This window comes from Schistocerca nitens, chromosome 7 (genome assembly GCF_023898315.1).
Source record: "Schistocerca nitens isolate TAMUIC-IGC-003100 chromosome 7, iqSchNite1.1, whole genome shotgun sequence".
NCBI lineage: Eukaryota > Metazoa > Arthropoda > Insecta > Orthoptera > Acrididae > Schistocerca > Schistocerca nitens.
Genome location: NC_064620.1, coordinates 435,113,832 through 435,174,779, shown reverse-complemented (window position 1 = coordinate 435,174,779; position 60,948 = coordinate 435,113,832). Strand labels below are relative to the sequence as shown.

The following is a 60,948-nucleotide window of genomic DNA, read 5'->3' as shown; positions in this document are numbered from 1 at the left end:
TCAGTAGTAATGTTTTGTTTTATGTCTTGTGCTGCATATATATGAGGGATAAAGACTTAGAATTTCCACAGTAATGAACTGAATTACATACAAATCCTTACCTTTCCAGAATTAAAGATATATGTGATAAAGGCAAGATAAATTTCATCTCTCAATAATAATGCTGTAACAATCAGTATCAGTGCATCTGATGAGAAGCAATATTGAGGTAAGATTTTTTTAGTCTGTTGAGTGTCACTGTTTAGCTGCACATTCATATGACTGTGCTAACATTATGTGATGATTTTACATTTAAAAAAAAAAAAAAAAAAAAAAAAAAAAAAAAAAAAAAAAAAAAATGAGAAGAAGAAGAAGAAAGAAAAAAAAAACTGTAGTAACATTCTGTATTAAAGTATAGAAAGGCTCTATCATGCCCAGTTATTCCAAAATTCAATTTGATTTATCACTGGAAGGAGAACTAAATCATTTTGCCGTCAAGAAATATATTTTCTTAATATTAACTTCCAGTGGAATGTCAGCAATAAATTGTTATGAACTTATGCTACTGATTTACAGTCATCAATCTGATGTTGTGCACATACATTTGTCTCTACTGCAGTAATTCTACGTGGCAAAATCACAGTAACATGAGAGGAAAAGAAATAAATACAAGGCAATCTGGAAAGCAACATGTTTTTTGTTTTTGTTTGAATCCATACAACAATATTCTGACAAGTTTTAGTTTTGCAAATCAGGAACACATGTAGATACTAAATATGTATCCTCAATAAATAAAGTCTTAGGCAACATGTCAAATGTATTATCTGTACAATGCACAAAGAGCTGGTGAGTGAAATAGGGTAGGAGACTGATTTCAAGGCCCCCCCCCCCTCACTCTCTCACACTTTCTTTTGTTTTCTTTCTTTGGCCACAGGTCAGCCTTCGATTGCATCCATATCTTCTTTTTCCTGCAGACATATCTTAGTAATAACTACTTATGTAAGTTTCTACAGAGGACATAATTTATCAGCCTACATTGTAAACTACTCTTTGTTTAATAGCACCATGACTTAATTACGACTTTGCTAATGCATCTCATAATTGTAAATGTTTATTTTCATGTACTTATATCTCCCTTCCATTCCTTGTATTTGATATGTCGCACAGAATAGCATATGGATACTGTATTATACTCTGGTAAAGAAAACAGTTTGTGTCCGTATACATTGACTCAAACAACGTGAGTCTGCTAAGTCTTCTTTTCATCATCATTTTGTTGTATAGAACCGGTGGTTTCTTGAGTCATGTCAGTCGGTGTAGTATCTGGCACTGAACTCGAATCATCATCTTGGGTTTCTGTACTTTTCTCTATAACGTTTTCAGTTTCTTCTGAACCTGCTGTGGTAAGAAGTTTCTGAGTAACTGATGTTGAACTCACTCGCAAAGGCAAAAGGTGTCGGATGGGTTCCACAACTGCCATTCGATCTAGGAATGTCAGTCCCTGAAAAATAAAGTCAAGAAATATTGTACATGTGAGCAGCAATTTCAACCCACATGGAGATATGTGTCAAAAGCTAATCTTGCCAGTAATGATATGAAACTAAGAAATCCTAGGAGCCCAGCATAAACAGAGCTTGCTTTGAAGTGTGATCATAGTACTTCTAAGGGCATAACCAGAGTTAGTTAGTTAGTTAGTTGAGTGAGTGAGCAAGCTCCCTCTAGAACCATGGACGTTGCTCCCGATGTCTTAATGAATGTCCCATCATCCTGACCCTTCTTCTTGTCAGTACTTCCCATATGTTCCTTTCTTCACAAATTCTGCAGAGAACCTCCTCATGGCAAATACACAATACAGTTTTTGTGACCTGTGCCACATGACTGTCCATTCACAACATCAGATATAACAAACAATCGTGTAAACTAAAATATAAAAGAAATTATTTTACTACAAGATTGGGAACAATGTTACCAAGTACATTAATGTAGCAAATGCACAAATCCGGCAAGATAAAGTAGTTGAAAGTAAATAAATAAATAAAAGACTGTCTAAGGAGCAGGGCTATAGAAGATAGGTGAACAAGGAAGATACCAGATGTAGACTGCTGCAGACAAAGAAAGCTATCTTCAAGAAATGATCTCTACCGTGGTCAAATATCAAAATGGAACAGAGGAGGTCATGAGTGTGGTTATAGTGAATGGTTTAGTATGGGTACGAAGTATGTACCACTGTAATCAAAAGAAACTGGAAGTTACTGAAGTGTCTGTGCTACAGTTAGAATAGTAGTGGGCAGAGAGGAAGATGGGGAAAGTGCTAGTGTCAGACAAAACACACAAACTTTGAAACATAACATAGAGTACATCAGGTCTAGTATGTACATAGAGATGAAAAGATCAGCATAAAACAGGAAGAAACAGAGAAAAACATCTGGTCAGTCAAAAGATATATTGTTATAAAAAAATTAAATACATTTCTAATATGATTTTACAGAAGCAATAAATAATCTAATAGAGCATTATATAAGCACACTCACCTCTTTTTGTATTTGCTGCACTGATACACCCAAATGTGTTGCCAATGTTGCTGGTGGAAATATTGCATGCAGGCACCTCTGTAAATGAGGAAACAAGTCCTCAGTCAGACAACAACAAAATCTGCTGAATGTCTCTCTTTCAGCGGGAAGTAGCGTTCCTTGTTCCTGCTTGTGATATCCAAGAATGGTCTTGACCGCACTACCAAGAGACTCTTGCAGGCATTTTGTAATGCTATTTGCAACAGCAATAGGTGCACACAATCTTAATTCATTTAGTGCAGACAGCAGACCATTACAGTATTCAGCAAGGGGATAAAATTCTATCAGACTTTCTGGTGGATGATCCTGCAAATAAATTTAGATTCACTCATATGTTTCTAAATAGCACAGATTCTTATATCGACAATGCCTATGTCATTATTACCTGTTTTCCTGTGGTAGGAGATGGAGAAGTTCTTACATTTGATGGTGTTTTAGAAACTGTAAAAGACTCCATGTCCTGTTCAAATTTTTTATTTGCTTTACGAACTGCCTTCTCAAAATTCTGTGTGACTGTTTTAATAAAAACGGGTGCTAGCAGACCCCTGAAATCTGCACCAACTCTGCTGAATGATAATCCAAAATACATACACTGACCCAGAACAGAGTCTAAAGAAGTATTGGCACGATCCACGTCCCTCTCTAGGGTGTTCAAAAAATTGTGAATCTACAAAAAATCAAATATATTTTTATATATTGTTAGTTTTATTGAAAAGTTAAAATTTATGATGTAAGGAGTGACGTACTCACCTTCTCTGTTATCCAAGAATAAAAAATAGAAGTTTCATTTACATTTTGGTCTCTCGGAGATGGAAGAATAGGTTCTTCATCACTGAATATAGCTCTGAACTGTGTTACAATGTTAAAAAGGTGTATTCTTGTAAGCTCAATGGTTTTATTCAAATGCTGACTTGCTATAAAAACAAAACATAAATATTGGTATTATTTAAAAGGGGGATAAGGAACCTAACATGGAAATATTTCCGAAGTGGGAACTTAATAAATGAGCACACAACTAGGAAAATTGAAAGACTTCTCTGTAGTTGTATACATGTGGCTGTACAATTTGTTTCAGACTCTGGTTCCATACCACATTTTTTTAAAACCTTCACAGCTTCCAATTGTCGCCATCAATACTAGAACTAAAATCTCATGGGAATGATTCCAGTGACGCAATTTGGAAGGTCACTAGCTGTTACAGGATTTCTAGATTTGTAATATAGCTGTTCCTTTTATGAAGTTGACATCTGGAGTAGAAAAAAAAATCACAGTTGGGAATGCATTTGTAGGCACAGACTTAAAAACTGAACACTGGCAGGCCAGATAGTGACATATTGCTTCCTAACATTGCAAGTTCACTTGGAAAGCATGTGTCATTTTAAGAGATCTGATGTAACACAACCAACTTTTTCAGCAAGAATGCCTGCAAAACTCTTTTATAAATCATAAGTACTCTCTTGGGATCACCTAACTATTATATAGCAGTGGCATCAGTTTACAGACCATTATAAAGATGTTGCCAAAAATATTATTACAAGAGAAAACACTTGGTCCCCAACCAGGAATTAGTGTCCAACTGCCTGAGCAAGAATAATGATGTACCTTTGCAGACACAATAGTGTTTTGTATTTTTTACTGCTCTCTGTGTCCAGTCACCAACAACATGCACATGTGACTTCTTTAATGCATGGTAGTGGCAATGACCAATCACAGCAATGTTTCACATCACATCCAGCTATCTGGAGAAATTTGTCAAAGAGGGAGCAAGATACTAAAGCTGCCAGTTTTGAAATAACTGGTTAAGTGAAACTGAAAATTTGTAGTGCTCCAAGCACTAATTTTGATGGGAAGTATATAAGACCAACTGTATCTCAATTGGTAATAATCACTTAGTACATTTACGGGATATTCCTTTGATATCTAAACGTTATGCATATTTAAATAGTGTATGCACTTATGGTATTATCAAAGTGAATATGGACATTAACTTTTTTTATTCGACAATTTGAAATGATATCCTCAAATCATTACACCCAGGATAAACAAAGAGTTATGAAATGTAGGTAGAAAATGTACACAGAAATTATTATATTCCAGTGATATAAGGATGACACTAAAATTTAAAACATAAAAATACTGGTAGTTATAGAAAATCCCTTTCTTCAATAAAAATGACCACCCCAATATGCCAGTTTCATTTTCCTAAAAGTGGAGAAAAAATCTACTTACTCTTTTTTGATGACATCTATAGCACTTTGTTTGCCCATTGCTTATAAATTTTTGTTTTAATGGATTTACTTCATTAATTTATTGCTTTTTACTTTTAATGTCCATGAGCATAATCAACATCAAATAAAAGGTGTTCTGCACCCTACATTTTTGGGTTGGTTGGTGCAAGTAATGATCAACAGCGTTAAGAAGTCTATGGATACCAGTGACTATATGCTGGCTCCTATTTCTATTGTACAAGAGGTGGGATTCTTCCTATATATCAGTCAGATGACCTGAAAATGGTGTAATGTAATGCTTGTAGCTCAAATAAAATGAAACTGCAAATTTAGATGGTGGAGGATGTTTTGATTTGACATTTTATATTGAACAAAGACAGTTTTCATCTCTTCCATTGGTCACATTACTGTGTAGACTGCACTTGGTGCTATGTTGCATCCAAATAGTTTTAGAAGTTCTCCCTGTAGAGGACAACTTTTTAACCTTGAAATTTCATCGTTCTCCTCCCCCCCCCCCCCCCCCCTCTTCTACCGTATACACTTTAAATGGTTTTATTAATCAAGACATTAAGAAGTTGCAATTGTGAAGTAAGTTGTCCCAGAATAACAGCAAGCTCTGTATTTCCCATCTCAATTTCTCTTTCACAGAATTTTTCAAATGACTACTAAACTGATCTAGAGCACTGTTCCTTCTCTCCCACACTCCGTTAAACCATAATTTCATACCAGCATCGTCCCTCCATCCCTTGTCATGTACATGAACACCACCACCTAGCAGTATTTCAAAAGGTTTTGGCATTGTTTGGCACTTGAAAATGATCAATGGATTAAGTTTAGTACCATAAGAATAACATGAAAAGACAACAGTGTAGTGCATTTTTTCATGTCCACTTGCTTTATAGTTACAATATTATGAAAAGGAAAGTTGTCACTCACCATACAGCAGAGAAGCTGAGTAATAGATAGGCACAACAAAAAGGCTGTTCCAAATAAAGCTTTCAGCCCATTAGGCCTTCGTCAAAAATATACCACAACCACACACACACACACACACACACACACACACACACACACACACACACACACACTCACTCACTCAAGCACAACTCACACACACATGACTGCAGTCTAAGGCAACTGTAGCCACATTGTGTGGCTGTGCCTACCTGTGACTTGGTGTCTCCACTATATGGTGAGTGGCAACTTTCCTTTTCTTAATATTGTTACATTCCAACCTGGATTTTCCATTGTTTGCTTTATAGTTACAGTTTTAGCACCTTTCATGGCAGCTGTTCTGTAACTCGGCTTATCAAATGCCAGAGGATTTTTGTCCATATTTGCTATTTGGCTTAGTTTCACACTGGTTTTCATTCAACGTTGAATAAATAAGTGATTGAAAGATAATATTTTCTCTTCACACTCTTGTGGGATTTTCTGAGATATTTTGGTTTTGGTTCACATGTTAAGTCCAAGATGCTTCATGAACCTGTAGCACCAACCAACTCCATCCTTATACCCTATTAAGTTCCACTGGTTGGTTGGTTGGTTGGTTGGTTTGAGGTATAAAGAAACCAAACTACACGGTCACAGTCCCTTCTTCCTGACACAAACAAGGCTCAAGGTGAAACACCACCCAAAGTATGTTTGGGAAAGTAAAAGGAGGAAAAGGAATGCGGAACCACACCTAAAAAGAAAAAAAAAAAAAAAATAGAATGAACAAAAAACAGGGAAAATGTACACCACAAGAAAAAGTATGTCCACCCCAAAAGAAAAGGCAAGATGAACACACAAAGGGAAAAGATGACCTCCAGGACAAACAAACACAAAGAAAGGGTGACAGAGAGTTAAAATGGAAGGAGGGTGGAGGCCCCGGAGAGAAGGCCAAACACCTGCCTTTAGATGGTATGATAAAAACTCCCCTCATGAATAAAATGTAAAACTAAATCTGCTGTTGAGGCATTGCCGCCAAACACCGAAGGTATGGTGCTGGGAAGGTTAAAAGTCTGCCGCAGAGCAGCTAAAATTGGGCAGTCCAGCAAGATGTGGACGACAGTCATAGGTGTGCCACAGTGACACCGAGGTGGGTCCTCGCGACGGAGGATGTAATCATGTGTTAGCCACGTATGGCCAATGCAGAGCCGGCAGAGAACCTCAGAGTCCTTGCAAGAGGCTCGCATGGAAGACTTCCACACATGTGTAGTCTCCTTAATGACACGCAGTTTGTTGTACGTACTGAGGTTATGCCATTCTGTCTCCCAAAGCTGAAAAACCTTGCGGTGTAATAATGAATGCAGGTCAGTTATGCGGATGCTGATCTCCAGAAGCGGTTTCTGCTTGGCCTGTTTGGCCAGCCAGTTGGCTAGTTCATTTCCTGGAATACCAATGTGACCTGGGACCCAGACAAACATCACTAAATGACTGGACTGTTCCAGGGCATATGTGGACTCCTGGATGGTCGCGACCAAAGGATGGCAAGGGTAGCACTCGTTGATAGCTTGGAGACTACTCAAGGAATCAGTACAGAGAAAAACGACTCCCCAGGGCATGAGCGGGTGTGCTCAAGAGCACAAGATATAGCCACCAACTCTGCAGTGAAAACACTGCAGCCATCTGGCAAGGAGTGCTGCTCAATATGCCCTCTGTGAACACAGGCAAAGCCATGACCATCAGCCATTGAGCCATCGGTGTAAACCACTTCAGTGCCCCGGGACATGACAGGAATCGAGAGGAAGTGACAGCAGAGAGCTGCGGGAGTAACTGAGTCCTTAGGCCCATGCGAGAGGTCCAGATGAAGCTGTGGCCTAGGTATACACCACGGAGGTGTACGTGGATGGACCCAGAGGGGAGATGATAAAGGAAAGGACTCTAGTTCACACAGTAGGGATCGGGTACGAACTATGATTGTAAGCCCTGACCTGGGCTGCTGATGTAGGAGATGGACCGCCGTGGGTGGGAAAAGGAGATGGTAATTCAGATGCTCAGGTGAACTACAAATGTGTGAAACACAACTGACGAGCAGTTGAGCACGGCTAACTTTCAATGGATGGACTCCGGCCTCCATCAGGACGCTGGTCACCGGACACGTCCTAAAAGCTCTCGTTGCTAGTCGAACACCACAGTGGTGCACTGGGTCGAATAAAAGCAACAATGAGGGCACCACCGAACCATAAAACAGACTCCCATAGTCAAGGTGGGATTGAACAAAGGTGCTGTAGAGCAGCAGCAGTGTAGAAAAATCTGCACATCAGTTGGTGTCGTTTAGGCAGTGGAGGGCATTGAGGTGCTGCCAGCACTTCCATTTAAGCTGACAAAGGTGAGGAAGTCAGATCAATTGGGCATCAAAAACCAGTCCTAAGAATCGATATGGCTCCACGACAATGAGTGGATCATCTTTAAGGTAAAGTTCTGGTTCCGGATGAACGGCACAATGCCGACAGAAGTGCATGACACACGACTTTGTGGCTGAATACTGGAAGGCATGGGCTAGAGCCCATGACTGTGCCTTGTGGATGGCTCCCTGTAGGCTCCGCTCAGCAACACTAGTATTGGAGGAGCAGTACGAAATGCAAAAGTCGTCTGCATACAGAGAAGATGAGAGGGATGCTGTAGGGCACAGCTGCTCCTAAGCTGTTAACAGAGATACACTCAATAGAGCCCTGCAGGACCGCATTCTCCTGGATATGGGTGGAACTATGAGAGGCACCAACTTGGTCACGGAAAGTATGGAGCGACAGGAAATTTTGGATATAAACTGGGAAAGGGGCCCACAGACCCCACTCATATAAAGTGGCAAGGATATGAAGTCGCCAGGTTGTGTCATACGCTTTCCATAAATCAAAAAAGACAGCAACCAGGTGATGGCATCTGGAAAAGGCTGTTCGGATGGCAGACTCGAGGGACACAAGATTATCAGTGGTAGAGCAATCCTGGTGGAAACTGCCCTGGCATGGAGCCAGCAGGCCACATGACTCCAGGACCAAACCCAATTGCCGACACACCATATGTTTTACAGCTGACAAAGAATGTTGGTGAGGCTGATATGGGCTGATATATATCCACATCAAGCAGGTTTTGAGCACTAGAATGATGGTGCTCTCCTGCCATTTTGATAGAAAGACGCAATTGCACCAGATCCGGTTGAAGATGACGAGGAGATGTCGCTTTTTGTCTGATGGGAGATGATTAATCAACTGACTGTGGTTCCGATCTGGCCCAGGAGCTGTGTTGGGGTGAAGTGCAAGGGTGCTGAGGAGCTCCCACTCTGTAAATGGGGAGTTATAGGATTCACAGTGGTGTGTAGTGAACAAGAGGACCTTTCCTTTCAACCAACATTTGATGGTGCAAAAGGCTGGGGGGGTAATTCTCCAACACGGAGGCTCGGGAATTGTGTTTTTGTCAGTAGATAACATTCCTTTTATGTTAACGCTAGGGACACCTGTTGGGGGGGGGGGGGGTCTGGTACCCAAAAACACATCTGATCTTTGTCCAGACTTGGGAAGGTGACGTATGGAACCCAATGGTCGAGACGTACCTCTCCCAACATCCCAGTTTCCATCTTTTTATAAGCTGGCGAATGTGGGCACAGAGCCATTTAAAAGCAATTAGGTGCTCCAGGGAATGGTGCCACTTATGTTGCTGAAGAGTCCGCCTACACTCTTTAACAGCCTCAGCAATTTCCGCCTACCACCAAGGTACTGTCTTTTGCCGGGGGCACACTAAGGAACAAGGATTGTGTTTTCTGCCGCAGAAATGACTGTCCTGGTGACTCGCTCAACCATCACATCGATGTTACTGTGTGGGAAAGATTCAACGGTGATGGCAGAGGTGAAAGCTTCCTAGTCTGCATTGTTTAAAGCCCATCTGGGTAGGCGTCCATGGGCATGAGGAAGTAGTCACTACCACACAAGTCATTGTGGGCTCTCCAGTGGAGAGATGGGAGAAGACCTGGGCTGCAAAGTGATAAATCAATGGCTGCGTAAGTACCATGAGCCACACTAAAATACAGGGCTATTACAAATGATTGAAGCGATTTCATAAATTCACTGTAGCTCCATTCATTGACATACGGTCACGACACACTACAGATACGTAGAAAAACTCATAAAGTTTTGTTCGGCTGAAGCCGCACTTCAGGTTTCTGCCGCCAGAGCGCTCGAGAGCGCAGTGAGACAAAATGGCGACAGGAGCCGAGAAAGCGTATGTCGTGCTTGAAATGCACTCACATCAGTCAGTCATAACAGTGCAACGACACTTCAGGACGAAGTTCAACAAAGATCCACCAACTGCTAACTCCATTCGGCGATGGTATGCACAGTTTAAAGCTTCTGGATGCCTCTGTAAGGGGAAATCAACGGGTCGGCCTGCAGTGAGCGAAGAAACGGTTGAACGCGTGCGGGCAAGTTTCACGCGTAGCCCGCGGAAGTCGACGAATAATGCAAGCAGGGAGCTAAATGTACCACGGCTGACGGTTTGGAAAATCTTACGGAAAAGGCTAAAGCAGAAGCCTTACGGTTTACAATAGCTACAAGCCCTGACACCCGATGACAAAGTCAAACGCTTTGAATTTTAGCGCGGTTGCAACAGCTCATGGAAGAGGATGCGTTCAGTGCGAAACTTGTTTTCAGTGATGAAGCAACATCTTTTCTTAATGGTCAAGTGAACAGACACAATGTGCGAATCTGGGCGGTAGAGAATCCTCACGCATTCGTGCAGCAAATTCGCAATTCACCAAAAGTTAATGTATTTTGTGCAATCTCACGTTTTAAAGTTTACGGCCCCTTTTTCTTCTGCGAAAAAAACGTTACAGGCCACGTTTATCTAGACATGCTGGAAAATTGGCTCATGCCACAACTGGAGACCGACAGTGCGGACTTCATCTTTCAACAGGATGGTGCTCCACCGCACTTCCATCATGATGTTCGGCATTTCTTAAACAGGAGATTGGAAAACCGATGGATCGGTCGTGGTGGAGATCATGATCAGCAATTCATGTCATGGCCTCCACGCTCTCCCGACTTAACCCCATGCGATTTCTTTCTGTGGGCTTATGTGAAAGATTCAGTGTTTAAACCTCCTCTACCAAGAAACGTGCCAGAACTGTGAGCTCGCATCAACTATGCTTTCGAACTCATTGATGGGGACATGCTGCGCCGAGTGTGGGAGGAACTTGATTATCGGCTTGATGTCTGCCGGATCACTAAAGGGGCACATATCGAACATTTGTGAATGCCTAAAAAATCTTTTTGAGTTTTTGTATGTGTGTGCAAAGCATTGTGAAAATATCTCAAATAATAAAGTTATTGTAGAGCTGTGAAATCGCTTCAGTCATTTGTAATAACCCTGTATGTGGGGGCTCCAGTATTTAGGAGGCAGAGGTTGAGCTGAGACAGTAAATTTTTGACATCTGTACCTCGGCCAGTAAGCATGGCACCACCACACAAGGGGTTATTGGTGCTAAAATCTCCCAAAAGTAGGAAAGGTTTAGGGAGTTGATGAATCAGTGCAGCCAGTACTTCACGAGTACTGCACCATCTGGAGGAAGATATATGTTGCAGACAGTTATTTCTTGCGTTGTCCTTATCCTGACAGCAACAGCTTCAAGAGGAGTTTGATGGGGCACAGGTTCACTACATAGCGAGTTCAAGACATAGACGCAAACTCCACCTGACACACTATTATATTCGCTGTTGTTTTTATATCATCCCCTATAGCCGAAAAGGGCAGGGGTCTGCAGAAAGCAGGTGTAAGGCTTAACAGAATTTGCTGTAGCTCAGCGAGGTGGTGGAAGAAACTGCAGCAATTCCACTGAAGGATGACATTATCATGAGGCTGGGAAGGCATGAAATGCTCAATGAGGCAGTTTACACCTCTGGGTCGCCTGCTGCCACCGATTAAGTACCTGTGCGATTAAGATGCATTGTCTCTGGGGGCACAGTGAGATCTAGGTCCTCAGCAGATGCCAGAATTTCCACTTCACTCTCAGATGCAGAGCTCTTAGGTAGCGATGGCATGGATGCCACCGCAATGTCTTGGTTCTTGGGGGTCTTTTTCTTTTTTGATTTCTCTCAATGCTCCTTAGGCTGGGAGGGCTTTACTGATTCAGTCTCATGGACTGAGGAGGACTGTGAAGCCCTACGACCAGCTGCCTGTGGGTGCTTCAGCCACTGGCAGGTGTTTGCTTTGCCACTGGTAGGAACCTGGGATGAGAGTGATCCAAGGGACCCCTTCCTAGTGAGAGGAGCCAAAGAAGACTTATGCTTATCCAACTGGGAAGTGGGGACTGATGTCCGCGATGGTTGGGGGAGTGTCACTCCTGAAGTGGATGGTGCAGGAGTGACAAGGATAGAAGTGCCCCCACCATCAAGGGGCCAGGTGGAGTCTTGCAGCTCTGAGAGCCAACTATCCACTGCAGAACTGAAGGTGCAAGACCCATTGTCTTAGCAGCACGTAAGTGGATGTCATACACAAAGGATCTTAAATTTCCTCTTAGCCTAATTGTAGATCTGTCGGTCCAGGGTCTTGTACTCCATGATTTTCCTTTCTTTCTGTAGAATCCTGCAGTCCGGCGAGCAAGGGGAATGGTGCTCTCCTAAGTTGACATAGATGGGAGGCGGGGCACATGGAGTATTGGGATGTGAAGGGCATCCACAATCTCAACAGCTGACACTGGAAGTACAGGTGGAAGACATATGACCGAAATTCCAGTACTTAAAGCACCGCATCAGGGGAGGGATATATGGTTTCACATCACAGTGGTATACCATCACCTTGACCTTTTCAGGTAATGTGTCACCCTTGGAGGCCAAGATGGAGGCACCGGTGACAACGTGATTATCCCTCGGACCCCGATGGATGCACCGGACGAAATGAACACCTCGTTGCTCTAAGTTGGTGCGCAGCTCATCTTCAGACTGCAAAAGAAGGTCCCTGTGGAATATAATACCATGGATCATATTTAAGCTCTTATGAGTTGTGATGGAAACAGAAACATACCCAAGCTTGTCACAGGTGAGTAATGCCCGTGACTGGGCAGAGCATGCTATTTTTATCAAGACTGACCCAGATTGCATTTTGGACAATCCCTCCACTTCCCCACACTTGTCCTCTAAATGCTCCACAAAAAACTGACACTTCATTGACATGAAAGATTCTCCATCAGCTCTCATACATATGAGGTACTGGGGCGAATAAGGTTCGCTGCCAACCTTAGCCTGGCAATCCTCCCATGGTGTGGCCAAGGAGGGGAATGATTGGGAGTCGTACTTCTTTGCATTAAAGTTAGGCCTCGACTGCTTAGAGACTGCTGCTGTTGGACCACCAGCAAGAGATGATGTACTACACTTCATGGCATGACATCCACTCTGATGCCACCCACTCCGACCAGGGGCCCTTCCCAAGGGTGCCACCCGGCCTCAACAAAGCAAAGCACCTGGCACGATGGCCATTGCCGGGAGTCCCGATGCATTAGGGAGATGGGCATCTACTCCTTGGCATACGTGGGGAGTTAACGGTGCAGGCATCAGCAGAGCGACCCTGTGTAGTCGGGGTTACAACCAATAGGGTGCATGGGGGTCCCACCAGAAAGGACTGGCTACCTTGCTGGACATAAAGTGCAAAGAAGTCCATGATCAGCATCAGTGCAGAAGAAGATACCACACATTGGATGGAGGAAATGGCACCTGACCCAACAACTGGAGAATGAGCAGAACTGCAAATCCACGACAATAAAGTGGGCTAAAGATCTCGGTGCATGATGGACACAATGCACCGTGTAAGGCGCCCTTCCCCAACTGACTCGCTCTTCAGAAAAATTTGGAAGAATGGAGGTCAAACCCCACAGGTGGCCATCACATAAAGGCTGAAACAAGTGAGACTCCTTTTAGTCACCTCTTACGACAGGCAGGAATACCTCGGGCCTATTCTAAGCCCAGAACCTGCAGGGGGATAAGTTCCACAATAGAGCTAGCATTAGGGTGTGTGTTTGAATCATTTTTGTGTTGATTCCAATGCCATTTTGACAGTGTCCTTGAATCCATTTCAATGCATCACCTTCCAGATTTGGCCATTTTGCATTCAGTCCTCTATCTGCACATTCAGTCTTCCTCATTTTTTTCAGTTATTCTTTACTAGCCTGCCAATCATGAATGGTTTTTTTCTGTTGGTGGAGGGCCAAAATGCTGCTCAGCTGCTCTGTTTCCATGTTCTTCCGCATATACTTTTACTTTCAATTTATGGCCTGCATCGTATGAATACCTTTTATTTTTTTATGATTACGAAACTAGCTACTAACAAAAATATTGTACTGTTATCAATAACACAAATCACTTTCAGTTCAAGTTCACTGGCACTGTAGACTACAATGACACACAGGCTAGGCAGCATTCTGTGTTTGTGATGGTGGGGCAGGAGGGAGACAGTGCTAGCAAGCCTGGGAATCCCCGCAACTCTTGTTCATTGCACTGGTGCACTGCTGCTGCCAGTTGAATCCAGTGTTGCAAGATAGAGATTGGTTTCCTGTGGCATTGAATATACGGCCATTTTTAAGACTGGCAGAAATTTTAAATCAAACACTGGACATTTTTATATTAATTTAGTATAAAATGAAACTGAATTTTGTAGGCAGTTTTTCAAAGAAAACAGTCTGTCTTATAGTCCGTAAAATATGGTATATATTGTATATCATCTGTCTTACCCCATAGGTTTTTCCTACTTTTCTCAGAGTTTCAAATGCCTTGTACCATTTTACCTATGGAACACTTTCTAGAGGTCAAAAAATCTATAAAGGGTGATCAAAGAGAAATGAGCCGGACGCATAATTACAGAAACCAGAACCTGTATGTTAGAAGTATTGACCCTGTCTGTTGAGACACTTGTCCCACTGTGACACAAGGCAGTGAATGACTGTCTCATAAAATTCCCAGGGCTGTGATGTTAATCAGTCCCGCATGTACAGCTGGACATCGTCATCCAAGGTGAATCATTTGCCCCTATGCTGACATTCTTCTATGACCAAGATGGCCCTCTTCTGATTCACTTCCTGCAGCACGGGACAACGGTGAATGGCCAGCGTTACTCGCAAATCTTGACCACCCTCCATCAAGCGATCAAATCAAAACAATGAGGCAATCTCACCCGTGGGGTCATTCTGCTCCACGATAATGCAAAGCTTCATACGGCCAACACAGTAACAGCACTCCTGCAGATATTCAAATGGTTCACGGTTACCCTCCATACAGTCTGGACCTCTCTCCCTGTGATTACGCCATTTTTGGCCCCCTTAAAAAGGATCTGAGGGGCAGACTAAACCAGAGGTTGTACAGAGTTTCAGGGACAGCATATGGGAACAATTGACAGGAATGGGGGAAAGAAATACAGTAGAAGACGAATGGGTAGCTCTGAGGGATGAAGTAGTGAAGGCAGCAGAGGATCAAGTAGGTAAAAAGACGAGGGCTAGTAGAAATCCTTGGGTAACAGAAGAAATATTGAATTTAATTGATGAAAGGAGAAAATATAAAAATGCAGTAAATGAAGCAGGCAAAAAGGAATACAAATGTCTCAAAAATGAGATTGACAGGAAGTGCAAAACGGATAAGCAGGCATGGCTAGAGAACAAATGTAAGGATGTAGAGGCTTATCTCACTAGGGGTAAGATGGATACAGCCTACAGGAAAATTTAAAGAGACCTTTGGAGAAAAGAGAGCCACTTGTATGAATATCAAGAGCTCAGATGGAAACCCAGTTCTAAGCAAAGAGGGGAAAGCAGAAAGGTAGAAGGAGTATATAGAGGGTCTATACAAGGGCGATGTACTTGAGGACAATATTATGGAAATGGAAGAGGATGTAGATGAAGATGAAATGGGAGATACGATACTGCGTGAAGAGTTTGACAGAGCACTGAAAGACCTGAGTCGAAACAAGGCCCCGGGAGTAGACAACATTCCATTAGAACTACTGACGGCCTTGGGAGAGCCAGTCCTGACAAAACTCTACCATCTGGTGAGCAAGATGTACGAGACAGGCGAAATACCCTCAGACTTCAAGAAGAATATAATACAATAAGTTTAATAAGTCACAGCTGCAAAACACTAACGCGAATTATTTACAGACAAATGAAAAAACTGGTAGAAGCCGACCTCGGGGAAGATCAGTTTGGATTCCGTAGAAATGTTGGAACACGTGATGCAATACTGACCTTACAACTTATCTTAGAAGAAAGATTAAGGAAAGGCAAACCTACATTTCTAGCATTTGTAGACTTCGAGAAAGCTTTTGACAATGTTAACTGGAATACTCTCTTTCAAATTCTAAAGGTGGCAGGGGTAAAATACAGGGAGCGAAAGGCTATTTATAATTTGTACAGAAACCAGATGGCAGTTATAAGAGTCAAGGGGCATGAAAGGGAAGCAGTGGTCGGGAAGGGAGTGAGACAGGGTTGTAGCCTCTCCCTGATGTTATTCAATCTGTATATTGAGCAAGCAGTAAAGGAAACAAAAGAAAAGTTCGGAGTAGGCATTAAAATCCATGGAGAAGAAAAAAAACTTTGAGGTTCGCCCATGACATTGTAATTCTGTCAGAGACAGCAAAGGACTTGGAAGAACAGTTGAACGGAATGGACAGTGTCTTGAAAGGATGATATAAGATGAACATCAACAAAAGCAAAATGAGGATAATGGAATGTAGTCGAATTAAGTCAAGTGATGCTGAGGGAATTAGACTAGGAAATGAGACACTTAAAGTGGTAAAGGAGTTTTGCTATTTGGGGAGCAAAATAACTGAAGATGGTCGAAGTAGAGAGGACATAAACTGTAGACTGGCAATGGCAAGGAAAGCGTTTCTGAAGAAGAGAAATTTGTTAACATCAAGTATAGATTTAAGTGTCCGGAAGTCGTTTCTGAAAGTATTTGTATCGAGTGTAGCCACGTATGGAAGTGAAACATGGACAATAAATAGTTTGGACAAGAAGAGAATAGAAGCTTTCGAAATGCGGTGCTACAGAAGAATGTTGAAGATTAGGTGGGTAGATCACGTAACTAATGATGAGGTACTGAAAAGGATTGGGGAGAAGAGAAGTTTGTGGCACAACTTGACTAGAAGAAGGGATCGGTTGGTAGGACATGTTTTGAGGCATCAAGGGATCACAAATTTAGCACTGGAGGGCAGCGTGGAGGGTAAAAATCGTAGAGGGAGACCAAGAGATGAATACACTAAGCAGATTCAGAAGGATGTAGGTTGCAGTAGGTACTGGGAGACCAAGAGATGAATACACTAAGCAGATTCAGAAGGATGTAGGTTGCAGTAGGTACTGGGAGATGAAGGAGCTTGCACAGGATACGTAGATTAGCATGGAGAGTTGCATCAAACCAGTCTCAGGACTGAAAACCACAACAACAACATGGAATATTTATTCTGTCGCTCAAGGTTTCTTCACAGATACCTTCCTTATACCCATGTTTGTCTGTTCAAAATCTGTGATTGGCATTTTTAGAGGCATCCAGTCCTCTTCAACTGAACTGCCAACTGTGATATCCATTACTGAAGTATCTACAGCCTTACTGAATTTAAATAATCTCATCATTCCTCAGTACTTCAACATCATATTTCTTTCTAAACTGTTTCCCTAGATGAATCAGTCCGTTCTTCATCTTCATTAAATTGGGATATGCTCCTGGGTATGCCTTAAACTCTAGAATATTTCCAAAGTCTCTTTTCTGGTGATGATGTAATCCAGCTGGAATCGCACATATTCCCCGGCCTATTCCAAGTATATCTCTTCCTCTTGTGCTATTTGAACAGTGTATTTCCTATTATTAACTGAACTTTATTGAAGAACTAAATAGTCTTTCTTCTGCCTTATATCATTCCATAGTGCTGTCTTCTATTCCTTCCACTAAAACCACATTCTAATCCCCAATGATTATTAGATTATCATCTCCCTTGACGTACTGAACTACCCATTCAATAGCCTCATATATTTTATCTTTTGCTTCAGGTTCTGCTTGTGCTACTGACACGTATACCTATTGTATTGTTGTTGCTTTAGTTTGCAGTCAATTCTGCGGTAAACAACACTCTCACTGAACTGCTCACAGTAACTCACTCTCTGCCCTAGCTTCCTAGTCATAACAGATACTACTACAGTTATACCATATTCTGCTGCTGTTGATATTACCCTATATTTGTCTGAGCACAAATCTTTACCTTCTTTCCATTTCACTTCTCTGACCTCCAATATATGTAGACTGAACTTTTCCATTTCCCTTTTCAGGTGATGTAGCTTCCCCACCTCATTCAGACTTCTGACACTCCATGCTCTGACTCATAGAATGTTTTACTTTTGTTAGTTACTTAAATTTTTTCTCGTGATTACCTCTGCTTTGGCAGTCCCATCCCAGAATACGCATGAGAGACTAATCCAAAATCTTTTGCCAACAGAGAGATCATCACAACACTTTTTCAATTACAGGCCTGATATCCTGTGGACCACATTATATGTCTTGAATGCAATGGTTCCCATTGCTATCTGCATTCTCATGTTGCTGATCTTTGTTGGTTCTTTTGTCTTTTAGGGACAGCTTCCCGCCCCAAGGACAAGAGCATGCCTCAAACTTCTGTCTGCTCTTCTGCCCTCTTTAACACTTTGGAGACCAACCACTTAGAAGAATCTTGGGTCTACAAAACTGACCATTTATGCCACTATTTGAAGCATTACCAACATTACCATTCAATAGCCTCATTAATTAATTAATGTACCTTCAAGAGTAATACATATTAAAAAGCATCAAGCTTCATGATTTACTTCCTACATTTACTTTAGTTCTTTGCTAGAGCAGAAATTTTAAAATAATGATGACAGAAAGTACAATTACCCTCCCATTAAAAAAGTGCAAGGTGAACTACTTAGCAATTTATTCCTCTTAAGTTTCCAAAATTTCTCGCTCACTGAACAAACATGATCGTATTTGAAACAGAATTACATCAAACTGCGAAACCTAATGAGCACACACACGAAATTATGTCAATGTGACCATTTTGGCTCAGCCATTCATGACTGCAGGTATTATGCTTGCTAATGTTTCTTTCAAAATAATTCTAGACATTGAGAACAAAAGGCAGCACCCAAGGGGCAGGCCGCAAGATGCCTATACATTGTTGTCTTAGGAAATGACTCCCACCTTTGAGCAATATATGGCTCGCATGTCATGATATTGTGGCCCAACCTATACTCAGGCACGGTCATTTTATCACAAAGTTGGTCTCCAAAGTATTAAAAAGTTGTTGGCAGAATGAGGATGCTCTTTATACCGTAAGTCTTCAGCTGCCATTGCTGATCATTTTTATTCAAAATTTAAGCAGTGACTGGGTTTGACACCAGGAAATTTAGATTACCAGTTAAAGACACTACCCCTAGACCACAGAGAGCAGTACCACAGTTGACATACAACACAGGGGTGAGCACTGGTTGATGGAGGCCACTAGTCCATTGATGGCTAAGAACAAGAGTGTAATACTGAGCATGAAGCCTAGTGGGACGATTATCTCTGGGACCCTCGGGAACCTGAGTGATGTACCAAATTTAGCCCAAAACAACTATCAGTATAAAATCTCCCTGAATGAAAATCAATAGGGAAAAGGAGAAAAAACAACACTGCAACGAGATGTTGGCATTTAGAGAATGCCTGTTGAATTGCTGTTTCTAAACTAATTACCTGGTTGCTTGTGGATCATCTTACCTGGAAACCACTCTCACAGGGGGACAAAAGGCCCCGTGATTTGAAATCCTAGCATAATCGTCAGGCTACCAGCTTTCCAAGTAGTTTGCCTAGCACCTAGCAAATGCTGCAGCTAATCGGTTGGTAACTGTCGATTAAGCTGGGTTTTTTCCTTGGTTTAAGGATTAGGAAAATGATACTATCTTTCCACTGTGAAGGGGTCTGCCCCCAGTAGCTGAGTGGTCAGTGCGACAGAATGTCAATCCTGAGGGCCTGGGTGCAATCCCGGCTGGGTTGGAGATTTCCTCTGCTCAGGGACTGGGTGTTGTGTTGTTCCTAATCATCATCATTTCATTCCCATCGACACGCAAGTCGTCAAAGTGGCATCAAATCGAAAGACTTGCACCCAACGAATGGTCTACCCGATGGGAAGCCCTAGTCACACGACATTTACTGTGAAGGGGAAACACCTGCTAGCCAAACATGGTGGAAGACCCTGAGTGGATGGAGTCTTTGAATAACATTCAGATGTTGGACTGTCTGATTATTAATTGAATTAGGGCCTGTGGCTGTATCGTGTGGCAAGTCAAGAGCATGAACCAATTCCCAGTCAGTGAAATGTTCACTATATAATATAATTCAATGTGGTTGGGGAGGGGAGTAAAGCATCTTCTAACCAAACTGTATGCTTATGGAATATCATCTCAGTTGTGCGACTGGATTCATGATTTCCTGTCAGAAAGGTCACAGTTTGTAGTAATACACAGAAAGTCACTGAGTAAAACAGAAGTACTATCCGGTGTTCCCCAAGGAAGTGTTATAGGCCCTCTACTGTTCCTGATCTATGACATAGGAGGCAATCTGAGTAGCCCCCTTAGATTGTTTGCAGATGATGCTGTCATTTACCATCTTGTAAGGTCATCAGATGACCAAACCGAATTGCAAAACGATTAAGATACGATATCTGTACGGTGTGAAAAGTGGCAATTGACCCTGAATAAAGAAAAGTGTGAAGTGATTCACATTAGTACTAAAAGAAATCCGCTAAATTTTGCTTATGTGTTAAGTCACACAAACCTGAAGGCTGTAAATTCAACTAAATACTTAGGGATTACAATTACAAATAACCTAAATTGGAACGATCACATTGACAGTGTTATGGGTAGAGCAAACCAAAGACTGTGATTCATTGGCAGAACACTTAAAAGGTGCAACAGGTCAACTAAAGATGCTGCTTACAACATGCTTGTCTGCCCTTTTCTGGAGTCCTGCTGTATGGTGTGGGATCCGCATCAGGTTGGACTGACAGATGACATCAAAAAAGTTCAAAGAAGGGCAGCTCATTTTGTATTATCACGAAATAGGGGAGGCAGTGCCATAGACATGATATGTGAATTGGAGTGGCAATCATTAAAACAAAGGTGTTTTTTATTGCAACAGAATCTTCTCATGAAATTTGAATCACCAGTTTTCACCTCCGATTGTGGAAACATTCTGTTGGCACCAACCTACATAGGAGGAAATGATCATCACGATAAAATAAGAGAAATCAGGGCTCACACAGAAAAATTTAAGTGCTCGTTTTTCTCTAGCACCGTTTGAGAGTGGAACAGTAGAGAGACAGCTTGAAGATGATTCATTGAACCCTATGCCAGGCACTTCTTGTGAATAACAGAGTAATCATGTAGATGTAGAAAGGGCATTGGGAAGTCTTCAATCTGTCTTTTATGCATACGAAAGGTAGCTAGGTAAGAATGTGATACTAATGCTGTCACAAAGTGAGTCATGAGGTGTTCCACAAGAACCAGTGCATTCTTAGAAATATCTCCAAGAAGGACGAGACCTGCAACAGTTATCGATCTCTGCTGACCCAGTACACTGCAGAACCGTGGCCCACACCTGGGATGAAGAGGCATACACTCCCGAGGAGGAGGCTTATTGTTCCCACTATTCCTTCTTACTGCATTTAATAAGCTTGCAAACCTTTGCACAGAGCTGCTTAAAAGTGATGAGGATGGTCTGTCTAGGATATCACTTGAGTTGTTGCAGGGCCTTCTGATGATCCTGAATGGCTGTTGTAATGTCTTTGGTCCACTACGGCATTGGTCTGCGGTGACAGACACACGTAGAAAGGGGAATATCTGTTCCAGTGGTGCAGGTGGTTATACTGGACATGTCTCCCACAAATTTGTTGATGCAATCTGACAGAGGGGGGACGAAAGTGATGGCAGAGGCATACAACTGCAAGTTGGCTCTTTGAAGAGCCCAAACTACTAATTGGTCTGCTGGGCAATAACAGAATCACCAGAGAGTAATAACTGCCACAAAAAACATGATGCAGCAAAGCCATGAGACTAGAAGAAGAAATTGTAAGGTGTATCTAAAAACAAAGATGATGTGACTTACCAAATGAAAGTGCTGGCAGGTCGACAGACACACAAACGAACACAAACATACACACAAAATTCAAGCTTTCGCAACAAACTGTTGCCTCATCAGGAAAGAGGGAAGGAGAGGGAAAGACGAAAGGATGTGGGTTTTAAGGGAGAGGGTAAGGAGTCATTTAAAGTTTAAATATGTCTGCTTGTGTCTGTATACGTGTGGATGGATATGTGTATGTGTGCGAGTGTATACCTGCCCTTTTTCCCCCTAAGGTAAGTCTTTCCGCTCCCGGGATTGGAATGACTCCTTACCCTCTCCCTTAAAACCCACATCCTTTCGTCTTTCCCTCTCCTTCCCTCTTTCCTGATGAGGCAACAGTTTGTTGCGAAAGCTTGAATTTTGTGTGTATGTTTGTGTTCGTTTGTGTGTCTGTCGACCTGCCAGCACTTTCATTTGGTAAGTCACATCATCTTTGTTTTTAGATATATTTTTCCTACGTGGAATGTTTCCCTCTATTATAACCATATCATTAAATTGTAAGGTGTCATAGACAGCACCCAAACAAGTAAGCAAACCATCATCGAGGAAACACAAATCAAGATTGCAAGGAAGACTGTCATGTTTCTTAGAGAGCAGCGCAGACAGCAAAATAAGAGGAAATTAGTTTTTGTTGTTCTGGCAGGTGACAGAAAATATCCATTGAATCATCATGTTAAGGGTATCCTGGTCAGGTGTCACTGGCTGGTGTTTCATCTCTGGTCCTCAGATTTCCAGATGAGTGTTCCCGGAAAAGAGCCATCATTGGTAGAATGCAGAGAAGGAAGCTGCTTGTCCTGATAGGTGTGGAGAGTTGATTTTCCTAAAGATGATGCTGCCCAAACCACAAGCAGCATGTGCCTGTTTTTCACATAATCAAATTTACTCGAGCACCTACTGGGTGTCGAGGGAGGAAAAATGCGAATTACTGCCAACAAACTAGTCACAGCAGTGGGATAAGTCAATATCATGCTGACAGGAGATAAATTATCACACTTCTTTTGGGGCTTCAAAATGACAAGAGGCCTTCAATTCTAGGATTTCTTGTTCCTTAATTAGGGTAGCACACTTCAGGGATCCGAGAGGGTGGCTGCAACTGATAAAGACAGGTTGTGGCTCATGTGGTGAATTTTCATGAACTGGCTGACCAATTTATTCAAAAACTGGGTTTTACATACACTGGAAGATATATGCTTGAAGCATTGGCATCTACATTGGGGTTGAGAAATACGAATTCACATCACAGCAGTAAAAAATGACTCTGATTTTTTATGGAAGCCAATCGCCCTCAAAAATGGATACCTTGCTTCTCCTAGTGTTTGTGCCTGTAGCTTTAAGTCTTCGTGAAATATTAAACTATGTACCATGTTTAGGCTGCTATTGCGACAGGGACATAACTATGTGTTTTTACATGAGAGTAATCTCCAGGACTGGATAGGATTCCTTGTTTTAATTAAGATGGAACTACTTCATAATTTAATATGTAAAGACGTATCTCCAAATATGTTTTCAATATTCTCCACATTGACCAAGTAGAGATAAAAGACACTTTCTCTGTCTGGGTGCAAACTGGGAACAGAGGGTAGTAAGTCTCTGCAACCCACTTGGTTTTGCTTTCTTCTCGAAGATGTGGCCATGAAGGTACAGTTCTCAGGGTTGCGACAATCTCCCCTGAAGAATTCTGGTATGGCTGCAGACATTGTTGGAGCTTTAAGACCACCGGCTAACAAGAGATCTTTTCAAGGTGCCAAATATCCACCACGATGGCACTTGCTCCGAATGAGGGCTCTCCCCATGAGTGCCAGCCGGTCAGAGCAATGGCCACTTGGCTTAACCCTAGCAATACCAAGACATTTTCCATAACATGCATTATGAATGGGGAGGGGGGGGGGGGGTACTTTATGCTAACCTTAAAAAAGATAAAAAATGTGTTAATTTTTACTGACTTATATTAACAACATGTTTTTAAAGAAGTACTGATGTGTCAGTAAAGTCCAGAACCTGAGTAGACAAGCCACACTCTTAGCAATATCAATACATTTTCAGTAAAGTGTGATACCAAGGTTTATGACCACAAAAAGGCAAATTTCATTCCTTTTTGTTTACTTCTACTTACAATATCCTTTTTAAAGAGTTTCTATTGTGTAAATAAATGGTCAACCAAAAAATATTAAATAACATTCATTGCGGAAAGTGACATCTACTACTTAAGACTTAAATTTTTGGTTTTGTTTCATTGAAAAATTTAAAAATTTATGGAGTGGCAAAAGAATTCAGTAAAACAAAACACATTTTTTCAAAATTTTAGAGTGTAAAGTAACTGAATAGATTACAGTATTTTCAAAAGGTGGGTTTAAAATATGAGGGTTAACAACTGTTGGCCGGAGTGCCAGTGCCTCCAAATAGACAGACACCTACATCTCAGCATGTACTGGTACATAACAGCTTCGGCATTAATAGTGCATTCCTGCATAGCCAAATGGTTAGCACCATACAGGTACCTAGTAACCACCCCTCATGGACTGGCTACATGCTGAGTGTTCGGTGACCTTCCCCTTATGGCCCACACTTCTGCAATTTTGAAAAGGTGGAAGTCAAACTCAGGTATGGGATTGAACAAAAGTTAACCAAAATAAACAGTGCAAAATAAAGAAAAAATGTGGGGAAAGCTACAGTCGATAGCCTATGACCAAGCTAGACTGTTAGCAGGGTACCTATCCTAAGTGCGGAAGTAAGATAGCAGTAGAGGAAAGGAAGAAGTACTGCTGTAATTTGGGGCTCCACGCTCTCCAACACATACTCACAGAACGAGTTGTGAGCCCACTGTGTGAGAGAAATGACTATGAATTGCTGTTTAATAGCACATTTTCTTTGAGTGAGATGATGAAGTGATTCAAGAACAAAGCACTTCCTTTATCAGTATGCATTTTTAGTGAGAAATTACATGAAATGCGAATAATTTTATATATTATTATGCAATTTTGAAAACTGAGTGAAACCAATAATTGAACATTAAGTGGATCCAGGAAAGATTTCTGATTAAGGTTTAGCTTCAGAGAAGATACTCGTGTTGTAAGTACATTACTCCTTTTTATATAATATGATGTTATTAAAGGACAGTACGCCCAAAAGTGGACTTGTATCAAAACAGTTTAAGGAACATAACACATGCAAAATTGCTTTCCCATATCTTTACTATTTAAGTAAAAAGTGAATATTCTATGACTATTTCCTCGAAAATTACCATCATCTTTAGGTATGGAAGCAAGTAATCCTTGGAGCCATGAATCTCTTGCCTGCAGGAATTTCAACCTGAGTTCTGCTTCAGAAAAGATACCCATTCTTCGTAGGTAGCCAACCACAGCCAGACATCGTGGCAGTTGAAGGTCAGTACGCAACTGTGCAAGAAGTTGATGCAGCATAGCCAACCAGGCAGCTTCAACTTCCTTCACAATGCCCTATAAAACAGAGAGCAAATGGAGTGCATATTATTGAAATGGAATACCTGTGTGTGTGTGTGTGTGTGTGTGTGTGTGTGTGTGTGTGTGTATTGATATACAGTAATCTGTGGAGGAATTTTCTTTCAAACCCCAACTAGTAATCACCCTCTGCTGATGCACACTACTTGTATTGGTGATTAGTGATTTAGCTTGATACAGGTAGTTATATTCTGTGATGGATTTTTCACCAGTTCACAATGAAATTTGCTGTGAATTTTCTGGTGTATTGAGACTGCAAACACTTTTATACATAATCTTTAATTTACTTAACAGTTCATAGTAATGAATACACTTCTATTGTTATAAAACTGGAAAAGTAAATACCAGATTGAGTCGCTAAAAGAAGAACAAGTAGTTGTCCATTAAACAGGATTACATTCAGAACAGATGGATCACAATAATTAGAGATAAAGGTTATTTTAGTTCCTGTATTAATCAACACTCTTTCAGAAAGGCAAAGAATGATAAAATTTTCACAGTGCCTTTTTCCCATTTGTCATGTCATGTAAGAAGTGTACCATATTAACTGAGGAAGTGTAGAAATAAGTGATAGGCTGTCAAGGTCTAAAATGTGAGAATAATAAAACTATTTAGTGAGAGAGACCATGGTACAGACAGACAGAGGAGAAGAAAGAAAGCATGATTATGACGAAGATGATAAAATCATAAAAAAAAAAAACATAACAGAGCAAGAACAAGAAAGTGGGGCGGGATGAGAAAAACTTATGGGGGGGGGGGGGGAGACAAAAAATTAAGAAAATTAAGTAACATTATTACTCTACCCAGAAACATTAAGATGGAAGTATGTGAACTTGTTGCAACGTAGCTCTGGAACAACTGGAGCAATTTGTACTAACCTTGGTATTCACATGGCTTGCTATTTAGAAAAGTATGCTACAGTACTAAGACCCCGTGGGGTGGAGGATGGAGGTGAATACTCTGACACAAAACCGTTTTGCACACAAACTTCCTAATTGTGAAAAAATAGTGAGAGAATGACAGCCCCTTATCACCTATAGAAATGATGTGGAATGACAACAAGTAAATAAATGTAAATCTGGAATGCCTGAAGCAATTTCAACTCCACTGTGACAAAAGTCACTTGCAACAGTGGTCACAATGTTGGTCTATACAACATCACGACACAATCATATGTCTGGAAAGTTTTATCGAAGAAACTGAAATAGCTGAAAATGAGAAGTATGACTACCTGTGAAAGCAGTCACATCATAAACCGGCTCAACTCTAATTTCTACACAGCATTTTATACGGGTATGACCACCAACCAGCTATCCCTCCAAATGAATACCTATAGTCAAACTGTGGCCATGGGCAGAGTTTATCACCCAGTGGCATAACACACTGCTGTGCACAGCATGTTAAATTTCAGTCAATCGCTGGTTCACTACAAGTGCCATCTGGGGGTGGGGAGTGCACGTGTGTGCTCTACAGCTCTGAAGACAGATCTGTCTGTAAGAAAGTTTTTCTGCCTTCTTTATGTTTCTATTGATCACTTGCAACATTTACAATATCTTCTCACAGTCAGATGAATTTACACTATGGACCTAGCAGTTGTGTTGTTGCCAAACACAACAAAATTGTAAACTGGCTAACTCTGAGAGAACATAACAAACTGTACTCCAGCCACACTGCTCTGATCTGTGAAACTCATCTGCCCCTACCTGTATTGCAGTTATCAGTGCACTGCACTCCAACATGTAAATTTTGCCTAACTGAGTTTTGAACACAACCAGTGTGTGTGTGTGTGTGTGTGTGTGTGTGTGTGTGTGTGTGTGTGTGTGTGTGTGTGTGTTTGAGGTTTACGGGCGCTAAACAGCGTGGTCATCAGCGCCCAAACGCATAAAAACAGGAACAGATGCAGTGAAGGGACTAAGACGGACAGCAAACAAGGAGAACGGCTAAAAGACACACACCTGACGCAGTTACACATCCTCACAGACAGAAGCAAAACAAGAGGAGAAAAATGCACTAAACAAGGAAAGGAAACACAAGGGAAAGAGAACAGAAACCGAAGGGAAACAAGGAGGTGATCGTGACTGGCGGACCTCTTACCTAAAACCCGGGTGAGCCAGTCACCCAGCAGCACATTAAAACCCTCTCCCTAAAATCCGAGGCAACAAATTGGACAGGACACAAAACCGTAAGACCTTAACCACAGTCGTTGCGTCATCTTGCAAAATAGAGGGCAAATCCAGTGGCAAAGAAACCACCGCCCTCTGGTCAGAGAATAAAAGACAGTCAAGTAAAATGTGGTGGACAGTACTCTGGACGCCAAAAGCACTGCAGATTGGGGGGTCCTCCCGCCAGAGTAAAAAACCATGCGTTAAGGGACTGTGCCCGATGTGGAGGTGAGTGAGGAGAACCTCATCCCGCCTGCATGACTGGTAGGACGTACGCCATGGCCGCGTGGTGGCCTTGACCAGACACAGCTTATTTTCACCGACTGCCAGCCACTCCTCTTCCCATTGATGCATAACACGAAAACGCAGGACGGAGGTAACAGCATGGAGGGGGACGGCACAGTAAACAACGTGAGGGAGGGAATATGCATCTTTAGCAGCCACATCCGCCAGTTCGTTTCCCCTAATACCCACGTGCCCCGGCACCCAGCACAAAGAAACCTCCTTCCCCTGCCGTTGCAGGTGGAGTAGGGCATCATGGATGTTCTGGACGAGCGTATCCGCTGGGTACAAGTGTTTCATGGTCTCAAGGGCACTCAGGGAGTCAGAACAGATGAGGAACTTAAGACTGGGAACACATCTCATCTGCTCCAACGCCCGCAAGATCGCAAACAATTCGGCATCAAAGATGGTAAACGCTGCAGGAAGCCAGAACTTGACGACTCGATCAGGGAAACAACAGCACAACCAACAGAGTCCCCCTGTTTAGAGCCATCCGTAAATACTGGTACATGGTCTGGATGCTGGTGTAAAAGATCGGAAAATAAGGAGGTAAAAACAAACGCAGGAGTGCAGCTCCTCCGGTACTCAGACAAGTCTAAAAGGACGCTGGGCCTCTGGAGCAACCAGGGAGGCAGACGAGTAAAACCTTGTCGTTGGGGGGCCACACGCTCCACACCAAGGGACGCAAGCAAATGCTTGGTACGAATCCCAATTGGTCTCGTTGCCCTGGGACGACTGGAAAAAGAGACGTTCCATAGGCGGTCGGGCAACGGTAGGGTACGCAGGGGAGGTAGGACAGGCAAGGAATTGACACACCTGTCGCACCATGAGGAATTTCCGCCGGATGGCGAGCGGCGGTTCCCCTGCCTTAGAACACAGGCTGGAGATGGGACTGGTATAGAAGGCACCAGTGGCCAGCCTGATACCCTCATGGTGTACTGCGTCAAGAATCTTCAGATACGAAGGCCTTGCTGACCCATACACGGTGCAACCATAGTCAAGACGCGATCGGACGAAAGCCCTATAAAATTGCAGCAGACGCGCCCGATCTGCTCCCCAGGACCGATGGCTCAGACACTTCAAAATATTCAGTGCCTTCAGGGCCCGCACCTTGAGGTCTTTAAGGTGCGGCAACCACGACAACTTGGAATCAAAAGTGAGGCCCAGGAACCTCACAGTGTCTCTAAAAGGAAGAATGGTGTCCCTAAGACGCAATTCTGGGGAGGTAAAAAGACATCGAGAACGATTAAAATGAACACATACACATTTGTCTGCAGAAAAGGTAAAACCCGTCTTCGCAGTCCATGCCTCTAATCACTTTATTGTAAGCTGCAACTGCCGACTAGCAGTGACGAGACTACAGGAAGAACAGAAAACAGCAAAATCGTCCACAAACAAGGAGCATTGGGCAGGACTCCGGATAGTGGACGCGATACTGTTAATGGCGACGGCAAAGAGGGTGACACTTAAAATGCTTCCCTGAGGAACACCATTCTCCTGCATGTACAAATCAGAAAGCACAGTACCAACCCGATATCGAAAGAGGCGGTGGGAAAGAAAGGACCGAATGAAGATGGGGAGACGGCCACGAAAGCCCCACTGATGGAGTCGATTGAGGATAAGGCGGCGCCAAGTAGTGTCATACGCCTTATTAATATCAAAGAATACACCTAGACAATGCTGGTTACATAGGAAGGCCTGCTGGATGGCCGCCTCAAGCAGGGTCAAGTTGTCTATAGTTGAAGGACATCTCCGAAAGCCACACTGAGAGGGGCTAAGGAGCTGCCTGGTCTCGAGCAGCCAAACCAGGCGACGGTTGACCATGCGTTCCAACTTCTTCCCGACACAGCTCGTCAAAGCAATACTCCGAACTACTGGGATGCATTCGGTCCTTCCCCGGTTTGAGGAGGGGAATCAAAATCGCCTCCCTCCACGAGTCAGGGTACGTGCCGGATAACCATATCATATTAAAACAATTCAGGAGAACTTCCTTGGAAGGCAGTAACAAGTGCTGCAGCATGCTGTACCGGATTTGATCATGACCAGGCGCAGTATCATGAGCCACAGACAGCGCCGAATCCAGTTCCCACATTGTGAAGGGGCAGTTGTAGGGTTCAGAATTTGGAGACCGGAAGTCCAAGTGACCCCTCTCGATGGCAGTGCGGTAGCGGCAGAAATCTGGATCACAGTTAATAGTGGCGGTAGATTCCGCAAAATGCATGGCCAGTGTCTGGGCAATGTCTCTCGGCACCGTGAGGAGACTTCCCTGATGCAGCAATGCCGTGACAGGTAGCTGGCCAAGTTTCCCGGAAATCCTCCTGATGGCTTCCCATACTTTCGTAGAACCAGTGGGGCGGGAGATGGAGTTCAAGAACGATTGCCATGACCGTCGTTTGCTCTCTTTAAGCACTTGCCACGCTTTGGCCCTTGCTACCCGACAGGCCGCAAGATTGTCAGCTGAGGGACGGCACTTGAAGCGGCGCAGAGCTGCACGGCGGGCTCGGATGGCTGAGCAGCAATCAGTGGTCCACCAAGGGACAGGACGCCTCTTGGGATGACCGGATGACCGTGGGATTGACAATTCAGCAGCATGGGAGATCACGGCTGTAACATGGTCTACCCATTTGTGGACGCTGTCACGGTGTTCCAAAACAGCCAGTTGGCTGAAAAGTGTCCAGTCAGCTCTGCAGAGGTGCCACCGGGGCGACACTGGTAAGCATCCAGGAGGCGAATCCAAAGGGGGATGTGGTCACTAGAATGGAGGTCAGCAGCAATCTCCCACAGAGCAGAATCCGCGAGTGCTGGAGAGCAAAAGGAAAGGTCAATAGCTGACGACGACCCAGAAGCAGTACAGAAACGAGTGGAAGCACCAGAGTTGAGGATGCACAGTTCTTCGGACGCCATGAGGTTTTCCAGAATGCGACCCCTGGGGCAAGTAGTTGAAGAGCCCCATAAGACATTATGAGCATTGAAGTCCCCCAGAAGAAGAAATGGGCGGGGGAGTTGGCTAATAAGGTCTGTGAGAGCCTCAGAGTCTATTGCATCCTGAGGCGGTAAATAAACTGAACAGACTGTGAGCCTCCGACACACAAGAAGGTCAACTGCAACTGCTTGCAAGTCTTTAACGAGAGGGAGCTCAGATGAGGGGTGCGTTTCACGGATAAAAACTGCAACACCACCCTTTGCCCTTTCCCCCGTCAGATCGTCTTTCTGATATACGGTATAGCCCCGTAAAGAAGGAGCATCAGTGGCCTGAAAATGTGTCTCTTGGAGACATAAGCACAAAGGGCACTCTCGTACAAGGAGTTGTAATTCGGCCACATGCGTCCTGAACCCATTCAGGTTCCACTGTAATATGGGAGCCAGTGATCAGGGTGGCTGAACTTTCACCCTGCCTCTGTGTTTTGGAGGAGAGCCCATACTGGCCAGAGATTTATTCCTGGGGCGAGAAGATCGCCCCTGGTTGACATCAATGTCCATCAGCTCCGATGACGACCCACGGGAGATGTCAGACAGTACGATGGCCTCGTCATCGGACCGACCCTGACCAGTCTCCTCAGGTGGCAAAACCTTCACCTTCGGCGTCTTTGTCTTGGGGGGCTTAGAATGCAGAGCCTTGTCAGCAGTTGGAGCTTTACTCGCCTGGGCAGAAGGCGCCATATGGGAAGAGGCAGGAAGTACCCCAATGTCAGCAGCCACGGCCTTGTCCGACGTTGCGGGGAGAGCCGCAGGTTTCAAAACAACCGCAGCAGCACAAGTGCACTGGAAAACGCAGGTATTAGTGCTAACACTAGCAACCTCTGTTTGCGTAGCAACAGTGGCCATTTGTACCGGTTTTTTCAGAGCAGAAGCGAAAGATGTCGTAAACACAGGAGGTTGCATGGCCTTAAAGAGCTTCTTGGCCTCACCATAGGGGATGCGCTTAGATATTTTGATCTCCTGTATCTTCCATTCTTCGAGATAGATGGGGCACACCCGGCTTCAGACAGGGTGACTCCCAAAGCAATTCACGCACTTCACAGGCGATGAACAATCAGCTCCTTCATGGGCAGGCTGACCACATTTACCACAAGTGGCTATCCCATTGCACCCCAACGTAGTATGCCCAAAGCGCTGACATTTAAAACAGCGCATTGGGTTGGGGAAATATGGTCGTACTGGCAAACGTAAGAACCCCACTTTAACATGCTCTGGGAGTCTCGGGCAACTGAACGTGAGAATAAACGAGTCGGATTTGACGAGGTCCCCATCGACTCGTTTCATAATATGCTGCACGTCAACAATACCTTCGTCAGCCCACTCAGATTTTAACTCGTCTGTTGAGATATCCACCAAGTCCCTACATGTCACAACACCCTTACTATAATTCAAAGTGGAGTGGAGCTCGGTCTCGATAACGTACTGTCCGAGACAGGTTGCTTTCTGAAGAGAAGCGACCTGACGGGAACTAGAAGTCTCAACTAACAGAGTCCCATTGCGCAGTCGCTTCACAGATTTCAGTGTTCCTGCAATACCCTCAAGACCCTCGTGGATGTAAAAGGGAGAAACCCTCTCAAAGCTACCCTCCTTCCGTTTAATAATCAAAAACACATTCTGATTATCAGCACGTGCTCTGTTACGACAGTCTGATAAATTTCTAGCAACACCAGGAGCTGGAGGACTCGCAGCACGAAGTCGCTTTTTCGATGGGGTGTGTTTTCCTACCAGTGGCCCACCCAATCCACTGGTAGGGGGAAATGTGGAGGCCGAAGGGTCCATTGCGGTCCCACGAGCAGCTAGGGAACTAAAGGTCCGCTCAGACAGAGCCCCGCGTGCCTGAGTAAGCCGTATACAACAGGGATGCGGCAGGTGCCCCAGAGGTTGCCCGCTTGCAACTGTTCCACCCCAACAGCCATGCATCTCATAGGCGCGGAGCACACCATAAGACTGAGGGGTTGGTATAGAGGTTGGCCTTCCTCGCAATCCAGGCGGTCAAGCCAAGATTACCATTCCCCGCAGCACGCAACATTCCACCGCCGCGCCATACGGTGGTCGCTGAAGCATGTCCGGGGTTTACGGTGACAGGAGACTGGCGGCGCTGACCAGTCCCCAGCTCAGGACCCCGGGGTCGCCAAGCCTGTACTCAGCAAATGAATGCTGAGCCCCTAGGGGGCAAACACAACCACACCTGGGGAGTAAGAATGCAACTACCAATAAACAAAATTAATTCTGTCAGAAATGAACTTTATCACAGAGCCCAGCCCCATCAAATGAAGTGATAATACATTTGTCTTTACACCAAAACAAATTCGAAGATGGAACCTACCAGAATTCACAGAGCTTGTTCAAACGTGAGAGTGCCTTTATCAGCGGTTCAAAGGCTACACATGAAACTTCACTCACATTAAAAGTTGATGTTTCGTAAATACCACAACACTGCTAACCTATGTCGGCCAGGGGTAATTAGTGCTCTTTGGCACTTGGGATCTCCACGCCTCATCAATATAATTTGAAAAGCCATAATTCTGTATTCTTCAAGTCAACAAATCCCTTGTATTATGAGTTGTGACCATATGTTCATTGGCAATACTAACACCACAACACTTCAGTAGCTAACAGCTTGCCAATACACCGTACCCACCTACCTTCACCAGTGTAATACATGCCATACGGTTTGTTCATAAACTATTTACCTTTAAATATCAGCAGATTGTCACCAGTATAAATACACTTCAAACATGTTATTAAAGTTCACTGCCCACACGACTTTACTTTGATGATGTTACTAGTACTGAATGTGCCCAGACAAAGCTTACTGTGAACTCAAGATGGAGCAATAAATGGACTCGTCCACAGGGACAGAAGTGAAGTGGTGTCCGCCCCCAAGAACTGCATCTTAACTTCTATGTTCAGTCCCTTCCTTGTACCCCTGTACCTGCTTCCACCCAGGTCCTGCTGGCTTCACCTGCCATCATGACTGCTGGCGATATTGGGGGCTGCCATCTGCACCTGCCTCCAAACTTTCTATACAACCTACACATTCTCCAGCCCCACTGTGTCAATTTTGATAGGCTTTTTTAATTATAACTTAAATGCCTCCACTCTACATACTCTAATCAATATGCTGTTCTTACCATTCTTATTGTAACAAAACCCTGCACCATTTAACAGGTTTTCCCACTAACAACAATTCTTAATTATCATTCTTAATAGCTTAAATTGTTAATTGTTAGCTTCAGCATACACAGTGCTATGACAACACACCACAATGTCCCAGACTCAGTGCCTAAATCGCTTATTTTCCAACTGAAGAGTGATATTGAGATGAGATGCATTACATTACTACAAATCTGTGTAAAGTCAATCCCCCCCCCCCCCCCTCCACACACACACATGTACATATTAATGTCTGCAAACTGCAAATATAGTTAATTTAGGCTTTATTCATGCGCTCCATAAGAAAATTATGTATCTGTAAAGTGCTCAGTAGTGTTCAAAATGTTCAAATGTGTGTGAAATTTTATGGGACTTAACTGCTAAGGTCATCAGTCCCTAAGCTTACACACTACTTAACCTAAATTATCCTAAGGACAAACACACACACCCATGCCCGAGGGAGGACTCGAACCTCCGCCGGGACCAGCCGCAGAGTCCATGACTGCAAATGCTCAGTAGTGAGGTTGTTAGTGTGGATAATAGAGATTGAAAGGGGTGCAATTTTGTGTACAGTAAATATCTATATTCAACAGAGATTCAAAAATCTACTTACAGCAATGATTGGTATATGACCATGTTTTCTTCCAAGTCGTCTAACATATGCAGCTAGCTCTAGTGCCTCTTCGTAACTGCCATTGCGTATGCAGGTTTCCATTAGTTGAGGCAGTTCCAACACTTCCAAGAGCTGAGCATTCCTCGTTAAAGTCAGAGAGTTTAGGCGACGATGTGCATTAATATTGCTTGACTTCTGCCCAAATTCTTGGCACTTGTGGGAGAACTCTGGTAGCTTTGTTTTCAGTGCATCCAGGTGATGTTCAACATGTCCAAACTGGAAATGTTCAATATCTGAGTTTTTTAATCAGAAACTTCACCTAAAAGCAGAGTATGGAGACTGACTGAGCTTCCTCATATTATTTTAGTTACCACTCATAATTTTCCAGTATTGTAATGAGATCTGCATAAGTTACATTGAATAGATAATGAGTTAACATTTTTGATTCTTGGGTATGGAGTGCTCATATGATATGGCAACATGTTCAATGCAAGTAGTTAATGACAAAAACACAGACTGAAATAACTGTATATTTCCAATCATATTTTAAAATCCCACAAATTTAGTATGAATCTACTGAGTATGAGAAGCATATGGAATTTAAGAAACTCAAACTTCTGGTCAGCAGAGTCACCCAGAAGTAGCTATAGGACTTGCTGAACATTGCAATTTCAATATACTAAAATACATGAGTACTTACACTGTAATAAGGATTTTGAAATTAACAGAATCGCTACTGCTCATGTGACATGGAGACTGCTGTCCGTGAGTTCCAGTAACATTTCTTAATCTTTTAACAATGAAATATAACACAGGAAACTGTATGGGGGTATATTTCTGACAACTTTCCAAACGATCATGAGCAAATATTGCATATTTCTTTGTATTGTTTGTGATACACAAACAAATATAAAGCTGAAAATAAACTATGATAAAAATTATTTGGTGTACACACCATGGGAGACAGTGGTGAAGATGTGACTCCAAACTACTGGCAGCTGTTACAACTGGATTAGTAAGATGTCAGTAAAATGAGAAGGAGAATCTATGAATACAGATGTCAGTATAGTAATGATTTAGCTGAAACACACATGGAAAATATACCTGTTTGAATATTTCTCTGGAACATTCTGCAGTTTGAATAAACGTTTTATAGTTAGAAAATGCAAGTTCTTGAGTCTGTTCCAGTACTGCAGATTTTTCCTCATTGAGACGCTCTGGTTCTTTGACTGAAAAAAAAGGGAAAAAAACACCAACATCAAAAAAAGCCCTGGCCAACATCTGCATCAGAATGGAAAAGTTATTTTAATAATTTTGGTAATACATACTCAACTGTTCGACATGAAATGAGCCAAGCTTGGATAGATACAAAACAACATCTGGATTCTCCTTCCAGTTATCTGAAACAATTGTATGTATAAGTAATCTTGTTCCACGTGGGGGGGGGGGGGGGGGGGGGAACAACAACAACTGTAAGACAGCCATCTGGAAGTGTGCACACATTATGTGTAGTTTCTTTTCCATTTCATGTACATCATATTTATTAAAGTATAATTTTACATTAATTATTTGAATTCAGTATTTCATGAGGCTCAGTACTAGGTGTCCACACAATACCCAGAACTATTCTATACATGAATTACCCTACCTTTGTTTACACAGGGGGACAGTTTTAAAAAGACCACAAGATACTCAGAGGCTAAAGTTAAAGCGATTACAGCCCTCAGTCACAAAATTTAGGTTTTTTAGCAGGTTTCAAAACTTCTATGAGTGCTTTCATCACAAATTAAATATTAAAATTGGCCTATAACTACAGATTTACGGGATTTTTTTTTTTATAAAAGTGGATGTACTGACTAACAGTAAAAGAAAGAAACAGTACTTACATGTCATATATAAGATACGCTTGATATTTATCATGTAAGTACTGTTTCTTTCTTGTACTGTTAGTGCTTACAATTTTACGTAAAAAATAAATAGATAAATCCCATAAATTTGTATTTATGTTATAAGCAATATTGAATATTTAATTTCTGATGAAGTCACTCATAGAAGTGGTAAAACCTGATCAAAAGACTTAAATTTTGTGTCTGAGGGCTGTAATTGCTTTAACTTTAATTTGTAAACAGTCATCGAACTATGAAGCCATGTTTAAAACTTTTTACTGAGAGGCATTTAAATCATCGAAATATATTACATATAACACATTTACAAAGTAGGATAGGATGCGGTGAAGACAGGGCAGTAAATTGGCCATGACCTAATCAAAGGAAGCACAGGAAGGAGAAATGAAAACAAAGTAACTGTGTCAGACAGAGCAAAGGATATGGAAGATTAGTTGAACAGAATGGATAGTGCCTGGAGAAGAGATTATGAAATATACATTAATAAGAGTTAAACAATGATAATGAAGTGTAGTTAATTTAAATCAGGGGATACTGACTGAGATAGATTAGGAAATGAGACACTAAAAGTAGTAATATGACAGAGATTAAGCCTCAATAAAACGAAGGCTGGCAACAGCCAGAAAAGCTTTTCTGAAGAAGAGAAATTATATATTAACATCAAATATAAATTTAAGTGTAAGGAAATATCTGTCTGGAGTGTCGCCATATATGGAAATAAAATGTGGACACTAAATAATATAGACTGGAAGATAATAGAACCATTTGAAATGTGGTGTTACAGAAGAATACTGAATATTAGATGGGTTGATTAAATAAGCAATGAAGAGGCACAGAATGTAATCCGGGAGAAAAGACCTTTTCGCCAGACCTTAACTAAAAGAAGGGACTGTTTGTTAAAACACACCCTGAAGCCACAATGAATACTTAATTTTGAAACACAGTAGGTAAAAATCATAGTGGGAGACCAGGGTTTAATTACAGCAAACAGGTTTAAATTAACATAGCTTGCAATAGTTATCGAGATACTTCCACAGGATAGACAAGTGTAGAGAGCTGCAACAAAACATTCTTTTGATTAAAAATTGCAGTGACACACATTAAGCCATCACACATGTTAGGTGTAATTAGTGAAGTCTACCTGTACAGCTGGGGGGCTACAACAGCAAACTACAACTTGATGTGGACATTATAATGAGCAGCAGCTCTCTGCAATTAGGCCACCAGTAACTAGCATTTGTTTTGTGAAACCAAACATGTCTGCATGTCAGAATTCATTTCACACCCAACTGATGGTGTTATTACATTCAGACAATATGCTGCTGTCATGTCATGTACATAGACAGTCCATAGGGCAAACTTAGTTGTCAATAGATGATGGGAGCCTGTAGCCATATTACTGATTCATGTTAGAAAGTTAATTCCAATAGTCTCTTCAGTTTTGTATCTCATGAGCGGTTAACTGACTACAACAACTCTTCTGGAGCATATTTGAATATGTATTAAGTGGTCTGCTGGTTATGCTGAGGCATAAGGTCCCACAGCTCCCTTATTGAAAAAAAGTTGGGCAGTCTTTGGTAGATCCTATGATATCCCTGATTCTTTGGATGTCGGCTACAACATTCTTAGCAAAATACACTGCTTTTCTGTAACAGAGGCTTCTTTTGTGTATTACATGCATCACCAGGTGATTTTCTGTTTCACTGGTGTTGGTAATTTTTCCTTAGAAAATAATTGCCCTACAGTGCTCTCCTAGTTCATATTTCACATTTTTAGTGTTTTCATACAAATGGAAGCCAGCATATACAGAACAGAGGTCTGCACTATGTTCTTTATTGGTACCACACTCCTTCACAGAGGAACAGATAGCAATGGTAGAGAAAAGCACATGAAATAACTGCAAGTGCCACACCAACACTGACACAGTAATCTGCTGCTGACTGTTAACAAAAGGTATGAGCATTCATAATAGGTTCCCAGATATGTGAGTGGCACGAAAACTCCTTAGGTAATGGAACCCAGTGCACTGTCCTTAATGGGGAATGTTCACCAGAGATAGTGGTATCATCAGGAGTGGCCCATGGAAATGTGATATGACGGCTCTTGTTCTCTATACACATAAATGTCTGACAAACAGAATGAGCAGCAATCTGGGGCTTTTTGCTGAGGATGCTGTGGTGTACAGGAATGTTTCGTCATTGAGAGACTGCAGGAGGATACAAGATGACTTAGCAAAAATTTTTGACTGGTGTGACAAACAGCAGCTTTCCCTACATGTAGAGAAATGCAAGTTAACGCAGACGAGTAGGAAAAACAATCCCGTTATGTTTGAGTCCAGAATGGTACTGTGCCGCTTGCACAGTCACATCGATTAAATATCTATGTCTAAAGTTACAAAGTAATACGAGCACAAGAGGATTGTAGCTTATGATTCATTGGGAGGATTTTACGAATGTGCCATTCTTCTGTAAAGGAACCTGTATGTGTGTGTGTGTGTGTGTGTGTGTGTGTGTGTGTGTGTGTGTGTGTGTCTGGTTTTTGCTGCTTTTTGTTTAGTGATCTTCTTTACTCCTGAAGTATTTAAAATGTTGCTAGTTCCATTTGTAGATCATGGCCAATTTACAGGACAATGACAATAACTGGAATATCAGCCTCCCTATACTGTTGATGTCTTAGGAGCATGTTAAATGTGGATTTCAATATCAGCTGAATTAACAGGCTAAACCTTTGGCAAACTGACTGGTATTCTTTCCTCAGCCAATAATGCACAACCACTTCGAATGTAGCATATACTCATCATCCCTCTCATCAAATGGTTCTCTATTACAAAAGCATAGCTAAAGCATGGGACTGTATGGTGGGATGACATTATTCCATGTAAGCGTTTTTGGCCCTTGCATTTTTTATCTCATTTATTTTAATCCATTTGTGTACTAGTTTTAATCACAAAAACAACTCAGTAATATATCTTCTTTTCTATTTGATACATTTTTTAATTATTTTGGAAGCACAAGGCAGGTAACAAGAAATGTTAATGTTTAATGTAAATACTTAAGGATTATAGAGAACTACTCACTGAAAAGCAGAAGCACTGAGTTATCAACAGCCACACACAAAAGAAGGAAAACTTGCTAGCTTTCGGAGTTATCTTCTGATGAGCTAGAGTGCGCATGTTGTGTGTGTGTCTGTGTGTGTGTGTGTGTGTGTGTGGGGGGGGGGGGGGAATGCGGCCACACACACGCCCTTTAGCTCATCAAAACATAAAGAAAGCTAGCAAGATTTCCTCCTTTTGTGTGTGCCTATTGATAATTGGATCATTCTGCTTTATCCTCAAGTATTTACATTCTACAAGAACATTCCTACAACATTAATGTCTGATTAAGGCCTGTCAGAGCATACAATTTGAGAAGAAATTGTTAGTCACCCTTCTAATGAACTATTACGGCATGTGCCTGTAGTGAGATGGGGAAATTACAGAATACCTAAATGAGAATAGCTGGATGAGGATTCAAGGACCATTTTCCGTTTGAATATACACCAGTGTTTTTGCAAATATACCACTATTATAGGTCCAAAAGCACACTGGGAATTGTGATACAAGATAAACTCCGCAATTATCACACTGCATGTTTTATCAAGCCCTTAGTATCACAAGAAAAACTGGACTAAATCCAATAGACAATACACTTTTACAGTAAAACTCATAACAAGGGCAGTCAAGGTATCAACACACTTTTAAGTTTGGCACATCTGAGATAATACCAAACATCTTGAAAACTGCTGAAATGGCACTACAGTTCCAGAAGGGAGACAGTGAAAACCTTGAGAATTATCATCCTGTAAGTCCTCTAGCACATATGTAAGAGCATCTAACTAAAGCCATTACCAACTGATTAACTCAACAACTTGATTTCTAACAATGTGCTGAACAACTAGGATTTTTCAATGGTGTATGAACTGTTAACTACATCAGACTATTCAACTTCTTGAAAAAACCCAAGAACGCAACATCACATCTAGCAACGACTTTTGTAAAGTATTTGATTCAGTGGAAATGTGGGCAATCATGGAATTTATGATGAATGCCAGTGCCAAACAGAAATATGAAGTAACTCGATGTCTATTACTATCAACAACAATGAAAGTCAATGAAGAGCTCACAGAGCTCAGAACATCTCAGTAACCAAAGGAGTTCACTGAGAGGATAAGATATGTCCAGAGTTGTCTATCCTAACTTCTAAGATGTATTCCAACAATATGGACTGGGATAGTGATGGGATAATAACTGATGGCCAGTCTCTCAATCACCTACAATTTGCTGACATCATCATGCTTATAAGTTAAGGCCTGACAATTATGATCCACAGACTGAAAGCTGCCTCTGTAGTTCATTTGGAGAAGCATCTAAAACAAACCTATAGCTCAGTGTCCAAACATCCAACTGGTTAAAAGTGAGCATGTTGGCAATAAAATTCAGCAAGAGAAAGTCAACCGCAGAGAAGAAACTCAAAAAAGAATAAATTTGAGTTCAAGAGTGTTAAGAAAGTTTCTGTTCATCCGAATCAACAAGGGCGACCCTACAAACATATATTAAGTATAATTCCTGTGTTCTACTACTAACAACTTAAGATCTGGAAACACTGTCTCTGACAAAGATGAATGCTCATCAGTTACAGTGTGCACAAAGAGCAAAGGAGAGGCAGAAGCATTGCATCAGTTTCTGGTGTGAGAACAGGAATGATATCACTATAACAACATTGGTAACAGACATCCTTGAGAGTGATACCAACTTGAAATGGCAATGAGAAGGCCACTTAAAGAGACGAAGTCAGAACAGATGGAGCAATAAGGTAGCCAAGTGCTGCGTCTCGCATCTTAGCATGTTGCTTTTTTTGACATGAGACTATTTTTTAAAGGGAATATTTTTTTCTGATCTATGTGGCTTTCCACATAATTTAAAGTATTCCAACATCAAGGCAAGTACTGTAGTGGTCACAGAAAAAAGCACATGGCTTATTACAACACACAACTTACACTAAAGTGAGTAATCATGACTGATATACTTCTAGTTTTCATAACACATATTTGCCAAAGTCACTTGGGGTTCCTGAGGTGTTTTCTGTTTGTCCCATCCTTAGACTAAGGTATGTTTTATATGTTTTAGTACTACTGGCATCTCCCTCTGTCTCCCAATTTCTCCTTTCCTACTATAAAATGACTACATTGACAACACATCAATTGAACCGATACCAGATATCGACTTTGTCACATGATGTAATGATGTTGAGTTATGAGGAATATTGAACACGAGATGTCACCTTTGGCTAACAACGTAAGACATGCAACAAATGTCATGAAAACATGGTGACTATAACATCATAGGCAACAAGTAGTGATTTTTCAAATGGCCTAAGCTACAGATCAGTCTGCCACCACATCCATGTTTTCTGCTTTCACACTGATTGGTTTCACCAAATAATAACCATACTGTGAAAATATGCACCAAAAGGTGATATCACAGCAACCATTAACATTACTACATCACTGATGAAACTTGATGGCTAGTATTAAATATTCCTCTTGATCCTAATGTTATGTTATGTGAAGTCATCAAGTGTAAACAGGAAGAAAACAGGACAAAGAAATATTTTTCTTTAGTATAGTCTATATTTTTTTTTGAAATGTGGGTGGTGACACGCTGGCCTCTACTGTAGTCTGAGATCATGCTTGGATTTAAAGTTGACAGTTTGGTTGTGTTGTTGTGGTATTTCAGCCATCAGCTAATCATTAGAAAGAAATTAATATGAGAGTAGTAAACATTATTAGATTGGAAAATCCGAAAATATTTTGCATAAATTTTTGACACTATGACACAGAAAATGAAAAGGTATGGAAATAGGCCTACTGCAGACTTTCGACTACGTATAACATCACAAATCTATGGCTGTTATAAGTAGCAGCACCTTGTAACATGTGACATTTCAATGTTGCAACTACGACACTTGGCCGTTAAGTCAAAATTTTTATAGTTCACACTACGATTTAAAACATACGTTTATCACAACATCAATTCTTCACAATATGTTAATTATAGAAGGGTTACGTAAGACTTATATATTAATTAATAGCAAACTGTATCACTGGGAAGAGAATCAGCTGTGACTTACGCTTCACTGCCTATATAAGAGGTCAAGCGCAATTTAATGCGATATTCTTCTAATATGCTAAAAAGTGAGGGCTTCATAATCTCCACTGTTAAATTCTTAACCGTTGTGTTCGGGAAATTAATTAAAAAGGAAATTCATGTATGTCATAGATGTCAGCATAAAATTCCTTACCCATGATATTGGAAATATATTAAGCTTTTGTAATCTAAAGTGAAGGAACGAATCGTGAGTTTGAAGATGTGAAAATCAAAGTACAAAACCGTCTGACTCGCAACGCAAATTCTGAAGTGCGTTTATGGATCTCAGTAATCTATATTTACAATGACATCAGTTTATATCAAGAAATTACCAACAGCTTAATGCGTTTTCTGTTGTCGTACTTATATCAAATTTCTGAATTACTGTTATAGATGTGTTTACAACAAAGAAAATACACACGTTTGATTAAGTGTTTATAGTAAACCAAGGCAAAAAAATACAAAACACTGTTCTTAATACGCACCGGGTACTTCATTTGGAAATATCAACTTCAGAACATTCTCTACTTCGATATCCATAATCCAATCAAATGTAAAACACTATTCAAAATAATTTCATACGTTGGCCTACAGTTTGTTTACAAATCACAAACCACGACACACGTCTCCAGCGATGTAGCAAGTTGTTGGTGTAGTGTGGCTGTCGACTTAAAGTCGATTATGGATGTTACGAGAGTCAGTGCACGTCCGTGGCACAGTCGACTGACAGCTGAAATGCAGTTCCTTGTGTGAACTCCCAGTTTTTAGTGGTTATTCTGTTATTCTTTACTTGCCCGTGGATCATTTCTTACAGTGATACTGGACACGTCATGTTTACATAAAGCTTACATACACAGTGGTGTATATCAATTTACGTGTTCGCCCCCGGTAGCTGAGTGGTCAGCGCGACAGACTGTCAATCCAAAGGGCCCGGGTTCGATTCCCGGCTGGGTCAGAGATTTCCTCCGCTCAGGGACTGGGTGTTGTGTTGTCCTAATCATCATCATTTCATCCCCATCGACGCGCAAGTCGCCGAAGTGGCGTCAAATCGAAAGACTTGCACCAGGCGAACGGTCTACCCGACGGGAGGCCCTCGTCACACGACATTTCCATTTCCATCAATTTATGTATGATTGCATTTATAATCTGACTGTTAATCCCGGTCCACACGCAACGATCTGTCTGCGCAGACATCGGCAGACAGCAAAAGATCGCTGCAAATGTGGTGTGTACACACGACACAAACCCCAATCTACTACTCGCCCGCCATCTGTAGGTGTAGAAAAGAAATATCAGTGGCAAGCGACTACGCTACTCTACGTCAAAAATTTAATTCATTTATTTTGAAATATAGAAACGGAGAAAGTTCTGTTGTGGTCTGTGTTCGCAACTTGTGTTGCAAAAAACATTCAGACCAACCGCAGGAAACAGAGAAAGCGGGCAAAATGGTGTAGACAGTGGCTGCTAAAGCGAAAGCAGTTTTCTCACGTAAATTTACTGCGAGAGTTGCAGGGCGAACCTAACGATTGGCGAAATTATTTGCGGATGGATGTCGAAACTTATAATTATCTCTTAAAGCTTGTAACCCCTCATATTATGAGAAAAAATACTTGTATAGAAATGGGCAATATGAGCAATTTCTCCTCATGAACGGCTGGCTGTAACATTAAGATTCCTAGCAAGAAGGAAGGAGCTACAAGGATTTGGAATTTTCAGCTGCAATATCGAAACAAGAGCTGAGTGAAATAATACCCGTAATTTTTCAATTAGAGCATTGTATGCTGCTGTCGTTTTGTCTCGGTCACTATATTCTTTACTTTAATCTTCCACAAACATGGGTGGTTTCTATATATTTCAATGAATTCACTTACAAAGTCTCGTGCACACTGACAAGTATCAGCCATTTTAATGCCCTGTGCGCACAAATACAAACACTAGACTGAGCAAACAGCTGTTTCGCGCCAGATTTGCGGCGATCTCCTGTCCACACGCTCCAACTTGTCTGTGCAGATGTGGTTTGAACCCACAGATTTGAGAGGTTTCGCTCAAACCTCCAACTTCTAGGTTTCCACACACCTCAGGTTGGTGCAAATCTTCTGTCCACACGCAACGATCTGTCTGCGCAGATGTGAAGTGCGCAGACAGGTAGATCGTTGCGTGTGGACAGGCCTTTACGTATATTTGCTCGTTTCAAAAAGATAGTAAATATACACATATTTTATAGTATTTTCACAAAAAATATCATTAAAAGTACATTATACACCGCACCAATGATAATATAGTTCATTTTTCTGAAAGTCCTTGGTCTTCACTCAGCACTGCCAAGAAAAATGGAGAAAAGGTAGAGGACAGCTGCATCAGTGTTTTGCACGGAATACTATTTCGTACATTTACATACTTGAAGAGATTCTATACACCGTTTTACATTTGTTGCAGTTTCCCTTTGCAATGTATACTGACACACTATTTATTTTTTTATTTCAAGATATCCTTTAGCACTGTAAGCATAAAGATTGATCACATGTCTTTTTAATTTTCTTTTAAATAGAGACATAGTTTTTATCATCTTTATACATTGCGGTAAACTGTTGTACACGATGCGTCCAGCATTTACAGATTCTTTGTCTGTTAATTTTAGCCTACTTCCATCTACATGAGAGTCATTTTTTCTTCTTGTATTATGTTCATGATATTCTCCATTTAGCAATGCAGTCCAGTTAGTTTTTAAGAAGATGATTGTTTCATATTTATTTATTTATTTATTGATGCCAGTGTTAAAATTTTTATCTCCCTGAATTTATTTCTGCAGGATTCTCTAGGTGATACTTTTCTGATGCATCATACAGTTCTCTTTTGTAATCTTAATACTATCTGTGTGTGTGCACATTTCCGCATTTCTCCAAACCAGGACGCCATATGAGTGGTGTGAATGGTCTAGTCCATAGTACAATGTTTGTAGAGAGTTTGTATTTACTGACTTTGACATTTTTCTCCTCAGAAATATGCTTGAACCTATTTTGCTGCAAATGTTATTTACATGATTCTCCCACGTCATATATCTATCCACTGTTACAACTAGAAATTTATAGCTGTCTCCTTTAGTTCTAGGTTTTCAAGCGTGGCGGTAATGTTATCCTAAGTTTGTTTTTTTTGCATGTATTTGCATGTATGTTGTTTTGTTTCCATTTATAAAGAGATCGTTTTCCCTGAAATAATTGTTTCCAGTTATCATATTTAGCGAAGCTTTCTCTTGCAAGTCATCTGTTGTAGATATAGGAACGACACATGAAGCATCAACTGCATACACGAAAACACTACTAGATAATGTTTTGGTCATATAATTGACATACAGAATTAAAAGTAGTGACCAAGAATGGGCCCTTGAGGAACCCCATATTTCACAATTTCAAAATTTGAAAAGATACTTGTTATATTATTTTTCACTTTTTACTTTATTTCTACACACTGCTTTCTTTTTATCAAAAAACGATTTAATCGTGTCTACTGCTTTCCCCCTTATACCATAACAATGAAGGTTTTCTAATAGGTGTCATGGCGTACACAATCACATGCTTTAGATAGGTCTAGGAACATACCACAGACTTTCTTCTGTTCATCAAGTGCTTCAGTTACAATTGTTACGAATTCAGCTTTTGCTGTTTTGGTAGATTTGCCCTTTCTGAACCCATGTTGTTCATTGTTGAGAATATTACATGTTTGTATAAAATTTAATATTCTGTCTTTTATTGTGATTTCTATTGTTTTAGAGATTACAGATGTAATATCTATAGGTCTGTAATTTCCTAGGTCTTTCGTGCAGCCTCCTTTATATAAAGGGATTACTTTACTCTTTTTCAGGCACATTGGAAATATTCCTTTTTCTATAGATAAATTTATCAGACAGGCTAATGGCCTTACTAACCACGGTGAACAGCATTAGGGGCTAAACCATCAAGTCCCTCAGTGTTTTTTGTTTTTAGACTATGTATTATTTTTACAATTTCTGAGTCATTAGTTTGAGTCAGGAATTAGCATTTTGTCTCATGTGGAATGTTTATTGTTTTTACTTTGGAAGTATAATTTTGAGTTATTAATTTGTCTACAACTTCAAAACAGTGTTTGTTTAAACTGTTGCTGACATTCTGTGCATCCCTGAGTTTCCTCCCATTGACCTCAAGTGTTATGTTATCATTGTTTTCCACACCTAACCTTTTTTCTCTTCATTTATGAGAGACCATATGGTTTTACAAGGGAACCTCCCCATCGCACCCCCCTCAGATTTAGTTATAAGATGGCACAGTGGATAGGCCTTGACAAACTGAACACAGATCAATCGAGAAAACAGGAAGAAGTTGTGTGGAACTATAAAAAAATAAACAAAATATACAAACTGAGTAGTCCATGTAATTTCGTAATTTTTTTCACTTATTAATGGCAGAATTTGTTGCTATAGGTACACTTTCCTTCGTAAGTAAGAGCGATTCTTTGATGAATTTTGTACAGCATGCAAACCATACATAAACGTGTATGAAACCCTAGAATTTTCCAAATCTATTAAGAACAGTGGTAAAAATTGATGTAAATAACTATAAAATTTGTGTTTTTTCTAATCATGAAGTTTAAAATATAACAGCTCATTCGTTTTTCATAAATTAAATAAATTCTAGAGTTTCATACACCTGTTAGTATGAAACTTCCTGGCAGATTAAAACTGTGTGCCGGACTGAGTCTCGAACTCAGGACCTTTGCCTTTCACGGGCAAGTGCTCCCCAACTGAGTACTCAACGCTCACGCGCAGTCCTCACAGCTTTACTTCTGCCAGTACCTCGTCTCCTACCTTCCAAACTTTACAGAAGCTCTCCTGCGAACCTTGCAGAACTAGCACTCCTGAAAGAAAGGATATTGCGGAGACATGGCTTAGCCACAGACTGGGGGATGTTTCTAGAATAAAAATTTCACTCTACAACGGAGTGTGCACTGATATGAAACTTCCTGGCAGATTAAAACTGTGTGCCGGACCGAGACTCGAACTCGGGACCTTTGACTTTCGCAGGCAAGTGCTCTCCAAACGAGCTACCCGAGCACGACTCACGCCCGTCCTCACAGCTTTACTTCTGCCAGTACCTTTTACAGTTCTGCAAGTTTCACAGGAGAGCTTCTGTAAAGTTTGGAAGGTAGGAGACGAGGTACTAGCAGAAGTAAAGCTGTAAGGACGGGCGTGAGTCGTGCTTGGATAGCTCAGTTGGAGAGCACTTGCCCGCGAAAGGCAAAGGTCCCGAGTTCGAGTCTCGGTCCGGCACACAGTTTTAATCTGCCAGGAAGTTTCATATCAGCGCACACTCCGCTGTAGAGTGAAAATTTCATTCTACCTGTAAGTATGGTATGTATGCTGTGCAAAATTCATCGAAGAATCTCTCAAACTTATGAAGAAAAGTGTACCTATAGCAACAAATGCTGCCATTAGCAAGTGAGAAAAATGATGACATTTCACACGTAAAAAAATTATTTTGTTGTGTTTTCGAACTTCCACTACAATGAGTGTGAATCCTGAATCCATCCTGGTGATGCTGACAAAGTTTTATGAATTTATTTGTAAAAGTATAGACACTGGTTATTAAACTGTTCTGTGATGCCTCTCCTGCTCCAAGTCGGCCCGTTTGATGTCCTACCCGCCTTAAATATTGCTGTAATCAGTAACACGACCAATACAGGCCAGGGACATAATTCTGGCTTTGGAGAAATCACATATGGGGTATCCCATGGCCTATCATAGGTCCACTATTGTCTCTCATATATGTAAATGGTATTCTGTATAACATATAATAACACTGTTATTGCAATAAATCCAAGTATAAATTCAAAAAAGAAGAAATTCTAAGCAACGCCCCTAAATTTATCATTGACAGGTTTTCTGCAAATGCTCTCACCATCAGTTTTATAAAGACACAACACATTCAGCTCTGCACATCTAGGAGTACTACACTGATGATAAGTGTAACAGATGATGAGGAAATAATAAATAGGAAGTAATCTTCAAAATTCTTGTGTCCATATTGATGAGATTTAGACTGGAAAGAAACCACATGTCGGTACTTCAAAAACAACTTCGTTCATCCACATGTGCACTTACAACCGTGAAAGTAGGCTGTTTAGGTTTTTATGTTGGTAACTCCGTGTAGTGCTCTGTATGAAAATCACTGACTGTGCTGTGTGCAGTCTGTGGCTGATTTGCATTGTTGGAATTTGCTATTGTAGTGTTGGGCAGCTGGCTGTTAACAGCGTGTAGCATTGCAGAGTTGGAGGTGAGCCGCCAGCAGTGGTGGATGTGAGGAGAGACACGGCAGACTTTTGAGAGCGGATGATCTGGACGTGTGTCCATCAGAGACAATAAATTTGTAAGACTGGATGTCATGAACTGATATATATTATGACTTTTGAATACTATTAAGGTAAATACATTGTTTGTTCTCTATCAAAATCTCTCGTTTGCTAACTATGCCTATCAGTAGTTAGTGCCTTCAGTAGTTAGAATCTTTTATTTAGCTGGCAGTATTGGCGCTCACTGTTTTGCAGTAGTTCGAGTAACGAAGATTTTTGTGAGGTAAGTGATTCATGAAAAGAGTAGGTCATTGTTAGTCAGGGCCATTCTTTTGTAGGGATTATTGAAAATCAGATTGCGTTGCTCTAAAAATATTGTGTATCAGTTTAAGCACAGTCATTCGTAATTTTTCTAAGGGTACGTTTCATATTAGGAAATGAGACACTTAAAGTAGTAAAGGAGTTTTGATATTTAGGGAGTAAAATAACTGATGATGGTCGAAGTAGAGAGGATATAAAATGTAGACTGGCAATGGCAAGGAAAGCGTTTCTCAAGAAGAGAAATTTGTTAACATCGAGTATAGATTTAAGTGTCAGGAAGTCGTTTCTGAAAGTATTTGTATGGAGTGTAGCCATGTATGGAAGTGAAACATGGACGATAACTAGTTTGGACAAGAAGAGAATAGAAGCTTTCGAAATGTGGCGCTACAGAAGAATGCTGAAGATAAGGTGGGTAGATCACGTAACTAATGAGGAGGTATTGAATAGGATTGGGGAGAAGTTTGTGGCACAACTTGACTAGAAGAAGGGATCGGTTGGTAGGACATGTTTTGAGGCATCAAGGGATCACAAATTTAGCATTGGAGGGCAGCGTGGAGGGTAAAAATCGTAGAGGGAGACCAAGAGATGAATACACTAAGCAGATTCAGAAGGATGTAGGTTGCAGTAGGTACTGGGAGATGAAGAAGCTTGCACAGGATAGAGTAGCATGGAGAGCTGCATCAAACCAGTCTCAGGACTGAAGACCACAACAACAACAACAAACGTTTCATATGTCGAGCCTTAGCCGAGGATACCTGACTGGAGTCTACTGATTTTTTCTTGTAGTTTGTGTAACTAGTGTAGCTATCGTTTATTGCTAGCACGTAATTATAGAGAGAATTTCCTTTGTAGTTGTAGTTTTTCATTGTTGTACAGTAAAACAGTTGTGGCATGCATGTAGATTTGCACAAAGTGTTTCGCAGCTTCGCTTGCAATTAACTAGATATTATTTTCAGTGCTATGTTAATGTGCTTTCTTATTTTTGCTCTTCAAATAGTGCTCTTCTTGTTATTGTGTGAAATACGTGATAATTATGGCGTGTGAAAAACGTAACACTAGGCTTCAAAGTAAATTGAGGAATGATAGTGACGACGAGCGAAGCTTATCAGCACCACCGTGTAAGGAATTAATAGACATTCAAAGTAGTAATGTGGTAATCGTGCATAGTAAAATGGAGCGGGCGGCAAATAATGGTGTAGACAGTGAAACAATTAGTAAACAGGGAAGCATTATCGAACGATCGGTCGGCAACAGCTCGCCTTAGGAATCCGAAATGACAAGACACAATCTTGCAAATAATGTAGATTCAGGTTTTGCATCCTCAACGTTTTCTCAAATAAGTCAAGACACATTTTCTGCATTTCAAAATGCGAATATTGCCGGTTCAAATGCACTGCCGAATAGAACTGATGAACATGTTTCAGACACCAGTGCATTGTTATTACAATTAATGCAACAAATGGGACAAAAGCTTCAAAAGTTAGACACAATGGAACAAAATCTTCAAAAGTTAGTCACAATGGAACAAAATCAGAGACAAACACAGCAAAAGTTAGACACGATGGAACAAAATCAGAGACAAACACAAAACAGCTTCAAAGGTTAGACTCAATGGAACAAACGCTTGAACAAACACGTGAAGGTTTAACTGCTGAATTACTTAAAATCGAATCAAAATGTCAAAAAGTCTGTAATGACGTAAAAACACAAATTTGTGAGCATTTTCAACCTATTTTTTCGCGTCATAAAAATGCATTACAGAATCACGAAGCAGCCATAAAAGAACTGCAAACTATTGTTCATGAAAATCACGACACCTTGCAAGCTAAAATTGACTCAGTTGCATCTACCGATTTGGTTACGTAACTTGCAAAAACTCACGAAAACTTAAAGGACACAGTAGATACGATTTCAACACAAATGGACACTCTGAAACTTGGTTAAGAAAAACACACTGAGGAAATCAATTCACTATCGGAGAAAGTAGCCGAACTTTCGGATCAGTTCACTAACTTATCTACAAAGGTAGATGATGATCTGAATTATACAAGACCCGTAGCCTTCACTGACACAGAAGAGTATGAACAAATTAGAAAATTCAAACAAAATCAAAATCAAATCAATACACAGTACAAAAGAGAAATCCGGGAAGTACAAGATCAGTTGACACAGGTAATACAAGAATTACGTATTTCAGAGGACACTCGAGCTCCAACACGGAAAGAGGGACTTAGAAATATGGAAAAGCCACAAAATAATAACACAGGCTATTTCGGATATTATGAAAGAAATTGGCAAGGTACACCGAATTTTGAGATGGAACCGCCGAAAAGAAGGAACAATGACCGATATGCGACTCGCCGACATGATGATTTTGACTGTAAGCTGTTCATTACTACACGTAAATTCAAAACATTTAAGAATTCTGGCAACAACATTCATCCATAACCATGGCTTCATCAATTATCTCATTGTTTTCCTCCCAACTGGCCATTGGAGCACAGGTTAGAATTTATGTGTGGCTACTTAGAGAATGAACCAGCTGTAAGAATGCGATCGGTCATTCACGATTGTCACAGTGAAGGAGAATTTTATCATGCCTTCCTCTCAACTTATTGGCCTCAAGCTACTCAAGACCGAGTAAAACAGCATCATAATGATGAAACATTTCGAACAATCTGAATTTTCCAGTCTTGTGAAATATTTCGAAGACATGTTACATAAGAATCAACATCTTTCAAACCCATAAAGCCCCTCAGAACTCATCTGCATTGGCTTAATCTAATTACCTGAACATTTACGACATATTATTTTGGCAGGACGTTGCAAAGACGACATTGAAGCTTTTCAGGGACTGTTACAAGAATTTGAAATTGACAATGACAATCGCGGCAAGCGAAAACAGGAACACAACAATTACAGGTCACATCCGTCACAATTCCGCGATGACAGAAATAATAATTGGACACGACAAGGCTATTCTTACAACGTAAATCGTGACCAAAACAGACACCACCCATATGACAACCGTTGGCAGAGTAGTAATAATTACAGGGAAAGATCACATCTCCGCTGTAATGTCTATCACAGAGACAATCAGAGAAACAGACAATATGGTAACCAAAACAATTATTATCATGGGAGACAGAATAACTTCATACGCAACAGTCGACCGTGCAGTTACGATTCCGGGAGAAATTCTCCACCACATGACTGACAAAAAAGAAACTATGTAAACTACCGACAAAACGACAGACCAGAATTCAATCAGAACTGGTGGGATTCAAAACGGCAGCGCCCTCTCGACAAGGTGAATTTGTAGAAGTGTAGATCTCCAAATCCCAATAACGACGCGTGCCAACAAAGAAACAGACAATGTCTCACACTGCAGGCAGCCACGTGCGCCGGCTGGCTCAGGGAAAAATAACATACACGGTAACTTTGAGAAAAATTTTAGCATTCCTTACCAATGTATACAACATGATAATTGCTTTGAAGTTGAAAGTCTGCACACTATAAAGGGTAAAGGATTGCACCACATTTCACATTTAAACCCGTTTATTCAGAGATAATTTGTTTTTTAACTTAGTCTTTGCTATAAAATTTTCCACCTCACATTACTAGTACTCTTTGTCACACTTAGAAACTGTTAACATGCAACTATGTTTTAAAGTTAACTACCCAGTCAAGAACCCAGGGAACGTATTTAGACAAGTAATGACAAATACATTGTTATAGTGAACAGAGGACAAAGTGTTACTGTGTGTGTACATTCTTACTTGTTAGTTGCACGATTATGTAACTACTATAAGGCTTACATACTTAGAACATATACTGCTAATGAGATGTTATTGCAACATTTTGGTTTACTTGAAAAGACAATCTTTATTTGAAGTACTTTCTATGATATTAAAGACGACTTAGTATTTGATTTCTTTGACAGCTACACGATTATATCCCGGCGCTACTAATGTGTGACACAATTTTCATTGTTGCTATTATGCTGTATCTGTTTTATATCTGCACAGTTTTTCTGAATTCTTCTGGAAAGTAAAACATGTTTTAGTAGTAACTTTTGTGGTATAGCTACAATGAGACAGCCTTTTTCGTAGCACAACAATATGTTACAGTATAGTACTTTCTTGATCACGGTAATGTACATAATAACGAAGATATCTATACGCACAGCATTTCACTTTTGTTAGTGATGAGGTAAGTACTTTGACTTCTGCAGAACTTAGCTTTTGGAGTATGATAACTACGACACTTCCACAGAATTATCTTAAAGCAAGACGCACATTTAACGCTACAGGACACGTATTTGAGTGATTAATTTTGTACTTAAAACATTTATTTTTAAAGAATTTTGAATTACGTTGATACAAAGATTTTCCGTGATACTTTTCATTCCATTGCTGTAATCTGTAACACCTGAGGGTATAATTACATTAATCCTCAGGGGGTACACGCCTTCTTTGTGTACCATGTGTTTGGCAAACACAAGGAGCCCTAGCTAATATGGTATTTGCTTATACAACTTTACGCATCGTTACCAATTTCTCTAACACATAAATTACACAGCTATCTGATCATTTAACTGAGAGAGACGAACATTTTTTTTTACTACATCACTGACACATGTTTACGTAATTACACAGTTTGATAACTTCACACTTATGAAATTGTATTTTGTCTGTACTGTGTGAACTGTTCATATTTTTTCAGAACCATTGTGATACTATGAGAGCTTTGAATGATGTGTTTGGTATGGGATGATGATTTTAAAGTACGATTGAGGTAGATTACACTATTGAAATGAGCAGAGAATTTTTTTAGGTTTTGAAATTATTGCAGAAAGCTACGACGTTTTTGAGATTTGGCTGAGTTTTTATGATGTTATTATTATGATGACAATGTGTATTATACTGTTGAGGTATTTTTATGATCCATAAGCTGATGCTATATAAGGAATTTGATTATGCTATGTATTTATTATGATGAAATATTGAGGAAGTGTCTAAGAATATGTATATGTGTAATAAAGTAAGGAATAATGAGTACTGGTTAGGGACTCTGGTTTGTGAAAAAGGATGTTGGAAACCAAGAATCGTACTTTAACAGTTATGAAATGTGTGTATATGCGTGAATGTATCAAAATGCCGGCGAAAATTTTTTGGACACTGTTATATTTACAGGATTTTGTTTCTACACATTTGTAACACAAATTCTCGACCTGTGAAATTTTTTTATATGAGACTGTCTCTGTAGCGCAAACTGCTGTCGTAAATATGTCAGTAAGAAACCTAAGTGTCCTTGACGTAATGCATTGTCGGTGCCCAGCTGTGCCACCTGCCTGGAAAAAAATCCATTAGGTTGAGAGAAAAAGAGGCTATTAACCTCACTATTGACACTCCTTTGTAGAAAGCATCGCAAATATGACACGCTATTACTTGGAAACGTATGATTATACTGCGGAGCACGTACTTTGTGCTAATTACTGAAATGCTTATGACTTGATGGGAAATATCCTTACATCCGCACAAGTGATTATGACAAGTGTCTTTCTACGAGAACTGAGAGAATTTCTACTAACTTATGAAATGCCACCTGACTATTGAATGATATTTTTATGCTTTGCTTTACATAGTTGCTTATTTCATTTGATATCTGGTTTCGAGCTGTGTTGCAGCATTGGTTTTATAAAATAAAATTAAATACATTTGCTAATGTATTTGAACACTTTCTGTCAACAGATCTATTAAATAATAAATTTATGATCCACATTCTTCGAAAAAGGAGCACTTGGAAAGGAAAGAACAATAAGAAGGGTCTAATAACAGTAACTGCATACATAATTTTCTTTTCAAGTACTTGGTAATTTTATTGTAGAATAAGTTGTGGTGCACCACTTTAATGACAGAAACATTAATATGTGAATAGACATTTCCCTTATCTGCATTGTTGTCTTTAGTGTACTATTTTTTCTGCTTGTGGGTTTGTCATGATTAGATATAAGTTATTGCATTTGCTGCTGCTGTTTGCCAGGCATAGTGCTACTGAATTTCACTTTATATTACTCTGTTAAGCCAGTTATAATACTGATTTATTTTTCTTGTTTGCTGCACATTGCCTTATATTAGTTGTAATATTGCATTTGCTTTGCTAATTTAGACTTACTGCTGCTAGCTTTGCCAGTTTGCATTTTTTTGTCATTGCTGTTTGTGTTAATTGTTTTGTGCTGCTGCATTGCCTTGTCCCTTAGTTTATGCATCTGAGCTCAGTAGATTTAAGTTAGCATAAGAGGGGGTAGGCTATATTAGAGAATGAGTTGCGATGAATTGGAAGAAATGCATTGAGAAGTTATACTAAAAAAGTACAGAAAGCAGGTATAGAGAGGATTTTTTGAAAATAATGAAGAACGAAGGAAGATCTCCAAGAAGTAAAGAAAGTTTTGTTTGCAAAATACTGCAGTAAAACAAACCCTGTCCTTTCCTTTTGTGTTATTCCGGTATGTGTTTGTGTACCTTTGTGTATTTGTGTTCTTCCTGTCATTATGTGTTCATCTGATGAGAGTTATGCTCTAGAATTTTTCTAATACTATATTATTTACTTTGAAAAGATGTTTAGACATTATTTTCGAAAGCTATTCTGATATTTTATGTATTTACTTATGTCATAATTCCTGTAACACTAATGCATATGCTTACTTATATTCTTTTGTAAAGCCTGTACTACTACAAATGTTATCTGTATTGTTATGTTCTTTAATGATGTATTTTGTACCTTTGTAATTGTATTCTTATGTTGTAAATTTATAATTGTATAGACACTAGTTCTTCAAATTAAGTTTCATTTCACTGAACACGTTTCTGTTGGTCATAGTATATGCACAATATGTGAGAAGTTGGGACTGTTGGTGTTTGCATGTGTGTTAATAATTCAGCAAGGGACTGGTTAACAGCATTGCTGGTTCTAAGGACATTTAAAAAAAATTGTGAGTGCACAAGTGGTGGTTTATGGACTTGCTATATTGTCCGCAAGACTCTTCGATGGTGATTGTGCACCTGTATAGTCGCAACAGATGGCTGCTGGCCGTCTCTACAAGGACTACAGTGGGTCTGCACCTTTGGTGGCCACCAATACCATAATCTCTTCCAGGAGTACAGTGGGTCTGCTCTGTGATGACCTACCTACCAATATTCTTCAAAACTTCGACTGACTCTGCACTGGGTTTGCTCTGTTGTGACCCATTACCTGTCTGCATGTCAAGAGTCAGCACTGTCTTTCCGATGGAAGGACAACACTACTTCTTCAAGACTGCAGGGAAATCCACTACTTCTGTGTGCATTTTCTTTTACTGCTCAGACTTTGAGAAAAAAAAAACACTGCAATTTTACTGTGATGAATGATCAGGACTGTCTTTATGGACTTTGAGAAAATTTTAGCTTTTGACCTACATTGTATCAATAAGTGTGTGCATTTGATTTCTTTTTTATTGTAATTATGAAATTTTTTTTCAAATCTGTATTGGCCACTGCCCAAAACAATTTGTAAAATTTTTTGTGGGGAGCATGGTGGCTATGTAAGTAGGCTGTTTAGGTTTTTGTGTTGGTAATGCCATGTAGCGCTCTATATGAAAATCACTGACTGTGCTGTGTGCAGTCTGTGGCTGGTTTTTATTGTTGGAATTTGATATTACAGTATTGGGCAGTTGGCTGTTAACAGCGCGTAGCATTGCACAGTTGGAGGTGAGCCGCCAGCAGTGGTGGACGTGAGGAGAGAGATGGCAGACTTTTGAGAGCGGATGATCTGGACGTGTGTCCATCAGAGACAGTAAATTTGTAAGATTGGATGTCATGAACTGATATATATTATGACTTTTGAACACTATTAAGGTAAATACATTGACTGTTCTCTATCAAAATCTCTCATTTGCTAACTATGCTTATCAGTAGTTAGTGCCTTCAGTAGTTAGAATCTTTTATTTAGCTGGCAGTATTGGCGCTCGTTGTTTTGCAGTAGTTCGAGTAACGAAGATTTTTGTGAGGTAAGTGATTCATGAAAGGTGTAGGTTATTGTTAGTCAGGGCCATTCCTTTGTAGGGATTATTGAAAGTCAGATTGCGTTGCGCTAAAAATATTGTGTATCAGTTTAAGCACAGTCATTTGTAATTTTTCAACCATTGCAAATTTTAGAGACAGACAAATCAGTAAGTTGACAAATTTTGTGTATTTTCATTCAATAGTATCATATGGAAAAATTTTCAGGGTCAACTCATGTTTAAGTAAGAACGTCTTCATTGCTCATAAACGTGCTGTAAGAATAGTATGTGGTGCTCACCCACAGTCATCTTGTGGAGATCTGTTTAAGGAGCTGGGCATTCTGACTACTGCTTCACAGTATATTTATTCCCTCACGAAGTTTGTTGTAAATAACCGTTTACAGTTCAAAGGAACAATGGTGTATGTAATTATAAAACCAGAAAGAAAAAGTCATTCATTACTTCACACTAAGTTCGTCTTTAGCACAAAAGAGGGTGCACGATGCTGCAACAAAAATTTTACTTCCCAGTGATATAAAATGTCTGACAGATACCAAAGTAAAATTTGAAAAGAAGCCGAAAAAGTTTTTCCTCGACAATGCCTTCTGTTCTACAGAACAATTTCTGTTGTGATGTCTAAAAAATGGTGGGTAGGAATTACTAACTCTGATTATTTTAAAAAATAAAATTAACTTATAAATATTCTGCATGAGCCATTATTACTAATTAATTTGGGTTTTGAAAGTAAAATGACTCATTTCATATCATTATGATTTATCATGAAAAATGATCCCTGGAACATGAAAATAACTAACGAACTAACTCCTGAATGGTGGTGTGTGATCATGGTGGTGGAAGTGTGAGGGAGAGGGCCTTTAAAGGCCACTCTTTTTCAGAGCTTTCCGTAGGCGACTTCCTATAGCTGTTAGATAATTAGCAAAAGCGTATTTGTGCCATTAGTTGTACAAGTGTATTTCTTTCTATACCAGTTTCGATTATTACAATCATCTTGACATCAGAAAAAAATAGTGTACATAAATAGATAAAAAAATTATTTTCGTCACATATGAGCCAACCAAATGTAGAGCATATGTAATTGTCACAATAATCCATCTTCACTCAGCCCATATAAATGCAATGGGACTTGGAACAATTACAGTAGTACATACTTCCTGATAACTCTACATTTAATAACTATTAATTGACCCACTGATGTAGGCTGTTTTTCTCCTGTAAAGATGACTGTAATAATCAAACCACTTTTTTACGTTTTTCTTCAATAGCACAGAAGCCGCAGCTTCCAGAGAAAATGTTTCCCAGTACGAAATTGAAGTACATTGATTTTCCTACAAAAAAGGGCCCTATTCAGTTTTTCTCTAGGATGAATAATCTCTTTGCTGCAATGGACGTGAAATCGCAGATTATAAAAAATAGAGCTTTAATGGTATAAAGTGGGTTGAAACAAATATTAAATGTATGAAGCACATATAAATGGATCGGAAACGTATTAATGGATAAATTGTGTACTGGGGATGTAGCAGGGTGCAAAGAGGAAGTGGAGGTTAGAAGTGTGTGGGAAGGTAGGTCGCCGGGTTGTGGTCATCCACTTACCTCTTTCATATGTTTGCGAACTCACTCTGTGGCACTACGTCAATACAGGGTGTTTCACAAAGTTATAAGACCCTTCTGCAGCTCACTTTATGAATCACTGGTGATACAGTGTGCAGACATGCCCAGGGGATTTATTTTCCATGAAGTCCATTAACACTACATGGAATATATACGTATGCACTGAATCAATGTAAATCTGTGCACACTGTTCTACAGTGGCTATGCCACTGATTCTTAGTCATCCTATATGACAATTGTCACATTCACCAGAGAAAGGTCGCTTCCTCCGTCACAAGCTCTGCTCACTTTTTAATTTACAACCAGACTATATCTTCCCGGCATTTCCTGTTCTATCCTCTTACGTAAGCAAACTAAGTAACTTTACAGAGTTTGTGTTGATATAATGGAGTTATTTTCAGTTTATAAAGTGAATACTTATTTGTGGTTGTTAAGTGAGCTATTATGTCAGAAAATCTTGCCTGCTACACAGTTTCAAGTGCAGCATGCTGTCAATATGTAATCGAAAATGTTGATTTTCGCTGTATCTAGTATGAATTGCTGAAATATTTTTGGGAATATGAGGGTATCAAATGTATCATCCCAGTATGAGCTCTCCAAGTATCTGAAGCGGCCCAGAGGTTTAAATTGGTTTCCTCTGCAATGGAAACAGGTCTCCTTCAGATGTTTCAACATCAGTCAAGCAGTGCTTTACAGCAGATTACTGTCCTAGATCTGAATATCATAATTCCTATGCCACCAGGCATACTGATCTTGCAAGATATGTTGTGCATATGTGGTAAGTGACTCCACTCAGAGCAGACCACTCTGCTATTTTCGGCAATTCCCTAATGGAAGAAGTTTATGCAGTCTACTAGTAACAATTAATGATGAGAGAAGCGCAGTAACTTACTGGTCACTCATTACGACACCATGACATGTTTGCAATGTGTTTACAAACCTTTACAATATGTTGTCAATAACAGATAGTTGCAATATGCCACATTAACCAATCCAATGCCTTTCCCACCAACACAATAAAGGTCACTGACAACATCACATTATCAAATTAAGCGCCTACCAGCAGTTGTTTACAGGGATGTATTTTAAATAGAAGCTCACTTAAAAGCTGGAAATAAGTACTCACTTATTGAATTGAAAATAATCCCACTATGCAAACCACGAACTCTCTGAAGATATTTTGTCTATTCACATATGAGAAACGTACTGGAATTGATGGGGAGGAATTAGTTTGTCTGTAAACTGAAGAGAGAGTGGCACTCATGAAGTTGGTTTCTCGGAAGAGCACAACAGCTGCCGTATGGAATAACTAAGGGAATGAACCAATCTGATGTGTAGAAACCTGCTCTGAAATTTTTTGTGTAGGAAGTATACACCGAAAGAAACATGTCAAAATTTTAACTGCTAAGACATAAATGCAAGTATTTTAAAAAAATGTTGAAAACTACCAAATTCGTAACTCGCCCAGCAGCCTGCCATAGCTGTAGCAGACAGTGAATGTGCAATATGGCAGACACATTGCCGCAGTGATGGCACTTCGGTAAACAGATAACATGGCACAGCACAATCGTATTTCGTAAATCGAGTTCAGTTTCCACTATTAGTTTCACTGACAGTTGTTCACAGTTACTGTTCATTCGAATTTGCAACTCATTTGATGTCCATGGCAATTAGCAGTTGCGTTTGTTATCACCAAGTGTTAGCAATGGAGATAAAACTGAATTAATTTTGTTTGCGTTTCCTTCTTGTATGCTTGCTAATAGTAAGTATCTTTATGCAGGTTACAGAGTTTCACTGTAATATGGTATCCAATTAATGTTTTTAACCTTGCAAAGATAAAATAAGAAGAACGTGGTATGCAGTCAAACTCACTTGCTTCTCCAGAAGACCTACGTTTGTGTTAATTGAGTGATATCGACATCTCGATAGAAATTGGAAACATTAGAAGAAAGAGGAAATAATTCTGACGATTCAGTG

General features: G+C 40.5%; 1 protein-coding gene across 1 annotated transcript; it reads right to left on the bottom strand.

Annotated features, from left to right (window-relative positions):
- Positions 1 to 551: 551 nt before the first annotated feature.
- On the bottom strand, positions 552 to 43,331 carry LOC126195179 (conserved oligomeric Golgi complex subunit 8). The gene is made up of 9 exons (XM_049933691.1): positions 43,148 to 43,331; positions 35,903 to 35,974; positions 35,679 to 35,803; positions 34,575 to 34,850; positions 25,148 to 25,361; positions 3,300 to 3,463; positions 2,935 to 3,216; positions 2,511 to 2,855; positions 552 to 1,480 (listed from the first exon to the last, which is right to left on the bottom strand). The coding sequence occupies exons 1-9, from the start codon at positions 43,200 to 43,202 to the stop codon at positions 1,229 to 1,231; spliced, it is 1,785 nt and encodes a 594-aa protein (XP_049789648.1). The 5' UTR covers positions 43,203 to 43,331; the 3' UTR covers positions 552 to 1,228.
- Between the last annotated feature and the right edge of the window lie 17,617 nt (positions 43,332 to 60,948).

Coding starts and splice junctions, on each gene's coding strand:
- LOC126195179 (XM_049933691.1), bottom strand. CDS start 43,202: ATGGATATCGAAGTAGAGAATGTTCTGAAGTTGATATTTCCAAATGAA. Junction 34,851..35,678: donor CCAGAGAAATATTCAAACAG/GTATATTTTCCA, acceptor GAACATTTCCAG/TTTGGACATGTTGAACATCA. Junction 3,464..25,147: donor TTCCATACCTAAAGATGATG/GTAATTTTCGAG, acceptor TTGTTTTTATAG/CAAGTCAGCATTTGAATAAA.